The sequence below is a fragment of the Mytilus californianus genome, unplaced genomic scaffold (genome assembly GCF_021869535.1).
Source record: "Mytilus californianus isolate M0D057914Y unplaced genomic scaffold, xbMytCali1.0.p SCAF_19, whole genome shotgun sequence".
In the NCBI taxonomy this organism is placed as follows: Eukaryota; Metazoa; Mollusca; class Bivalvia; order Mytilida; family Mytilidae; genus Mytilus; species Mytilus californianus.
Genome location: NW_026262667.1, coordinates 8,960,199 through 9,032,287, shown reverse-complemented (window position 1 = coordinate 9,032,287; position 72,089 = coordinate 8,960,199). Strand labels below are relative to the sequence as shown.

General features: G+C 32.8%; 2 protein-coding genes across 2 annotated transcripts; one reads left to right on the top strand and one right to left on the bottom strand.

Moving 5' to 3' along the window:
• Positions 1-36,565: 36,565 nt before the first annotated feature.
• LOC127727230 (uncharacterized) lies at positions 36,566-59,940 on the top strand. The gene is made up of 6 exons (XM_052234705.1): positions 36,566-37,032; positions 43,458-43,634; positions 45,117-45,184; positions 48,360-48,689; positions 49,787-50,161; positions 57,822-59,940. Exons 1-6 carry the CDS (start codon positions 36,924-36,926, stop codon positions 57,990-57,992), a joined length of 1,230 nt encoding a protein of 409 aa, XP_052090665.1. The 5' UTR covers positions 36,566-36,923; the 3' UTR covers positions 57,993-59,940.
• LOC127727231 (uncharacterized) lies at positions 52,351-55,417 on the bottom strand. The gene is made up of 2 exons (XM_052234706.1): positions 54,528-55,417; positions 52,351-52,490 (listed from the first exon to the last, which is right to left on the bottom strand). The coding sequence occupies exons 1-2, from the start codon at positions 55,336-55,338 to the stop codon at positions 52,357-52,359; spliced, it is 945 nt and encodes a 314-aa protein (XP_052090666.1). The 5' UTR covers positions 55,339-55,417; the 3' UTR covers positions 52,351-52,356.
• Positions 59,941-72,089: the final 12,149 nt, after the last annotated feature.

The window sequence follows — 72,089 nt, the reverse complement described above, 5'->3', positions numbered from 1 at the left end:
TTTCCATATATATTCTGACCTTTACACGACTAGACTAATTAACTAAATATAATTTCTTTGTACATAATAACATTGATCTTTTACAGATACTATACATATACATAGGAAATAATTAAAACAGAAAAATAGAAACCCATCAACTTTTTTTCACTGCCATGGTAAGAAAACAAACACTGTTATTCAGAAGGGGGATATATCCGACAATAGCCTGAAGAAATTTTTGCACGGATTCTTAAAGGTGCAAAACGGATGACATCCTCTGAACAAGATGAAAAAGATTTAACACCCCTTAGTCACAGGACACAATAGCCCAATTATGATTTCCAAACAGCTAATCGGACGCCCCATCAACATAGAACTTACTGCCGAATGGGAGAAATTCGCGATACCATATATCTTTACCTAAATCTAGACAGTTAATCGTATTGTAGGTAACAATTTTTTTACATTTTTACTACAATAAACCTATTCCCTCATTCAGAGCACCTGTTTTCCTGTGACGTCTTATCAAAGAGAAAAGAACAGCAAAAAAAGATTCGTTTCTACCTAAAGCAAGACAATGGTATAAGGGCATCCTAAATAAGATCAGTAAAGCAAAGGACTACTTACCTTAAGTGAACATCAAGAGGGTAATCATACCATCATTATAATTAGAAAAAAATATTAAATGAGTGGATACTAAAACGATGATTACAAAAGGTAGCATTGAACCACTGAACATTGAAAAGAAGTGAAAGTTATCAATATGTTTTAAAAGATAATAAGATATGGTATGATTGCCAATGAGACAACTATCCACCAGACACCATTTTATTAATAATGAATTGCTTACTTAGTCTGTAAATGTCTTGTGTGATGTCATCGTGACATCATAATTAACCATAACTGATATGCATTAATGGTTTTTTTTAAAGATGAGAAAGATACTAAAGGAACATCCAAACTCATAAGTCAACGCAATGACAAAACAGACCAAAAGACAAACAACAGTATACAAAACAAACCATAGAAACTAAAGACTGAGCAACACGAACCCAAAGAAGAAATGTTTTTAAAAAGATGAATACGAGAATCAGGCTTACGTTATCAGATGTATATAAATATAAATAAAAGGAGAAGCGTGATATACGTAAGACAGCAATCCAACGACTACAACTGAAATGTGTAGGCCAGGGACACATATGTAAGAAAACAAATATACATTATCGTTGGTTTATGTCTGTCATACTTGTTTTTCGCAAATTGTTTTGTTATAAATTAGGTTCGATTGTTTTCTTAATTGAATTGTTTAATATTTGTTCATGTCGGGCCCCTTTATAGACGACTCTACGGTATGTTTTTTTTCTCATTGTTGAAGGCCGTACGGTTAGCTAAGATTGCTTACATCCACTTCATTTGAACGTTTGTGGATACTTGTCTCACTGGCAATCATACCACATCTTCTTATTTTTATATTATATAACATACATCTGAAATATATGTACCCATTTATTTTGAAAATATGATATACAATTTATAATCAATTATAATGTCTAGATTCAAAGGACAAAAAAGAATGATAAAAACTCACCAACAATACCAGGATTATAATTTGGTACATCAGACGCATAAGACTGGTCAGTGGTACATCAGACGCATAAGACTGGTCAGTGGCGCTCAAATCAACAGTTAGAACGCAAAATCAAATATTACGAAGTTGAGTAGCAATAATAACCGAAAATCCCGAAAGTCGTGCAAAACATCATTTATATTACTCTGTTGAGGACGACACGTGTTTCTAGATATGTAAAACTCTAAAACATTTCTCATCACTTTTTTTGCTTTGGTTCGTTTTGGTTTTATACTTTTATTACGACCAACATTTTAGTAAATCCAGAAAAGCGCTTCCGAAGAACGAAAATATTAAAGTGTTGTTTCATTCAATAACTGCTACACCTCATATATCCCAGTGAACTTGATATTAAGGATACTACCTAAAAAAGGGTCTTCTTCATAACTTGATCTTTTTCCACGAAATTTCTTCAAACTAGAATATGAATTAAAATAATGAAAACAACACTTTATTAATTTCATGTGTCCCATTCATTCTAACGGATTAACCATCAACTTTCTTATTGTCAACTTCCCATTCATCAGCAGTAACATACCGTCTTCTCCGTCGTATGGCGTGAACATATCTCAGGTAACACGTTACGCTCGTACATGTTCACACTATACGGACTTCGTTAACAGGGGTGAGCTCCTTACACAAAAACTGCTCCAACAGAGTTTTGAGGAAGAACGACTGAAATAAATACTTCGCAAGTTATACAGTCACCATCACAAATTGGTTGACCGATACGACATCACTAGCAACATGTTTAATCGGTCTTAGATCTTTAGATACAAGTACAGTCGTCTGGTCTGTAATTTAACTGATTGTATCCTATTCCCGCTTGCGACATTTTGACTAATTTACATGGCGAGTGATGCATGCATAGCTGTTGATCCTGTCAACACACTCGGTCTCCCTCCTTTTGGAGTTCATGCGATTTCCTAAATGTTTATGTGTTTTTGTTTTTGTTTTTTTTTTGTTACCTTAATTTGTATCTCCTTAATAGTTTTATGTTTAATATATTTTGAAGACTAGTTTGATCATCGGAAAACTACTGTCGCCGTTATTTAACGCCAAACGATCAGACAGAGTGTATGTTATTGAGGAGAAATAGGAAGTTGACAATTTCAAAGTTGAAATTCTAGTCTGAAGGTTTCCATCGGTGTCAATATTTAGGAAAAGATTAAGATATGATGTATACCTTCTAGTTTTGATGGCATACTCAAGTTGACTGGGACATATGAGATGAATGCAATCACTGAAATGAAGGTTATTGAGTGACTGGACATCATCAATTAATCTGTTAATCTTTGTATTTTGTCTTTGAAGATATTCTGTATTATTTCTGCTCATATACATAAACAAGTCGGTCAGTGGGGTGCACATTTAGTACCCATAGACATACCGACTGTCTGTTGAAGTATCAATTCACCAAACATAACAAATACCAAAAGAGATCCAGTATTGTATTGATATCATATTTACGGATGTCATTATAATTTGGTTGACCGTTATAGAATATTTTTGTTACAGATAACTATGAATAATTGACTTCTTGTCGAAGTCCCAATTCCTTTTTTCGTTTGTGACAACACCAAATGTGACTTATATCCGAATTTAATTGTCATGAACAACACCAAGGGTGCAGTACAGGAGCACGATACTGTTAACACTTTCGAAGCTCCTGCGTTCAACGCCACTCTGATTGTGTTAATGCTATTGAATAATTAGTGTCCATATAGTTTTGTGAGTACTTTGTTATTCTGTTTTAGTTTGCTTATTGTTTGTCTGTATTTCTACAGCTTATATTGTTTTTGATCTCTTTCATATGTTTTTCCTTTTTACACTAAATGGTATACCAACCGTCGATATTAAATGCAATGGAATCTTACTCGGTAACAAAGTGCAAAAACATTATAGGAATAAAACAAATGATGATGAAAATTCTTTTATAAGCAAAAAATTAGAAGTTGATTAAGATTTTAATAATGAACTTGGTGATGTAAACAAAACAAAACAAAACACCATATGTATTACACGAGCATGTCTGAAAACTGATTTGGGTACCACATGTGGAGCAGGAACTGCTTACCCTTCCGGAACACCTGAGTTCAATCCCGATTATGATGAGGTTCGTGTTGCTCAATCTTTATGTTTTATGTAGTTTTCGTCGTTTTTCGTATTTTGCAATGTCGTTGTCAGGTTTTTTCAACTTTTGAGTTTGGAATATTACCTTGGTATAATTCGCCTCTTTTTTTAAAATGAAATCTAAATTCAAATATAAACATTTCTATGAAATGTTTCAATATTGACAAATAAATGTAACAATGTTTCTTGTATCTTTGAATGTTATGTTCAGCAACACCCATACCATCTGGTTTCTACCACAATTAAAACACTTGGCGCTTACACGATTGATTGTCTGTATGCTAGAAATCATTTTCTAATTAACAACCTTAATGTTATTTCTTCTTAAGGTGATAACAATTTTTACCTGTCTGGTTCTAATTACATATGCACGTGCCAAATATCTTTACCATAAATATTCTTCAATGGAGGCGGAAGTTTGATTGCGTGCTTGTAAATGGTAATTCGTCTAATAATCGTCTAGAATAAATGAGAGAGAAATGCTAGATTAACTACAAGAAAAGGTATTCAGTGATTGTAAAATTGTGTTATTGCTTCAAAAGTTACGAATATTATGCTTGCCTTGTTAAAACACTTTTTTTAATTAAAGCGATGCAAATACCAAATCTTCTGGAGCTCTGTTAACGATCTTCACTAATACTAGTTCATATGCAGCAAACAAAGCAATATTTATAAAAAGAAAGGAAAATCAAGTTCGACACGTCAGTCTTTATAAATATTTTTTTAAAGTTATTTTAGATATTAGAGTGTATATACTAGTAGTTTTTATTGCTGCCTATATAGAAAATGTAAAAACTAAATTTAATTTCAGTTTATATTTACTGCGAATAAAATAATGTGTGGGGTTTTCTGTCAATAAGACACTTCAAAAAGACATGTCACGCTCGCGTTGTGTTTCAAAACAACGAACAAACTTCTACATTTAACCAAAGCGAGCTTGTGACGAAATTACTCTCTTGGAATAGGCACAAAAAATATCACCAAATTTAGGTAATTTTTGGAGTATCATCTTTGTCTTTAGAATAACAAATAATAAGGTGAATAGGTGAATTATTTGGTGAAAGGACATAACTTATATAACGAAACTTGAATTCAAACGACAATGCTAGAGTTTTAAAATCTTCCGGACAGGCCCGTGAATTATTGCTGTCTTATCTTATTTTGGCCTCAAGCATCACTGAAGATACATCTGGTGCACTAAAATTGCTACCGTTAATATTATTTTACGAATAAAGGAACAAGTAGGGGAGCACCATTGTTTCCCATAAGATTGCCGACTGTCTATTAAATTACGTCAAACAAACTTAATATATAATGTGTCAATAAGAACAAAATGGAACTTGCTAATGATAGTGTCAGAACACTTTTTATTAAAAAAAAAGAAGATGTGGTATGAGGCGACAGATACCAAGGGGAGAATCATGTCAAAAAGAACAAAAAAGATGAAAAGACAAACAACGGTCTATAACACATTACATAAAATCAGCAAAGAACGCTTGTGTAAAGTCGAAGTTAACTGACAAAACTATGTCAATATGACGCCAGTTGTTATAACAATTTAAACTTTATAATTTCTTTTCCAAAAAAAATTGTTCAAAAGTCATTGAGATAAAAAGTAATTTGCACAATGCCCTGAACTTCGTTCTTTATTTGGCCTTTTTAACTTTTTTTATTCAAGCTTCACTGATGAGTCTTTTGTAGACAAAACGCGCATCCGGGGTACAAAGTTTTAATCCTGGTATCTATGATGAGTTTATTTATTTAGTTTGCTTCTGTTTTAAACAATAGTATACGAATAGAAACGACAATCAAATGATTATATATTACTATTATTGGTACTAACGTCTTCAACCCTACAATAGACAGGAGATGTATTTATTGTATATTAGCAATAGAATGTAATGTTGCGTCCAAAATAGGATCGAATCAATATCCAAGTATGATTTGATGACATGGCTATTAAAGGATTATTTTTCTTTATTAGAATTTATAAAATTCTATTTTTATTCATCTGAAAAATTATTGCTTCTAATGATATGTTGTTATAAAACTTTCAATGAATCAAATTTACCGACCACTACTTTATTTTTCCTGAAGACAAATACATGCAAATTCATTTCCCTTGACACTTGCACTCTGTGTTGCCATTCACGTGCATTGCATGTGCGACAAAATGGTACCCAACACTGGACGACTTTTAAACTGTAAATGATTAGTGTTATCGTTTTTGTCTCATGCTGGCCATATGTCAAATGTCAAATAGGAAATTCGATTTATCAAAATGTAATCTTTCTCTATAGAATTATTTAATTTGCCGTTATGAAGAATACAAATTACCATAATATTGCCTCATCTCAGATATGCGTTTTACATACCTGTGTGTTATATTTTTACTAACTCTAAATTTTACGGTGAAAAATATACAGAAGTGTCATATAGAACAATATCGATGTATCCATAGAAATCATTCAAATTACAAAAGAAAATTAATTAATTTTAGGGAAAAGGGAGTGATTTAAAAAGCAGCTGTTTGAAAGCGAGTTAAAAAAAGCGTGAATTTGTCTTAAGATTGTTGATTTTCAAATTTCTTCTTTAAAAGACTGTTTTGTACTTAAAAAATTTGTCGAAAAAAACTTAAATTTGTCTGTGTTGATGTTATAAATAAACGAATGAAAGTTATGTCTGCATAAATTTAATTATCGTGCTTTTTGTTGTATTATTGATAACTTATTTGTTGTCTCTTTTTCAATTACGTTACTTTAAGATACAATGTTTTCATGATTTAGTATTTTGTAATTTGAATATGGTCTGTCTTCACAATGAGGTCTTATAAGTAGGAAATTTTATGTTTAATAGCTTTAAGACAGCAAACAAATTTCACCAGGTTCATGCTGTCTAGCAATTCTTTAAAAACAAGCGAACAAAGTGTGTGCATATGAGTTTTAATGAAATATTGTTACGTTCCTTTGTCTTTCCGAGCTTTTTATCATAAATGAACCTTAATCTTTGATTTGTGTGCAATAAAAATTGGAATCTGAATTGCTTTTAATTTAAAAATAAAGTTGATTGAAATACATGTTTACACCTACAACATAAAGAGGACATTCAATTATAGATGTATAGCTGAGATATCATCAATTCTGCGAACATCGATTGCTTCTAGCAATAAGGAGCGAAACACTCCAGTTATTAGCAATGGAAATCTACGGTATATAGATATAAGAAGATGTGGTATGAGTGCCAATGAGACAACTCTCCATCCAAGTCAAAATTTATAAAAGTAAACCATTATAGGTCACAGTACGGTCTTCAACACGGAGCCTTGGCTCACACCGAACAGTAAGCTATAAAGGGCCCCTAAAATTTTTCAAAAATTTACTAAAATTTTGTAGATGTATATGATTGTTTTATTGAATTAAAATTTCCAGGATGATTTATATTTTTCTTCATTATCTAATTTTCACACGATTCCATGTTCTATAAGTCGATAAAATGTATGTTTTTTATCGAAATGACAGTGTTTAAATGATTTAAAAGGTGGAGATTTACCAAATTTAAAAACCTTGGGAAATCGTATGAACGTCGGTTAAAGAACCACTTGAAACAATAACATGTGATTGAAATTTTGCAGCTTTTGTTAAGATTTATCCATACATATACTAAACATATTGTTATAGAAGTACTTCAAATAAATTATGCGAGCGCTAAAATCAGCTAGATGTCTCACAAATTTCAATATTGCAAACATTGAACATCTTTTGACCATTTCTTTTACACAGTAGTATAGAACTCGTACGACTTGAGATGTTAAATAACGATTTCTTAAGAAACAACGGCTTCTTTTATTACTGAAACTATTCTTCATGAAAGCTAACTCACCTTAAAATCAATGTTTCTAATCTCTATTGCTAAGTTTATATCATAGTTTACTTTTTGCAAATAAAAACTTCTTAAAATTTTGATCCCATGATACAAATGCTGTTCAAGTGTCTTTTTCCCACGATGTCAAGAGTGAAAGTCCTGTAAAGTGAGCCACTTATCGAAAAATTTGTTCAACGCAGACGTCTTCTAGTTCCTTTGATTCTATGAACTCTTTCTTAAGCAACAAAAAGTGCCGTGTTTTACTGAAAAGATTTGTCTGAACATGTTGCAATTTTTTTCTGCTTACATTGAATGACGAGACGAAATAATCCCGTTTATATCTGGTGGTATATACTTTTGTTGTCGTATATTTTGGATCAAATATTCCAGTCATTTATCTCTTACCTAATTCTTTAATCTTCCTTTTGTTTTGTAAAGTTACAGTAATTAACTTCATTAATATTTGTACTTAAAACGCTGCGTGTATATATAAGTCCTTTCTTCTCACAAACGACAAAGTTCCTGTGTGAAAATTGGTCTAAATAAAATACAATTTGTTTTTCTAATGTGCTTAACTTTGGGAGTAGATTTTTTTCAATTGCATTAATCCTGGCGCTTGCTTTTTCCAAATTTAGTTTATTAGTATTTTGTTTAATACGAAAGTTAGTGGACTGTAAGTCCCCCAGGGTATGACCAGTCTCCAAGGGTATGACCAGTCTCCCAGGGTATGACCAGTCTCCCAGGATATGACCAGTCCAGTAAATCTTCTGTACTGGCATTAAAATGCTGGTATTATTTTATGGAAACTTGTTGTTATAAATATTTGAAAATCATTTTAAATTAAGAATATCTGTCATGTAAAACTCTGATTCCTTGTCCAAATCTTGGCTATATCTTTTTTGGTCCTTTCAAATATATCAATCCTTCAAAGTTTTGTCATGATAATACTTTTGATTTTCAAATAGTTTGGCCTCGAGCATCACTGAAGATACGTTTATTGTCAAAATGTGCATCTAGTGCATTAATATTGATGACATGAATGTTATTGATTACATGCCTGCTGAAATTAATGGAGATATGTACTGAATATACATGCCTGCTGAAATTAAAGGAGATCTGTACTGTATATACATGCCTGCTGGAATTAAAGGAGATAACTGGTTAAAGATGAAAAGAGGAAGAATTTGCTTCCTTGTTCTCAGACATTTACCCCATGTTGCCTGTGGTTTCAGAATGCATAGAATAATTTCAAATAGAATAAAATTATTTGAATTAGTTGATTTTCAATTTCAATTGACTTAAATATTGCGTGGTGTAAAAAAAAGACTCTTTAAGGAAAACCTGCATCGATCCTATAATCTGTTCCTTATGTAAAACAATCTATTCAAGTTATATATCAATATATAAAAACATACAACTACATTATATCTTTCATTAAAAGTGTACACTTTTGTCTCATAGGAGGAGATTTAAGAATGAATATAAATAACCCGTATTCTTATAATTTCTGTGTTCTAATTACTGTGTCTCAACGTTTATCTCCGGGAAAGGCAATGTTTGATGAAAAGATAGAACAATAATACACCGATGCCATTTCCGTCAGGAGAGATATTTCCGGATCAAGACGTTAGAAAGAGAAATAAAGACTAACGGGAAAGGCAAACAAGCCAGCATCAGTCTGTATTGATGACATATCTTCAGACATCACGCTAATTAATAAATGGAAAATTCATTACGTTGTTGACTTCAATAATTGGCTATCTTTCCGATAATAAATCATATGGCAGTTATGTAGCTGTAATTGTTGACATAAAATGTACTTTCAGTTGGTCCTTTAAGATTTTTTTCATGTAGGTCATTGAATCTAAGTCGTTATGTCGTCTCGGACATTTAAGCAATAATTGAATTTCCTTGACAACGTAATTCTTTATGTTTATGGTTAAGGTAAAAGCTATGTTCTCACTTCATTGGTATAAGATATGTTAAATAACACTGACTAAATAGATCTTAGGATTGAAGTTGAGTTAAAAATTAAACAAAATATTGTGAAATTATGCGTGCAGTATTAGAAAACTAAAATAAAACAAAAAAGGTTTGAAGATCCCAAAATAACAAATTTCTTAATCATTCTCCTTTGCTCTTATTGATTCTGATGTTTTGTAGTTTAGTTCTAGTCAAAATGCTACACAATTATAGCTTCTTTTTTTTAAGTATTGATGTCGTTTTTCCTAGTGAATGACAAATTCTGTATTTTTTGAAAGTTTATTGTTAAAAAAGTTTTTTTCGTTTGAATTGTTCTACATTTTCTAATGTCGGGCCTATCATATCTTTCTTTACGATATTGGTTTTTCTCATTGTTGAAGGCTGAACGGAGATCTACAATTACAGCAGTAACATCTACGTCGTTTTTTTTCCAATGGAATATTTGTCTCCTTGGCATTCATACCACATCTTCTTATCTTTATATATTTTAGGTTTTGATAATTAATTTTTATTTTGTACACCCTTTATTTATTTTGATTTCCAGAGCCTTGCATTGTCTTATAAATTGTGTATTCCTTTAACTCTTAAAAAGCATTCATCCAGCATCACACTAAAATTAGGAAGGACATCTACAAGTCAATGAGAAATATATCATACTGGAGTGAAATGTCTCGACTAATCCTGCAATTTAATTGTTATCATGACAAGATATATGAGCTCATATACCTAGTGAAAAGAAGAAGACCAGAATTGTAATTAATGTAAAAATCAGAGCACTCCAGTATAATATAATTGTTATTCCCGGCTTCACAAACACTCCAGTATAATATAATTGTTATTCCCGGCTTCACAAACACTCCAGGATAATATAATTGTTATTCCCGGCTTCACAAACACTCCAGTATAATATAATTGTTATTCCCGGCTACACTCCAGTATAAAATAATTGTTATTCCCGGCTTCACAAACACTCCAGTATAATATAATTGTTATTCCCGGCTTCACAAACACTCCAGGATAATATAATTGTTATTCCCGGCTTCACAAACACTCCAGTATAATATAATTATTATTCCCGGCTTCACAAACACTCCAGTATAATATAATTGTTATTCCCGGCTTCACAAACACTCCAGTATAATATAATTGTTATTCCCGGCTTCACAAACACTCCAGGATAATATAATTGTTATTCCCGGCTTCACAAACACTCCAGCATAATATAATTGTTATTCCCGGCTACACTCCAGTATAATATAATTGTTATTCCCGGCTTCACAAACACTCCAGTATAATATAATTGTTATTCCCGGCTTCACAAACACTCCAGTATAATATAATTGTTATTCCCGGCTTCACAAACACTCCAATATAATATAATTGTTATTCCCGGCTACACTCCAGTAAAAAATAATTGTTATTCCCGGCTTTACAAACACTCCAGTATAATATAATTGTTATTCCCGGCTTCACAAACACTCCAGTATAATATAATTGTTATTCCCGGCTTCACAAACACTCCAATATAATATAATTGTTATTCCCGGCTACACTCCAGTATAAAATAATTGTTATTCCCGGCTTTACAAACACTCCAGTATAATAAAATTGTTATTCCCGGCTTCACAAACACTCCAGTATAATATAATTTTTATTCCCGGCTTCACAAACACTCCAGTATAATATAATCGTTATTCCCGGCTTCACAAACACTCCAGGATAATATAATTGTTATTCCCGGCTTCACAAAAACTCCAGGATAATATAATTATTATTCCCGGCTTCACAAACACTCCAGTATAATTTAATTGTTATTCCCGGCTTCACAAACACTCCAGGATAATATAATTGTTATTCCCGGCTTCACAAAAACTCCAGGATAATATAATTGTTATTCCCGGCTTCACATGAGATATGAGCTTATAATATAAATATATCGTACAGTCAAATGTATGCATTGTTTATTGAAATAATCTAAATGTCTAAATAAAACTAATGAAGCATGCATTGCCGTTGGTCGTCGTTTGCTTTACCTCTAGAGACAAAATTACATATTAAATAAGGAGATGTGGTATGGTTGCCAATGCGACAACTATCAACCAAAAATCTAAATTGCATAGATGTTAGCAACTATAGGTCGTCGTATGGCATTCCATAACGAGTAAAACCCTTACCACATTGATAGCTATAAAAGACCCCGAAATGACAAATGAAAAACAATTCACACGAGAAAACTAAAGTCCTGATATATGTACAAAACAAAAAACAAAACCAGATATGATATACAGTAACAAACGACAACCACTGAATTACAGGCTCCTTCCTGTCTTAGGACATGCACATACAGAATGTGGCGTGGTTAAACATGTTGGCGGTTGCACCTAGCACAACAACAAAGAACAAACTGAATAAAATAATAAACGTAAAAGAAATATGATAAAAAGCAACAAACGAAAATCCATTGCTTGCATGCTCCTGAATATTTAGTGAGGTTCTGCAAAGTGGGTCGAGAGGGGTGAAGGACGTGAAACCTCCCCAAAATGATCTAAAATGTTGTCTAATTGGCCCGAGAACACAGTTATTTCGTTTTACATTTCTTTTAGAGAATAAAGTCAAATTAAAAAAATCGCACCTGCTCTATCTCAAAAAGATTTTTACAGTGTAGTGTACTACTATTGGGATAAATAATATCAAAATTATAGAAAAGTCTACCAGCTCTAACTCAAAATATGGACAATTCTATGTTAAGGGGGTCTAAAATTCAGTTTTACAGCTTCAGACATACTAGTTTTTGACCTTTTTTAACTGGACCAAATCACTACTTAACATAAAGATTCAGCACCCAAATTTTTTTAACATGTAATTTCATCCCCTTACTTAATATTTCATGCATAAATTATAAAGAAATAAATTTGGAAAGTGTATGAAAAAAATTTGCAAGTTATACACTGTCCACACTAGGGACTATATTTGTAGACAACGAAAATCTAAGGACGATAACTGTGTCCTCGGACCAATTGGCAATCATACCACATCTTCTTATTTTATATGGGTTAGGAGACAGATTTAACATTTCCTTGAATAAGAAATCATTGCCTAAGAATTGTACTCATTACAGATTTAATATTTCCTTGAGTAAGAAATCATTGCCTAAGAATTGTACTCAATACACATTTATTTTAGGTGTTTTATTTTTATTTTCTGTAATTTATTGAAAATGAGACCTATTCCTAAACAGATTTAGAATCTATACAGAAATTAAGTAACCATTTTTTCAATAGTTATAACAATCTATAAAATCTAAAAAGACCTTTCTGTGACCATTTTACTACATTAAAAAATCTGAGTTTCCCTTGTGAGTCATGTTCAAATGTTTTTATTCCACGATAAGCATTTCATATCAAAAAGATCTACTACCACTTGAGAAGCGACATTTTTACAAGTATTTACATAATTAATAATAGTTATTGCTCGATTAATGGGAACACAACAGAAGAGTCGAAGGGGCGCAGTAATTATCTGATGGTTGGTCAATCGGCTTAAGAGATGTTACATTTCGTTGAAACATACATTGATTCCGTTCGTCAAACGAAGATTTGATAGCGTTGTTAACATTTCCCAAGAGGACTTTAACAATTGTCTGTGAACGTAGCGATCTGCGATGGTTGTTCAGAGATGTATAGAGTTGCAGTCATTTTAATTGGAAAGCATATTGGAAACGTTGGTGCTAAAACAAGATATAACAATATGACTGTAATTTACTGCATGTTCAATATAAAAATACAATGGGAATGTTTTGGAACGTTTGCAGAAGTATTTGATGCGGGTAACAATTATAATTCGAAACTAAAATATTAAATGGGGCATTCTAAAATATTTTCGTATCAAAATTTTCATAGCAGTGATGTTCATTCAAATTATTTTGTAAACGATTATTATTGTTTAACAGAATAAAAAAAAAGTCTGATTCTTGTAATATAGAAATAAAAGGATGTGTGGTATGATTGCAAATGAAACAACTCTCCAAAAGAAATCAAAATTTGTTAGCAACAATAGGTCACTGTACGGCTTTTAACAATAAGCATACTTCATAGTAAGATATAAAAGGCCACGAAATGACAAATATAAAACAAGTTAAATGAGAAAACAAACGGCCTGATTTATGTACAAAACAATAAACGAAAAACAAGTATGATATACAGCAACAAACTACAACCACTGAATTACAGGCTCCTGACTTAGGACATGAGGTGGATAAATGGATGGTTGTTTGACCGTATAAACATTATAACTTTGTAAAGCGCCTTGATATCGCCTGCGTTGTGCAATAATTAATTATCTTATCAAATGTTCAGTTCTTCTAACATATTTTGTGCATTTTGCTGCTCTTAGTGTGGTAATTGACAACTACGCTGGTATATTATATACTACGTACTAGCGGATATTTTATAATTGATAAATTTGTATCTATTTCATAAATATTTAGTATTTTGACATAACTGTATGAAGTCAATATTGGAAACATTTCAAATTTGGTTGTCTAATTTCTATGTGATAGCTAAATTTTACATAAAATAATTTTGTTAATATGAAATTAATCTGTGTCGTAATATGATATCTTTAATATTCACAGTATCAAACTTGGCAAATGGAAGGAAATAAATGTGAAGCGAATGATCTCTTGAGAGAGACTAAATATTGTTTCATACAGTCCGATAAATTCTTTCCATCCTTTCTGCACCAATGTGAAAATATTCCATTTAATGACTGATAATACACATTTAACAGCAAAAAAACACACTATTTTTCTCTTATCATTGTAAGCTAAGGATTAGTCACATCAAGTCTAATGAATAAGGTTATGAAATATTCAACTATTAATGATCTTGTCACCAAAAGCACAACATTAATTTGATCGTGTAAAAACTTCCTTTAATTATTTATAATTCTTGATGAAAAGAGCAACAAGGGATTCCATACAAATATTAACCTTTTTGACGTAGTCTGCTAAAAGGTTTATTGTTGATTTCCCAAATGATTTTTGTACAATAAAGGGCAATATTACTGTGGAAAAGGGTAAATAATGATGTGTAAATATAATATTTTATTAATAAAAGATAATCAGTTTAATACGTGAATATAGAGTCGTTATTACAGTTGTGTTTATTTTTAATTCATTGTCATTAAATAGATTGTTGAGACTCACAAATACTATTAATTCATTAATAATGATATATGGGGGATTCTTTTTAAAGTAAAAGAGAGTGGTAACATGAAGCTGCTATTGTGTAAAGATGATTTATTGATTGGTGATTGCTTAACGTCCAGTAGCAAATATTTCATGCATGTTCAGGACGATATAGTTTAAAGATATCTCAACATTAAATGTTGTGTTTCATTATTGGTGGTAACTCATTCTTAAGTCCTTTCATTTACCCGAGTGAAATTCAGGTTCAGGAAAAATAGTGTAAAGAATGTTTTATATAAAAATTACTTCTAACAATTTCATGGTTCGTTTTAAATTCGAGAGAATTGATTGTGTAAGGTTGATGTTTATTAGCAAATTTTAGAAATACAGACAAAAACAAAACATAAAGACTAAGTTAGATAATATTATGTTAAACATTAGAAAGTCATAACAATAAAATATTTATACAACATCACCGCTTCATTAGATTATGAATTAAATCATAATTAAAAATTCACCAAATGTAATAATTATTGTGTTTCCAGGTAATTAAATTATGACAGTTAGCTTTTGTAAAATATAATTAAAATTCACACCGTGAAATAGAAAAACTACTCGTAATACATTTCTTAACAACCACATTTTCTTAGTCCACTGATTAACTGATAGCTTTCTTTAAGACAAGTGCAAAGTATAAATATTTAAATAGCGTTTACGTTGATGACGAACACACACACATTTAAATGTTTGCATCAAGAACAATGCTGTCACTTTTTATCTTATGTTTCGGATGTCAGGATTTTTTCTCTATTTCATTTGTTTCTCATGTTTATTAATGACTGAATTATGTAATGTTATTAAAAGGAGATGGAGACAAATAAAACGAAAATGAAATGCTACCATTAATGAAGGAAGCTTGACAGTGAACTACTTCTCGTATTTCAACACAATACAAACTGGATTTCTGTGTATTTTACCAACATTGGTCACCTGTTTTTCGTATGAAAGGATTCGTTCTACGTATTTTATTTATATAATTAATTAAACATTATAATTTAGATGCCTGTAGCTACTTTTCGTGAACCCTTCATTGAGACAACAAATATTCTTGCTTGTAATACTCATTTCTATATATAAGTATTTACTTTTTACACATTGTGACTTGGATGGAGAGTTGTCTTATTGGCACTCATACCACATCCTCTTATTCCTATACATATATTACCCTATTTTTTATGACTAGTATTGATGGGTTATAATAGGGAAGTAGGAAACTATAATGTACATCAGTTTAGTAAAATTTTACCATCTATAGGTTGCACTCAGTCTGTTAATATAAACAATGCAATTCTAAGAGTTGAAACTTATATTAAAATTCTGTACTACCCTTCCCTTTACGTTAAGTCTTCTTGAGAATTCAATTTGACCGCTATCCAACTGGATTTTAACTTATAAAATTCCCAAGATGAAACATGGAGATTATATATGGTAACCAGTTGGTAAACAAAACTTAAACTTGCAGTTAGGTGAGAATTTTTGTTTTGCTCCGTGTTGAAGGCCTCGCTGTGACTTAAAGATGAAGAACAACAATAAAAGCGCTGTTCCTTTGTTTTTTGTGTGTTTTTTTCACATTCTGATTTTGTGTCATCATGGATGGATACCCCATATTCTTTCTTTTTCTATTATCGATAAATGTTAGGTATATCTCACCAAAAGAGGCGTGGTTTGTGAATCAGCTATATATTTACAAAGTGCAATCTTTACTTACTCACATGCAATTACTAATCCACTTTTGGCCACTTCAGAACTCTTATATCTTATTGGCTTTTTTTTCCTCTTAAAATTGTACCTGTATAGTTCATGCAAATAATGACAATAACTGCTGTGCGTTGAGGTTTTCTTGATGATTTATTATTTTTTAAGCTTTGTATATGACATTTTTCTGTGTTTATTTAAAATATATAAGATATGGTCCTTTGCATATACATAAACTATGTTGCAGCTACTAAACAAGCTAAGGTCCTTTGCTTATATATAAACTGTGTTTCAGCAGCTTAAACTCTTACCCTTGTGCTTCTAGTAGTGCTTTATTTTCCGTGTTCTTTGACTGAATTGATATCTTCTACTTTCAAGTATCTGCTGAGCTATCTTATGATTGATTTTGTTATTTTACTATCTAGCAGTCGGTTATAGTCCTATAAAAAGCTGATGTTCAATGTTATTAGTATATAAATATGAAAACCCGACTTTCAATAAAGATTACTTACTAACTTACTGTAATAATTCCAATGTTGTCTGTGATATCTCATTCATTGCTGACAGTCATGACAACCAAATTGTTTATACATGTATAAATCGGTTTCATGACGTCAATAAAATGAATTCCGAAAAAAGGCAAAATAGTTAGGTGTACTTATACAGAAATTATCTGGACATAATTTGTAGTGCATTTCATTGGAATTATAGCTATAAAATTACACTTAAAAAAAAATCCTTCAAAAATAAATTGTATTACTATAATAATTGAAGATACAATTTCATGATCTCTTTCTCTCATTTTTCTACCCAAGTTTCTTTTTTCAACCCATTATGAAATGATTATTTCTATTTTATCAGATATACGACAGAAGACCATATATTTACTTTACAAAGGTAAATTATTATACCACGTGGTCATCGTTAAATATTGTAAATACCGGAACGCGTGCGTTACTGGAAACATAATCCGTGTAACATTATGCGACGAGAATGGCATTAACACAGATTGGCTTGGTAGCACTTTGTGTCAGAGAGCTCCCTATTATGACACTCAATCAAATAAATGCGATATAATTCTCTAAGGGCCAGTCATTTGAGCAGTTCCATTTCAGTTTTCACCAGACAATAATGACTTTCTCATTCCTTAGTGATGCTAAAATATCCATGGAAATCGTTTTCATTTGGATTCACTTTAACTATTTATTAAAGCCAAATGTCAAAAGATATGCGATTTCGATTTTACCAATTGATGCAATTTTCGGTATTATTCATTAGGGATCGTGTATCTTTATACAATGTTTAAACTGTTCTTTGATAACAATTACATAGTGTCTGTTTCCTGATCTATTCATCCAGTAGACGGGCGTTCATGTACATCACAATTAATATAAACCTGCTAATGCAATGGGAATATCAATCAGGTCAATGCTTTGTAATTTTCATTTATTTAAGAATTAATACATATTCAATTAAACATCATTTTTTTCCGGGAATACTTAATAAATAGTCAGAACAGACTTAAAGATTGCATGCAAGTTTAAACGTTGGTCTCAGAATATTCTGTTAAATGAGTTTCAATCTAGTAAACAATGATTGAATTGTTCTAGTCCTTTTGCGCCAATTGCTATTTTGAAAATAAAATCATTTGCGTCAAAGTTTTTTTTTTAAGGTATCAATTGCACCAAAGATAAGGAATTCATTTGAGCCAATTACTTGTATGCATATTTATCAAATAATTATTTTTACCTGTAAGTTATATCAGTCCATAGTAAAGATGATGACAACGTCTTAGTTTATGATTTTTGAAAGTGGCATCTTAATTCATGATTTTAGGGTACTCTGATCTACAGTACAAATGCAAAAACATAAACGGTATCAAATGTGTGCTCGAGGCCAAAATATTTGAAAAGAAAATGACATTCCGCTTTCCCTTTTTTAAAATATGTTCCAAAAACTTTTAATAATAACTTTTAAAAAACCTTAAAATAGAAAATATAATGATTTTGGGAAAACAAAGTGTCTACTCATATTAAAACATTATAAGGCATATATATACCCTAATGAATTCGATGTAGATGCTGATCTATTAGTCTTTATCCATTCCCACTTGTTATATTCGGGAAATGATTCATTTTAACATCGATTTGATCCGTGGGCATGCATTACACAAAATTACATGTTTGTCGGATGATCTCCATGTGCATGTGTTAAGTCACCACTGAAAATAAAACGCTTGAAATCGTCCAATTTCATGTTTGATGTTCGGTGGACGTATATTCCAACCGAGTAAGTTCCCCATGGGAACCAATCGTGCTCTACTTTTCACCTTTTCTTGTATTTGTATTGGGAAGATAACATACAGAAGCTTCCCAAGAATAATGACAAGTCTTGCTATTACCTGATGTCTTTACTGAATAATTCAAAGTTTGGCAACTGTGTTTGTCAAATGTTTCCAATGAACCTCAGAAATGTACTTATTTATATTCACATTCATTCATATTCCATTTTGTGTCGTTTACCAAAACATATAAGTGTAATACATCTGAGGCGTTGAATTGGACTCATGGTAAACTAATTGAATAAATGAGATGTTAAAAGATTTAAAACATTATCGAATGTGAGACTAGCAAGGCTAGTGGCAGTTGCGTCGTTATTTGACTTATATTCAAATTACAATGATGTTGAATAAAGTTCAAGTATATGTAACTTGTTTACGGTTGCCGATTGTGACCTATTCCCTATTGTTACATTTTTGACTGAGTAAGATTCGGAGGGCGATGCATAAGGCATCGCTCCGTTCAGTATAAATAAAATTGATAAACCGAATTTTGAATGAACATCCTTTTTAATTAAATGGTCGATTGATAAATCTGGTTGCAAATTTATTTGATGCAACTCATATAAAGCTTTTTTCTCTAATGAGAAAGGGTAGATATGCTAGATATACTTACTGGAGGCGTGATGAAATGATTTAAGCTGTACATTTTCTCCTGGACAACATTTATGTATGTTTCGGCAATAAAGTTTATCGACAGGTTGTAGAAAAAAAATGAAAACAACACGTTATAAATTTCATGCGTCCATAGCGAAGTAGGTATTCTTTTGGGCATCAATTGTGCCTCTTTAATAGCATATACTGCCGAAATTTACTCAAAAGAAATTATTTTAAATAAATCCAATATACTAGAAACTCTACACAAATTTTACGACAAGAGGAAATTTAGATACGATCCGGGTAAACTTATCAATCCTTTAAATAAACTTGTTTTAAAAGGTTACCAATTCAACACTATTATTGGATCTTTGAATATTGTTTGTTTTGGTATAAATATAGATTTTGTTATCAGTAAATTAAAACCATACTAAATATTACTGTTATACACATATGCACATTCACGCTACTGCAATCTGTCGATACCTATATTTTGGCATTGCACAGGTCATGTTTTTCTTTGCACAAATCCTTTGGGTGTTGGATGTGTACTAATTGATATTTTAGTCTTAGATACATGATTATTTTTATTAGCTGTTACTGGCTTTGAACTAGCTTTTAGTAACAGCGAGTACTCTCAGATCTTTACTTAGTCCTTTTTGTTGTGGGAGGTATAGATACGCTGCCACGTCCGGTCTGTGTTTTCGTTAGATGTTTTCTGCTTTGTGTCGATTTGATGAGTTAAGTCCTTTTCAACTGATTTTTATAGTTTGTTCTTATTTTGTGCTGTTACACCTCTGTCACAGGTTAGGGGGAGAATTTTGGAGTTAGGCGCCAGCAAACTAGTTTAACCCCGCCACATTCTATATGTGCCTGTCCCAAGTCAAGAGCCTTTAATTTAGTGGTTGTCGTTTATTGCTGTTTTTACATATTTATTTATCGTTCATTTTTTGTATAGTTTGTTCTTATGTTATGCTGTTGCACCATTGTCGCAGGTAAGAGGGAGTTTTTGCGCCTTCTAACTAGTTTAACCCCACCACATTCTATATGTGCCTGTCCCAAGTCAGGAGCCTGTAGTTCAGTGGTTGTCGTTGGTTCATGTCTGTCATATTTGTTTTTCGTAAATTGTTTTGTTATAAGTTAGTTTTCTCAATTGACTTGTTTCATATTTTTCATGTCGGGGCCTTTTATAGCCGACTATACGGTATGGGTTTTTCTCATTATTGAAGGCCGTTCGGTTGCCCATAATCATAGTTTTCTCATTGGCAATCATACCACATCTCCTTATTTTTATATCGGTAAACTACTGTTGCCTCTAATTCAAGACCCTTTTCAGCTAATTTCTCGGTAATGCAAGTAATTAGTAATAAATGCTACTATAATTTCCCTGATAATGCTAATGTATTATTTCTTTTTAAATATTTATTACCATATGTTCCGGAGGGTTTTTCTTGATTGAATCACTAGGTTTGGTAGACATCAGATGACATTTACACGACTATACTTTCTAAACAAAACAATTCCATATTAGCAAAGGTTTGTATTAAGTTTCAGTAAACATATGATGCTGATTTCAGTGGGCATGCTTAAACATTCCAGAGCATTAAAACCAAAAGAAAACAGTTAAAACAGTCGAAGGCCAATATGTATGAGGGAGTTATAACCTTAGTTTGCAGACAAAGAGACAGTAAATAAATGTGAAAAAACTAATAACTGATTTACAATTCGCATTTCAAATTTCGAATTCGATTTTCAAATCAGTATATTTGCCGTAAAAATGCAATTTAGATAATGAGAGGTACAACATGTCAATCCTAGATACTCTATCGAAATGGATTGATGGAGAAGAAGAATGTATAGGTTCTTAATATTTAATAAGAAGAACATTTGTATACTTAAACTTTAGTTTGTAAGAAATAGAACGATTTGTTGTTAAGTTAACTTAAATACAATAAGTTAACTTCAATACAATAAGTTAACTTCAATACAATAAGTTAACTTAAATACAATAAGTTAACTTAAATACAATAAGTTAAGAAAAAACAAACTGATACGAGTAAACGTTTTATTGTTTCTTTAAGGCTTTATTATCGTTCGTTTTCAAAGCATCGTAGCAGACAAATAAATTGTATCCAGATTAAGCGGAATTTTATTGACAACGATGCGCGTTTATAGACTTCTTTGTAACGGAAGTTGTCAATGTAAAGTCCATTTATCTTCTTGACTGGATATACCACGCCATTTTAACAACGTCCGCGCACTTCCCGGAACAAATTCGATGAAACGAACAATCTATTACAAGCTCTGTCGGTTAAGTACATAAGAAGATCAAGTTAGCTAAATTTACAAATGTTATTTCAATAAATTTTCCATTAAATAATTAGCAAGATGACAGAGCGATAGGGTATTAAAAGACAAGTCTTTAGTTATCTCGCTATCGTGGTTTATTTCAATTAGATATTGTCAACAGCTACAGCCGGAAGTCAGTCTGGTTCCGGAAATGGCAGCGGGTTTTCACAGACAATGATGTGTATAACAGGAAAATACTTTGGAAAGAATATTGGTCTTGCTGCAATTTTGAAAAGATTTAAGATCACATTACAAGACTTTATTTTAATACCAGTTAGCTTTGAGCACAATATTTCATTTTATTTCTTAATACACTAATGTCAAGTAAAATATAATTTAATAATTTGCATTTGAGAATAAGTCTTAGTATTATTTTTTTTTCAAGCTGAAAGCCACATGATTAACAGTTAAAACTCCATTTCAGATGTCACATTAAAACGTTGCTTATTCTACTGGGAAAACAAATTTACTTCAGTAGCCATCCATGAAAAGACTTATTAATAATGCAACAATGTTAAAGACTTTCAAACTCATTTGGCATCAATTACACTGTTAATTTTATATTAGTAATATAATTATACGATTATCAGTTTTAAGAATATTAATGTGCTTATCATTAGAAATAACCGTTAAACCACAATCCGTTTCACTTATAAATTCAAAGTATGTATCATCATCTTTCCGATGTTTCAGGGATCTTATTCAATATTTTTATACATTTCGGGATATTAATTATTTATATAAACATGGTTTACCAGTAGTGTTCGATTTTATCTCATTAAAGGACCTAGTCTTTCGATAATTTACCTTTATGATTTTCCGTAAAAACTCCTAACTTTTGCAAATAAAAAGAAACAGTTTGGTGTGTAAATTTTCTTTTCCCAAATGTTAGAAAATGTGGATGAAATTCTTCATTTTATCTTGAGACAACTATTACACAGTGTGTTATAGTAGTCTCAGATTTATCATGCATACTGTCATAATTTTCAAGTAAAACAAATACAAGAGAAATTGGTGTAAAAGAGGCGAAAGATACCAGAGGGACATTCACACTCGCAAGTCGAAAACAAGCTGACAACGCCATGGCAAAACAAAAGAAAAACGACCAAATACAACTAACAGTAAAAACACAACATAGAAAACTAAAGACTGAGTAACATGAACCCCACCGAAAACCGAGAGTGATCTCAGATGCTCCGGAAGGGTAATCAGATGCTTCTTCACATGTGGCATTGATGAAATATGTAAATGTCAAACTTTTATTATGGTATTGTATAAAGATGGTATATTCAGGTATACTCCACTGAGACATATATAGGTCTCTTAAATAAGCTTAATTATAATGACTATATACATAGTAATAAATGCCAATGAGAAATGATCCTTATTTTCACAGTGTGTTAATCGTTTCAACTGTCAATTGATTTATACATGCATCTTTATTCATAATTTAACAAATCCTGAGACTCCATTCTGCAGGTTTTTAACTACTAAAGTATCTTGATGTTTTTACATTTAACCCTTTCGAAAGTGTACCAAATAGATAAAAAGATACCAAAAGAGCCGTATAAAATCATAAGTTGATGGACGGACAACACTATATGGCCGAAGTCACAAAAGCCCCAAAAGACGACCACCAAAAATAGTCCACAAATCATAACAAAAAAAAACAAAAAAGTTAAAATCAGAGTATGAATTTATGTGTTTCGGAAAGGTTAGTAGTTCCTGTTTCAAAAGAAGCACCCGTCTAGCTATTTATGACATGACTTGAAATCCAATTCTAGAAAAACGTTCTGTTTATCAGCAGAACTTATCATATCCTAGTTTTTATGCAACAGTAAACGTATGCCAGTGCTCGGTGTCATGTGCTGTTTCTGCGGATGTATCCGTTCCAAGCACCGATCTGATAAGTTATGATCAGATGAACCAATACCGATCTTATGAGGTTATTTCACTTCATCTTTGTTTTTTTTCTCTCCAGTTTATCGCATTGCTTTGGTATTACATCATAGTCAATCATATTTAATTTATGGTTGATAGCTCACAACCATGTGGCTGTACCTGTAGAAAACTTATTTCAAACGGAATAGCACATTCTAAATTTTACGGTGATTTTGTAAACCGAGCACGGAAATTTAGATACGATCCGGGTTAACTTATCAATCCTTTGAATAAAATTGTTCTGAAAGGTTACCTATTCAACACTGTAATCTTTGAATATTGTTTTATTGGTATAAATATTGATTTTGTTATCAGTTAATTAAAACCATACTAAATATTACACATATGTACTTTCACGGTCCTACAATCTGTCCGATACCTATAGTATGGCATTGCACAAGGTCATGTTTTTCTCTGACTGTTAATGACGTCCTTTTACACTAAAACCATTGGATGTTGGGTGTGTACTGATTGATATTTTAGTCTTAGATACATGATTTTTTTATTAATTATTATTGGCTTTGAACTAGCTGTCATTAACTGCGAGTACTCTCAGATCTGTACGGAGTGTCATTTTGTTGTGGGGATATATAAGTACCCGTCCACGTCCACTCTTTGTTTTTGTTAGATGTATTTCTATTTGTATCCATCTGATGAGTTCAGCCTTTTTCGACTGATTTTTATAGTTTGTTCTTATGTTGTACTGTTACACCACTGTCCCAGGTTAGGGGGAGGGTTGAGCGCTCACAAACATGTTTAACCCCACCACATTCTATATGTGCCTGTCCCAGGTCAGGAGCCTGTAGTTCAGTGGTTGTCGTTGGTTCATGTCGGTTATATTTGTTTTTCGTAAATTGTTTTGTCATACATTAGGCCGTTAGTTTTCTCAATTGAATTGTTTCATATTTTTCGTGTCGGGGCCTTTTATAGCCGACCATACGGTATGGGTTTTTCTCATTGTTGAAGGCCGTACGGTTGCCTATAATTGCTTACATCCACTTCATTTGAAATTAACAAGATGCTTGATTTCTTGATTGACAACATATTTGTTACGTTTGGAGGACGTGTTTTTCAACAGACTGTCGGAATTCCAATGGGAACCAATTGTGCCCCTCTTCTTGCCGACTTGTTTCTTTATTATTATGAGGCTGACTTCATACAGGAACTTCTTGGAAGAAAGATAAGAAGTTAACAATATCCTTTAACTCTACGTTCCGCTATATAGATGATGTTCTCTCACTAAATAATACAAAATTTGGTGACTATGTTGAACGAATCTATCCCATCGAACTAGAGATAACGGATACTACAGATACAGTTAAGTCTGCCTCATATCTTGACTTACATCTAGAAATTGACAATGAGGGTCGGCTGAAAACAAAACTTTACGACAAAAGAGATGATTTCAGCTTCCCAATTGTGAACTTTCTATTTCTATGTAGCAACATTCCAGCAGCGCCTGCATACGGAGTATATATCTCCCAATTGATACGATATTCCAGGGCTTGTGTTTCCTATCATGATTTCCTTGATAGAGGATTGCTGCTCACAAGGAAGCTATTAAACCAAGAGTTCCAAATGGTGAAGTTGAAATCATCCCTTCGTAAATTTTACGGACGCCATCACGAGTTGGTTGACCGTTATGGAATAACCGTTTCACAGATGATATCGGATATGTTCCTTATGTCGTAACTACAATACCCTTCCCTTTTCACGAATGTTACTTACCGAATTAGACTATTTACCGGATTTGTAATAACATAAGCAACACGACGGGTGCCACATGTGGAGCAGGATCTGCTTACCCTTCCGGAGCACCTGAGATCAAACCCAGTTTTTGGTGGGGTTCGTGTTGATTAGTCTTTAGTTTTCTATGTTGTGTCATCTGTACTATTATTTGTCTGTTTGTCTTTTATTTTTGGCCATGGCGTTGTCAGTTTGTTTTCGATCTATGAGTTTGACTGTCCCTCTGGTAGCTTTCGTCCCTCTTTTGTGTTGACAAATTCAGTTTGAAAATGTTGGATAATTTCTATAGACATATTGCTGTTGTTCGTTTTAAAAAGGATGCTTTGTACAGTTATTAACACTTTTTGTATTAACTCTTGCTAAATCGTGGTTAACAGCGACATCATTTAAAACAAGTTGTCAAGTTATTTCTATCAAGTTAAGTGGATTTTTATATTATTACAAATGTACTACAATGTTTTTAGAAATTCCATTAATAGCAATATCATTTTTATCTAAAAACTTCGAAATATTGCTTTAAATATCAGCATTGAGTAGTTTTTAAAATATATTTACCATAGTACTTCTGTTTTATTTACACTGTCTAAAAGGCTAAGTGTTCTGACGAACATATTCAGATACGAGTATTGCCAATATATGATTCAATAAAGTAAATGACAATCACCTTATTACAGTCGGTAACGTATCCCACAGTACAATATGTTACATAGAACAATAACCCTATTACAGTCGGTAACGTATCCTACAGTAGAATATGTTACATAGAACAATAACCTTATTACAGTCGGTAACGTATCCTACAGTATAATATGTTACACAGAACAATAACCTTATTACAGTCGGTAACTTATCCTACATTAGAATATGTTACTTATCTAACAATAACCTTATTACAGTCGGTAACGTATCCTACAGTAGAATATGTTACATAGAACAATAACCCTATTACAGTCGGTAACGTATCTTACAGTAGAATATGTTACACAGAACAATAACCTTATTACAGTCGGTAACGTATCCTACGGTAGAATATGTTACACAGAACAATAACCCTATTACAGTCGGTAACGTATCCTACGGTAGAATATGTTACATAGAACAATCACCCTATTACAGTCGGTAACGTATCCTACAGTAGAATATGTTAACCAGAACAATAGCCTTATTACAGTCGGTAACGTATCCTACGGTAGAATATGTTACATAGAACAATAACCCTATTACAGTCGGTAACGTATCCTACAGTAGAATATGTTACATAGAACAATCACCCTATTACAGTCGGTAACGTATCCTACAGTAGAATATGTTACACGGAACAATAACCTTATTACAGTCGGTAACGTATCCTACAGTATAATATGTTACACAGAACAATCACCCTATTACAGTCGGTAACGTATCCTACAGTAGAATATGTTACATAGAACAATCCCCTATTACAGTCGGTAACGTATCCTACAGTAGAATATGTTACATAGAACAATAACCTTATTACAGTCGGTAACGTATCCTACAGTAGAATATGTTACATAGAACAATCACCCTATTACAGTCGGTAACGTATCCTACAGTAGAATATGTTACATAGAACAATAACCCTATTACAGTCGGTAACGTATCCTACAGTAGAATATGTTACACAGAACAATAACCTTATTACAGTCGGTAACGTATCCTACAGTAGAATATGTTACATAGAACAATCACCCTATTACAGTCGGTAATGTATCCTACAGAAAATATGTTACATAGAACAATAACCCTATTACAGTCGGTAACGTATCCTACAGTAGAATATGTTACACAGAACAATAACCCTATTACAGTCGGTAACGTATCCTACAGTAGAATATGTTACACAGAACAATAACCTTATTACAGTCGGTAACGTATCCTACAGTAGAATATGTTACATAGAACAATAACCCTATTACAGTCGGTAACGTATCCTACAGTAGAATATGTTACATAGAACAATCACCCTATTACAGTCGGTAACGTATCCTACAGTAGAATATGTTACACAGAACAATCACCCTATTACAGTCGGTAACGTATCCTCAGTATAATATGTTACATAGAACAATCACCCTATTACAGTCGGTAACGTATCCTACAGTAGAATATATTACACAGAACAATAACCTTATTACAGTCGGTAACGTATCCTACAGTAGAATATGTTACATAGAACAATCACCCTATGACAGTCGGTAACGTATCCTACAGTTTAATATTTTACATAGAACAATAACCCTATTACAGTCGGTAACGTATCCTACAGTAGAATATGTAACATAGAACAATAACCCTATTACAGTCGGTAACGTATCCTACAGTAGAATATGTTACACAGAACAATAACCTTATTACAGTCGGTAACGTATCCTACAGTAGAATATGTTGCATAGAACAATAACCTTATTACAGTCGGTAACGTATCCTACAGTAGAATATGTTGCATAGAACAATAACCTTATTACAGTCGGTAACGTATCCTACAGTAGAATATGTTGCATAGAACAATAACCTTATTACAGTCGGTAACGTATCCTACGGTAGAATATGTTACATAGAACAATAACCTTATTACAGTCGGTAACGTATCCTACAGTAGAATATGTTACATAGAACAATCACCCTATTACAGTCGGTAACGTATCCTACAGTAGAATATGTTACATAGAACAATCACCCTATTACAGTCGGTAACGTATCCTACAGTAGAATATGTTACATAGAACAATCACCTTATTACAGTCGGTAACGTATCCTACAGTATAATATTTTACACAGAACAATCACCCTATTACAGTCGGTAACGTATCCTACAGTAGAATATGTTACATAGAACTATAAACCCTATTACAGTCGGTAACGTATCCTACAGTAGAATATGTTACACAGAACAATCACCCTATTACAGTCGGTAACGTATCCTACAGTATAATATGTTACATAGAACAATCATCCTATTACAGTCGGTAACGTATCCTACAGTAGAATATGTTACACAGAACAATAACCTTATTACAGTCGGTAACGTATCCTACAGTAGAATATGTTACATAGAACAATCACCCTATTACAGTCGGTAACGTATCCTACAGTATAATATGTTACATAGAACAATAACCCTATTACAGTCGGTAACGTATCCTACAGTAGAATATGTTACATAGAACAATAACCCTATTACAGTCGGTAACGTATCCTACAGTAGAATATGTTACACAGAACAATAACCTTATTACAGTCGGTAACGTATCCTACAGTAGAATATGTTGCATAGAACAATAACCTTATTACAGTCGGTAACGTATCCTACAGTAGAATATGTTGCATAGAACAATAACCTTATTACAGTCGGTAACGTATCCTACAGTAGAATATGTTGCATAGAACAATAACCTTATTACAGTCGGTAACGTATCCTACGGTAGAATATGTTACATAGAATAATAACCTTATTACAGTCGGTAACGTATCCTACAGTAGAATATGTTACATAGAACAATCACCCTATTACAGTCGGTAACGTATCCTACAGTAGAATATGTTACATAGAACAATCACCCTATTACAGTCGGTAACGTATCCTACAGTAGAATATGTTACATAGAACAATAACCTTATTACAGTCGGTAACGTATCCTACAGTATAATATGTTACACAGAACAATCACCCTATTACAGTCGGTAACGTATCCTACAGTAGAATATGTTACATAGAACAATAACCCTATTACAGTCGGTAACGTATCCTACAGTAGAATATGTTACATATCTAACAATAACCCTATTACAGTCGGTAACGTATCCTACAGTAGAATATGTTACATAGAACAATCACCCTATTACAGTCGGTAACGTATCCTACAGTAGAATATGTACATAGAACAATCACCCTATTACAGTCGGTAACGTATCCTACAGTAGAATATGTTACATAGAACAATAACCATATTACAGTCGGTAACGTATCCTACAGTACAATATGTTACATAGAACAATAACCTTATTATAGTCGGTAACGTATCCTACAGTAGAATATGTTACACAGAACAATCACCTTATTACAGTCGGTAACGTATCCTACAGTAGAATATGTTACACAGAACAATCACCTTATTACAGTCGGTAACGTATCCCACAGTAGAATATGTTACATAGAACAATCACCTTATTACAGTCGGTAACGTATCCCACAGTAGAATATGTTACATAGAACACTGTCATTTTGACGGGGTGAAGTGTGTGCTCAAAAATAGCCGTGTAATCACAAAAAGGGTAGCTTTTAAAGAAAAATAATGAATTTGGTAACATTTTATTATTATGGTATAATAATTCTAGTAATTTTGTCCGAAAAAATAACGTTTATCGCTCTCCTTAGTTTTTATAATAAGATATGTGTACTTCAAAATAGAAAACGCTGATCAATCTGATGCATACACGTTTTTAGATTTTTAGATCTATACTGTTTTTGGAACGTCAGAAATGGAAAAATAAACACAGATCAGAGTCCGGTCACTGCACTCCGTTTCATATCGTGTATGAACTGGCGAAACAAATGAACAAGAGGCTGTATAGCTTATCGGATGTATATACGTATCGTGGTGACTTATGTTCACTTGGTATGTTAAAAAGAACATGCTGCTTTGACAGCTTCAAGTGTTTTGAAATACCTCATTTGATATTTGATTTTGAAGTTTCCATTACCCATCATACTCTCGTTCATTTGTGTATTAATCAAATCAAACTATTTACAGTCCATTTGAGCCACCATATTGTAATTTAAAAAAAGATTGGTCAACTGAAATCAAAGATTGCCACTGCCGGCCATGGCCGTGTTATTTTTTATCTTATCGTATTGAGTATCAGTTGGAGAGGACATTCCCGATTGTCATGATACACCATGTGACCATGCCTGTCTAGTTTGTCTGAAATTTCAAAAAAGAATTGAAAATGTGATATTCCATATTTTCCAATAGGAACCATGTGCAATTAATGCCACTATGTATGTCACTCTTTCAAAATTAAATGAAGGTCCTTTATAAATGGATCATCAGTCCCCTAAAGTAGAATGTAGAAATCTTATTCCGTTCTCTTTTTCTAGAAAGTTACACCACATGAGACTTATCATTTATGTTCGTATTTACATGAGAAACACGACGATTACAACACGTTGAGTGGGATCTGCTTACGCTTTCGGAACACCTGGAATCGGCCTCTTTTTTGGTGAGGTTCGTGTCGCTCATTCTTTAGTTTCCCAATGTTGTGTTTTGTCTTTTCGTCAATTTTCGTTTTTGCCATGACATTGTCTTTTCGTCAATTTTCGTTTTTTCCATGACATTGTCTTTTCGTCAATTTTCGTTTTTGCCATGACATTGTCTTTTCGTCAATTTTCGTTTTTGCCATGACATTGTCAGTTTGTTTTCGACTTGTACGTTTGAATATACTTTTGGAATATTTCGCTTCTCCTTTATAAAAGACATTCCATAAAAATTCTTGCCAAATTTAGTTTTAAATTGGTGCGACAGTTTGAGACGAGATGATGAAAATGTCTAAAAATAGACGACGGACGCACAGTTATGACTTTAGTTCATATTCACATGTTCTTTAGTCTAATTAACATTTTTGATTTCGAAGTACTTGGATGTACTCTTCGACCATTTTGACTGAATGGTCGACACCTTTTATTCACTTTCTCTCATTATTTAATGCACAAGTTAGGTTTTTTTTCTCATCCTAGGGCATGTTTCAGTAAAATGAAAATAAAACATACAAATAATCATCGAAATAGGGAAATTTGCCTTTTGGTAATGACATATACTGTTGTTAACTGATGTCTGTTGTATTCAAGATAAATTTTAATTGGCTCGATCTTTCATTAGTCTGTCCGCTTTAGCCCGTTAACTTTTGTAATCATTTGCATGGCCAGACACGCTATACAAAGACATCGTTATTTTGAAAACAGCAATTCCATTTCCGGTTTCGAAGCCACTTCCGGTTTAATTGTTATTAATCTAAACGAAGGCAAACAAGCTGAAAAGATGTCTGCCATCATTCGTCTCTCTTTGTTGTCTCTTAATTAATAAATGGATTGTTCATTACAGTTACAGAATGTTCCATATGTAGAGGATTAACGAAACCATTTGTTTGCGATCGTAAATTTATTGTACAAATAACTAAGAGTGTTTGATTTCAAAAGATCGCGGTTTATTAAGAAATATCATCCGATCCATGGAAATTATCTGGTTTTATCAACTGGCATATAAAGAGTTACATCTTCAATCAAATAAATGCCTTCTATTCTCATTGCTCTCTCTCTCTCTCTCTCTCTCTCTCTCTCTCTCTCTCTCTCTCTCTCTCTCATAAATGTTTTTCAAATCACTGTTTGATATCCTTTTTCATGAGTGCGTTTTTTAACATCTTTTTGCATTTTAAAATTAAATCAATTAGAAAAGAAAATGTTTGGTTGCGTTCCTTTTTATTAATAAAAATGTGCAGTCATAATTAGCCAGAGAAACTACAAGGTTTTTTTCCGGTATATCTAAAATACTAGTAACCATATATATGTGATAAACTTATCATCTGTGAAGACAGCATCTTGGAGCTAATTACTTATATTCAAGTTGGTATCATAGATATAGATTTTTATCAGTTATTTCCCCTGTCAAAATTAAAGAAATGTAATGTTTATAATGGTGGTATAATTATATTTAATTTAGGTCACTTTTAAATTGAATATTTGCTGTTTTAAAAAAATGTAAACAACACTTTATAAATTTCCTGCGTTTCTGGATTTACCTTCCTCCATCTTTATATTTAAGTTATTGTAAAAAGAAGAAAATGGTAATGAAATCACTTATACAATAAACAAAAGGTGCGTAAGTATACATAACAAAATTTAAAAATTCATTATTATACGCAAATCTTTGATATAAAGTAACAAAAATAACACCGAGGAGTGTAGCCAATAATCAATTGAATCTCCAATCAATTCAAAACGTCAAAATTTCTAGGGCAACTGTGACTAAAAGTAATTGTTTTCAGTTATACTTAGTTATCTGTAATATCATATTTTTTGTAACTACAGGGAAGTTTATCCCGTTTATTTCATCGATTAATGTACACGTGATGATAGAGACGATGATGCCGATCGCTCAGTCACTTAATCTTTTTTTTTTATTTAAAGCTTACTCACAAAGATTTTTTACTATCTTTAAATCTGGTTTTATATTTATTTCTTGTATTTAACTGCTATTATGCACAGAATTCATTTGTAATAATTAATCATACTCTTTGATATTAGAGAACACCTTATGTTTCCGTTCAATAAGAAACTGAATGTGTAATTGAGTGCGCGGATTAATGTTCCCCACTCTAGTTCTTCTTTAAAGAAACATGTCGACTTAAAGAACATCAATTTCAAAATATTAATTGAAATTTCACCAACATAAGATCGTGAATTTTTCCTCTGAGACTAAAACAATTGTAAGAATTTTGTCTTTTTCAACCACTAATGTGATACATCAGTTTTGGTTTGATAGTTTGATACAGTGGGTTGTAATTGATACGTTTTGAACGCCCGTAATGGCTATGCCTACATTTGTCCCTTAAGTGCTGAAAGTAATAGCTTTTTGAAATTACAAAACTTTTTTGATTGGAAGTGATTATCTCCGACATGTGGTACACTTGTACTCTAGAGAATAAAATAAAATAAACACTTTGTTTCACTTGTGATTTTAATTTTCTTCTTTCTTAGAACGACAGTTTCATTTCTTTTTAAAGTTCAATATTCGAGTAGTTGTAATTATGTGCGAACAAAAACTTTATACGACCATGCCAACGTTAGTTTTCTATAGTTGTCTGTTTTGATTGTATTCATCTTCTTCAGGTACGGAAAAAATGCTGGAATTGTCATTCATTGGTTTAACTAGGAATCTTACAGGGACGAATATGAATTAAAAAATCTAAAGTTTGTTTCTAAAATGTGATCATCATTTATGATTCACAAAACTTGAATCCCAGCTGAAAACCCGGGGATCGCATAGTGTTCTTAAATTCCGAAATCGTTGTAGTCCTTGTCGTTGACGACATCATCAACTGATTAAGGGAGCTACCATTTGATTTTTAAAGGGGGGGGGGGGGGGGGGGGGGCTAGGATGAAATTTGAAAAAAATAGGCAGGACAGGAGTTTTGAATAAAAAAAGGCAGGATGAGACACTTTGCCAAAAAAAAAGGCAGGATGACAATTTATGTAAAAAAAAAAGTCAGGATAAACTAAAAAAAAAAGGCAGGACCGAATAGAGTGAAAAATAAAAAGGCAGGACAGAGATTACAACTAAAAAAAATGCAGGACAACATTTTTCATCCTAGCCCCCCCCCCCCCCCCCCCTTCCCCCCCCCCCCCCCCCCCATAAAAATCAAATGGCAGCTCCTAACCTTATTGTCTATGAAGACAAATTAGCGATTTACAACTTTAAAAGTAAGTAAAAAACCAGTACAGAATTTCAGGAAAATCTAAACAGAAGCTTTTTTTAAGGAAAAAAGAAAGATATTAAAAAAAAGTTTACTGTAAATTGGATTGTTGCGGATACTAAATGGTTACCCCAAAATAAAACAATTACAAAGTTCATGCTTTGGTAAGGGAATTTCAAACAAAAATTATTCTGCTAAAAAAATACAAAATAGAAGGTGCATAAACGCATTACATGGTTAAGATTATGAGAAAGTTTAAAAAAATTGTACTTAGGGATTTATGAGGTGTTGCGGAAACAAAATGGGTACCCCCTTAAAAAGCAAAGACAAAAAATTGCTTACATCCACGTCATTTGGTTTCTGGTGAAAAGTTGTCTCATTGGCAATCATACCACATCTGCTTAAACTATACCAAGTCCATGTTTTATCTACTTGAAAATTTATTTTTACGACTACGAGATAGAAGTTTCCCGTCCGAAGTAGTTTCCATGTTTTCTATATGGACTGTGCTCCGACGTCCCACGATGTGCTCCGACGTCCCACGATCCTAGCAAGTACTAAAAATAGCCGTCTGACATCAGAACCTTCTCAGACCGTCCGTCCAGAAGTCAGTGAGTGCCCATACGACCATGCATGTAATGATATATTGTATTTTGTTGTTATACACCCGCTTTCTAAAAAGTCTTCCAGGAGGACAGTATGCTGTGGCTTCGACAAATGAAACATATTCATTGTGATCTGTGACACAATTAGTTTTCCTATAAAGGCATGCTTGAATCCGTAAAACATTCGGAGAAATTTCAGTTTTACCAATTAGATTAATAACTGTCTCAATAGCAGTAACTCTCTTTTAAGAAATCATAATAAACAACACACTTTAACTGGGAGATATAAACAACAGATGCACATGATATGACAAGGTTGTTCCATAAAAATACAATATTCACAATAAAAAGTTAGTCATTATTTTGTTTTCCCTGTTTATAAGGTTATTTTTATTTCATATTCATTAAAATAGAGATAAGTGCGATCACCAATATCCGAATTATTAACTAGAAGGAAATTCTCTAAATATCAGAGCATGTTATGGAAACGTATATTAGTCACCAGTTGATCAGTTCTCAACACAACTTGACGACAAAAACAAGAGGGAAAGTTGCATTGTTATTGAACTTGTACACTTAAACAAGTTTACTTGTTTAATTAATAATTCAACTTGTAGACTTACTACAAGTTGACTTGTTGAGTTCTTCTGAACAAGACCACAGACCAAAAAGTGTACAAAATATTATTGTGTCCTAGTAAACTTTGCCGTTTGTACACTTGCTAAATTGAACGTTTCTTTCTTGCTTTAGAAAAGTATACTTTCCGAGTTAATCGTGGTCACTTGTCGTGTTTTTTCTCGCCTTTCTTACATAGTATAAGTTCATTTGTATTGTTTTTATGAATAAGTCAACTTCACACAATTGAACTTGTTAAGCAAATATCGTTGGTTTACAAGTGCAAAGTAAACATAATTTTCATATTGAGCGCGAAATTATAGCGAGAAGATCTCTGAGCAAGAATGGATACAAAAATGGAGACCGACTGTAACAGTGATGAGGTAATTAACTATAGTTTTTTAACGGGCCTGTGACTAAACGTTAATATTGTAAAAATGTCAAAGGTGTGTAATATCAGAGACTGACGTAGATACGTCTCTTTTAATATTTATCTATTAGCGATCATCAGGCGTCATCAGGCTACTTATCGAGGTAGCTATCTTTATCCTTTTCCATGAATCACGCCTGGGCTTGAAATCATAAAACTTTGCTTAGTGCTCGGAGCACAAAAATCGTGCTTGAAACATGAAATCCAGCATTATGATTCGTTAAATTTGGAGTACGAGTTCTAAAAACTAACTCGAAAGTTTTATGACCGAGAGGCCTGGTAAACCATCAAATTTCAAGTGAGAGGTTTAGCTAACTATAAAACCAGGTTTATTACACATTTTTCTACATGAGGAAATGTCTGTACCAAGTCAGGAATATTAGTATTTACATTTGTTTTCCTTTTTTTATGTGTTTGAGCAGAGATGTATATATGTCTCTGGTTTGAGCTTTTTGTTTTGCTCAATCTATTTTTTTTTTTAGATTTGGGTTCTATCGACGATATGACTTAATAATTGGCTTAATTTGGTACGAAGCCACGTGGATACACACACATGCGTAACAACCGTTTCATTCCCTTTTACATAATATCCCTATCTTTCGTTGAACTCATGCAATCGAATCAATAGTCAATGAAAAATTATACAATTTATTGTATTGCAATTCAGTAATCAGTAATAATACAGAGTCTTTCGATAAATCTGAAGTAGAGGTAAATGTATTTACAATTTAAGATTTGCTAAATATTCCTTTAATGCATTTTGAGGTCTAGAACAGTGTCTTATCTGCTGAATCTGAGTCACGGAACATGATTTGGATGATTTTGTGAAAAAAATATCTGGCCAGCATTAAACAAATATAAACCAGTGGCGGATCCAGAACTTCTTGTAAAGGGGGGGGGGGGGCGCTGACTGACCTAAAAAGGGGGGGCACTCCAGTCACGCTTCAGTGATTCCCTATATAAGCAACCAAATTTGGAAAAGGAAAGTCCAGGAAAAGAGTGAATCCCCAGGATATTTATTAATATAAAATAAAGGGATATGGAGTAAATGTGTACATGTAGGACAAAATTGCAAACATAGATAGAAAAATACAAATAATTAATTAACGGGGCTTTTATTTCTGTTCTTCATTTTTTTTTTTCGAATAATGCGTGCACAGTTAAATGATCCAACAAATAAAAAACAAAACCCTTAAAATGATCTGCTATTGCAATAGTTATTGGCATTGTAACTTTTTCAAATTATATTTTCTCTGATTACAAGTGTTACTTTTTAGGAGAGAAGAATGGCAGCCCAGCTTGTGGTAAGACCACTTAAAGCCTGTAACAACACCAGAGAGCAGCGAAAAGGTATTGTCTGTTCCACTACAGGTTATGAGGAGTTTCTAAATACATGTAAGTTAGAATTTTATTTTCTATGCTGTATTAATATTTATTTTATACATGTAATTTAATACATACTTATTTAAAATATTCTGATTTGTTACCAAAGCTTTTATTAAATTTGCAACATAAGATACATGTGTCTTATTTCCAGTTTTCTACACCAACAGCAATTTTAGATTTTTTTTACTTTTAGAGGTTATTATCTTTCTTTACACCAAAATTGAATCTAATGAAACACACACATTCAAGGTACCCCCTCCCCTATTTTCAGTAAGTGGAAGACCTTATTGTTATTTTTATGTTGTACACTGCAAACATTATTATTCAATTATGATTGGAACAAAAGCCATTGGAGGAGAAAATCTACAACTGAGGCTTACTGAGTATTATCAAACTTGTTCTGTATCCAGCAGTAAATATTGTAGAAAGGGGTTGTAATCCACACATACAGTTCCCCAAGTCTAACAAACATTTGTACATAAAATTGAAGATAGAAATGGGGAATGTGTCAAACAGACAACAACCCGACCATAGAAAAAACAACAGCAGAAGGTCACCAACAGGTCTTCAATGTAGCGAGAAATTCCCGCACCCGGAGGCGTCCTTCAGCTGGCCCCTAAACAAATATATACTAGTTCAGTGATAATGAACGCCATACTAAACTCCAAATTGTACACAAGAAACTAAAATTAAAATAATACAAGACTAAGAAAGGCCAGAGGCTCCTGACTTGGGACAGGCGCAAAAATGTGGCGGGGTTAAACATGTTTATGAGATCTCAACACTCCCCCTATACCTCTAGCCAATGTAGAAAAGTAAACGCATAACAATACGCACATTACAATTCAGTTCAAGAGAAGTTCGAGTCTGATGTCAGAAGATGTAACCAAAGAAAAAAAAACAAAATGACAACAATACATAAATAACAACAGACTACTTGCAGTTAACTGACATGCCAGCTCCAGACTTCAATTAAACTGATTGAAAGATTATGATTTCATCACATGAATATCAGACACAATCCTTCCCGTTAGGGGTTAAGTATCATACCATCATAACATATATGAGAAAAACATAACCCGTGTCAATTTGCCTGAACAACCTTTTTTTTTTATAAATGTGTTTTAATAGTTCCGATGCAAAGACCCTATAAGTGAATCAATATTAACACCAAAATATGCAATCTTTAATGACCTGACAACAGTATAGTAACTATATCCCTTCTTAATAAGTCTATTTAATGTTTATGTTTTACAATATTGACAATTGTTACTTTAACTATTATCATGCCCCAAAAAGAATACACACAAAACAACAATTGCCCTGGCACTTATGTCAAAATTTTTAATAGTTTTCTTTCAAGATATTTATAAACAACTTTGTGTATTTAGTTGCTTGCATGTAATTGAAAGACAAGGTAATTTGGTTATTATGATTGGCAAAGTTCAAAGGGTTTCATATCAGACTCCACCTTTGAGCTTGATTGTTTCTTGATTATTGCAGACTTTGTCAATCATACTGAAAATGTATTAGTACTGTCATTTTATTGTCCCCTGTGAGGTGCCTTGTTGGGGACATAGAAATACTGGGTGTCTGTCTGTCTGTTCGGTCTTGTTAGCACTCTCACATGTACAATTTTACCAGAATTTTATGAAACTTATTTTATAGGTTTTTATATTACAATGTATTAGTAATGTCTCGGACAAGTTTGAAAATGTGTGGCGATCAACTTTCTCTAAAAGAGTAATGTCCCTTTGAAATATTAATTATATGGAAAATAGCCTTGTAAGAGTTCTCAGGGGTTTGCTAGGATTAACTTATTTTATAGGTGAAAAGCAATAATGTCTCAAACAAGTTCTAAAATGAATGCAGATCAATTTTTTAAAAAAAGTCATGCTCCTTAGAAATATTTATTCTATGGAAAATGGCCTTGTTAGCCCTCTCGCATGTACAATTCTTGGAAGAATTTTATGAAACTATGTCATATGTTTATATAAGTTATGTATCAACAAGTTCGAAAATGGGTGTGAGAATCAAGTTTTTCTTAAAGAGTTATTCCCTTTGATAATATCAATTATATGGAAAATGGCATTGTTAGAGCTCTCACGGGTATTAGTCTTGCCAAAATTTTTATGAAACTTATATTATAGGTTTATAAATGTATAAACAATGTCTTGGACAAGTTAGTATATGGGTGCAGATCAACTTTTTTGAAAGAGTTATGCCTCTTGGAAATGTTAATTGTATTGAAAATAGTTGTTAGAGCTCACACAGGTACAATTCTTAACAGTATTATATGAAACTTTTTCTATAGGTAAACATCAGCAATGTCTTTGACTAGATAGTAAATATTGGTGCTGATCAACTTTTTAAAAAAGAGTTATGCCCCTTGTAAATGTTAATTGTATGGAAAATAGTTTCAATCTCTTGCAATCTCCTGTGTTCATCTTGCCACATGTGAACTATATTCTTTTATTTTTAAAAGTCAAAACTAGCTAGTAAATTCACCAAACTATTGTCATTTGCCAATTGGATTTAAATAAGCTACCCTAAAGAAACAACCAAATGTTCAGTTAACATTTCATTTGTTTATATTTGTATTACTGACATGAGAAGTATTGGGAACTATTTTTAAATGTGTTCTAATATCACTGTGTCTAAACTACCCCGACGAAAAATGTTTGGACTCAATAGTATCTAATGTCCGGTACGGTGACGGACAATCAACAGACAGAGAAAGGTAGAAATTGTGTTTATTTATATGATGTTTTAATTATATTGAAGAATATACATACACATATAACTATTTTCGATAGTGTGATGTAATATTTTCTACCACCGTTCTAGATTGATGGATAAATAAGTAAAAAGGCACATCAAAATGGTGAATTGAGTGAACCCTGCCTCGAATTTGTTTAATTTCTCTTTAAATTGTGCACACTGTACAGAAAGAAAGGTACGGAAAGAAAGATATTAACACGGAGATTTCAAGACTTGTCACTATGATCACCTGAATATTTGCATGTCTGTGCATGGAATGAAAGAAGTGGGTCATGTCAAAATTGAAGCACCCGGTTTTGTCAATGTGTACGACCCGGTTTTGTCCTTAAATTTAACAAAGCAGACCCGGTTTTGTCATAGAAAATAATGCATAATCGCATGACGAAAATTAAAATATGGCGTTCAACAGCAGTTTGAGTGATCGTTGAAAAACATTTTCTTTCAGAGGATAACTTATAACCTTTTTGAATCCGTAAAGACTTGATTCCTGCTATTTTAGAAGAAAGCAAATTTCAATAATGTTTTGTATAAAAAAAAAGGGATAAATTGAAAAGAAACGAAGGTTTTGTAACGCAATTGGATTTTTTTATATCAACTATGTAAATTTAAGTGTTCAAACTTAAATAGCGTACGGCCTTGAAAATTTGAGGACGCACATTTGATATGTGATTATCTTAAAGTTCCGCTCTACTTAAAGGGGGAGACAGTATGATCGTTTGAAAATAAATATTTTAAAACTAAACGTTCATTATAAAGCAAGAGAATAAGACAAATGTATATGCATGCAGAATCGCCCAAGAAAGGGAATTTCCATGCGGCGCAAAGGATCACAATAATAGTGCGTTAAAAATCTGTTTACCCCTCCTTGTTAAAATAATACTAAGTATAAATTAGTATAATAGTCTTAGGCCATCCGGAAATTGCAATGATGATTATTTGATTAGTAATTTTATAAATAAACGATGTTTTATCTCTTATTTGTTTCTTTTCTTTTTTAACATTAACAAATTCATTAATGCACTAGTATCAAGTTAATTGTTAACAAGTACAACTATTATATATAGGTTTACCTCTTCATTGTATAATGATTATCGTACATTGACAAATGTTCTACAATTTAAGCACGTTGGTCAAGTTTAAAATTGTCAATATGCAAGGGCGGATCGAGGCCATGATTTTTGAAAGGGGCGTATTCATAAACGGATTTTATACCGCCAAGCGTAGCAATAGGAACTTATTTTTTACGATTGTTTGTTAAATAAAAAATCATATATAAATCGTAAAAAACATAATAAAATAATTATTTCTAGCCACCAAAAAGGGGGGAGGGGGTCGGCGTACTCCCTCTACCCCCTGGATCCGCCACTGATATAATGTAACTATATCGTATACCATCATAAAATTAAATAAAAGACGAAAAAACAGAGACAGTCGCCAATCGCATATTTACTATAGGGGCTCTGTAATCAAATGAGTTAAGCCTTTTTCAACTCACTGAATTTTATAGTTTGTTCATATGTTGTGCTGTTATCCCAGCTTTTTGTTGTTTTTTTTTTTGTTGTTTTTTTATTTGTGGGGGGGGGGGGGAGGGGGATTGGGAGGGAGCGCTTACACGTTCAACCCCGCCATTCTGTATGTGCCAGTACCGAATCCAGGAGCCTGTAAAACGATGGTTGTCTTTTGTTGCTGTATATTATACATGTATTTGTTTTTCGTTTTTTATTTTGCACATAAATCAGGTCGTTAGTTTTCACTTTAGTTTTATTTACAGTTTTCATTTCGGGGCCTTTTTTTAGCTTGCTATGCCGTATGGGCGTTTCTCATTGTTGGATGCCATACGGTGTTCTATATTTGTTAACTTTTACGTCATTTGTTCTTTGATGGAAAGCTGTCACATTGTCATTTTTCACGGTCTAAACTGCCACTTAGGTTGTTCTACGAAGACGAAGACGAAGATATTGGACGTTGTAATGTTGCAAACCAAATTTTATTTATAAAAAGAAATAATTCTTTCATGCCATGCTCAACGCTCATTTTAACATAGGTAGGCATTATATTTGTTAAATTTTTTAAACCAAGCGTTAGAATTAATGTATCCATCTGATGAATTAAGCCTTTTTCAACTGATTTTTATAGTTCGTTCTTATACTGTACTGTTACACCAATTTCCCAGGGTAGGGGGAGAGTTGGGATCCCGCTAACATGTTTAACCCCGCCACATTCAGTATATATGTACCTGTCCCAAGTCAGGAGCCTGTAATTCAGTGGTTGTCGTTTGTTGCTGTGTTACATATTTGTTTTTCGTTCATTTTTTTCTACATAAATTAGGCCGTTAGTTTCCTCGTTTGAATTGTTTTACATTTGTCATTTCGGGGCCTTTTATAGCTGACTTATGCAGTATGGGCTTTGCTCATTGTTGAAGGCCTTACGGTGACCTATAGTTGTTAATTTCTGTGTCATTTGGTCTCTTTTGAAGAGTTGTCTCATTGGCAATCACACCACATCTTCTTTTTTATATCATAAGGAATTAATGTAAGAACATGCTATAAAGTATTTATTTTCATTTAAACTTAGTTCGAAGATAAGTTCAATAAGGTATACGTATAGCATTCAAAAATGTCTACTCCCTATTTCGAAAAGTTCCCGTTTGAAATATATTTTAACACGACATGTTTGTATTGCAATAACATCTTTATAACATCTTTTTGACTCACATATTTAATTTCTTCCGATGGGCAATGTTCAGATCCGTGTTAACGTAGCTTTTCATAAATATGTGGTTTCAAAACAAAACAAAACTGGGTCCTATACTGAGACAAAACCGGGTCCTTATGTAATAAACAACATTGACGAAACAGGGTCCTTCCATTTTGACATGACCCATTTCTTTCGTTCCATGCACAGAAATGCAAATATTGAGGAGCTCGTAGTGACTAGCCATGCAATATCTGTGTTAATATCTTTCTTTCAGTACTTTTCTTTTCGTACAATGTGCACAATTTAAAAAGAAATTAAACAAATTCGTAGCAAGGTTCACTCAATTCACCATTTTCATGTGCCTTTTTACTTATTTCTCCATTAATCTAGAACGGTTGTAGAAAATATAACATCACACAATCGAAAATAGTTATATGTGTATGTTTATTCTTAAATGTCATTAAAAAAACAAATTAATAAACACAAATTCTACCTTTTCTCTGTCTGTTGATTGTCCGTCACCGTACCGGACATTAGATACTATCGAGTCCAAACATTTTTTGCCGGGGTAGTTTAGACACAGTGAATATAGTAGCTTTAAAACTGTTCATTTTGTTGTTGAGATTGGTGCAATACATTTTTTTGGTTAAAATGTATAAATGTAACATGGTATATTTTATATTGAATGAAACTATAATTCAGCTGATTATAGTAAACTTGTGTTTTTAAATACTTATCATTTCTTCTCAAATTCAAATGATCACAAAAAAGAAAATATATTTTTCGATGCAAAACTTGATAAAAATTTTATTAGGCAATGCCATATTTATCTTCATGGTCTCAACACTACAATACTTGTTTAAGATTCAATATTTTGACGACTTGTTTATTTGTATAAACAAGCAGATGTGCTTTGTACCTCATATGTACCTTAATTGAATTATTTATACATGTAGGCTGTGCAAAGTTTGAAGTTGAAGCCGTTGTTTGTGTGGTTCTTGAGGAAGATGGGACTGAGGTTGATGCAGCATATTTTTCACTCCTACCAGAGAATACTAATTTAATGATACTCTGTCCCGGACAAACCTGGCAAAAAGATACACCACAGAGTAGCACCACACCTAGTGATGAAAGTAAGTAAGAATTCTTTCAAAGAAAAGCATAAAAAGTTATATAAGTATTGAAATATCTCATTTCCAAAGAGATTATTCAGCACCACCCCTCAGTCATGGTCTGTTTAATTAAAAACAATGAACAGTTTTAATATTAAACTTTGTGATTAGGTCAGTTTTTTCATATTCAACTGTTTGTAAGATTGCAATCAAATTGCAAATCGTTCTAAGGCACTGGGCTTCCATAAGAAGAAGTTGGTGTTGTAGTAAATATTAGTTTTGATTGCACAAAAATTTCTATCCTCATAATCAACTTCTACTTCTACCACTGAGTGACCACTGTCATCTATATAAATAAGAAGATGTAGTATGAGTGCCAATAAGATAACTCTCCATCCATGTCAAAATGTATTTAAAGTTAACTATATGTTCACTCTTCTCTGTCACTTGTTGGGTGTGTGCATGCAAAGGAACATGAGCTATAATCAAATATTTTGGTAAAAGGGAATCCCTTGCACATGTTGAGCTCTTACTTAAATTTCATTATATACTTTTGAGAAAAAAACAGTTAAGGGAACCCATTGTCATGACACAAAATCAGTTACATGAACAAGAAAAATAAAAAAACAAAGGAACAGCACTTTCATTGCTGATCTTCATCCTCAAGTCAACCTGCTGCTGTTACATCCCCAAACTTTAGAGTCGGAGGTAGAAATAATGGGTATTGAGTTAGAGGGAGAGAATTAATTGGTAAAGGTGCCCAGAAGGGGGGATATAATGATCCAGGACAGTTTTGGAATGCTGGATATATGAATCGGCCTCAGGGTACATATTTTATATTTAGATCTATTATTTGAAGGGACCTTGGTCGCTGATTGGTCTAAGTAGTTTAACTACCATAATCAATGAGGGGGCTAATGGGGGGTTGTCATCACGGTTCACGAAATGTTTAATTTGCTGATCACAGTTCACAGGAAATATCTCAACACTGTTCACAAAAAATAACAGTTTAACACATTCATCACTGTTCATGAAAAACGACGATTTAAAACCTTCATCACGGAGAACGTTTATCAAATTGAATTAAAAATGTGTCAAGAAAAATGCACTAATCACGAGTCATGGATACTAAATCCATGTAAAATCGAATCACGGAAAGCAAATTTCCACAATCACGAAGGACAAAAATAACCCATCAGCACCTAGGCTCATCAATACAAGTCAACACTGAGCTTCTGCTTGCGAACCCTGCTTGGGTGGGTGCATGCGACTCCAATCTTTATCATGTTTATTTACTAGGATTTTCAGTTTTCCTATTGAAGGTCTGTGTTTTTTTCCAGCAGTCCGGCTTCCTCCATTAAAAAACTGGCTGGCTTGAATAACCCAAAAGTGGTGCTAAGTTAAGTGGTGTTAAAACACCTTGAATCAAAATCAAATCTATGATTTGAATGGGAATTCTTAATAGGACAGAATTTAACCCCTTGTACTTTTTGATATTTTAAGGGATAAACCCAAGGTTGATGTCATATATAGAAAAGTGTAGGACCACCAGCAGAGTTTCAACAGCTGAGGTAAGGTTTTTAAATTCTCAACCTCTTTTGTTCAAAGTTCCAAATTGTGCAATTGAAGTTTTTTTTATATTTATTCCAGAATCATAATGCCTAATCAGATAGTACAAATATGAACATTTGCTCTGCTTTTGTTAAGCAGACAAAATGATCTGTTAAATTGTGAACAACAATTGATATAAAAAAATAAAAAAATAAATGTATATTTTCCCAAAGGAATCAACTTTTTAGCTCACCTTTCCTGAAAGGAAAGGTGAACTTTTGCCATCACTCGGCCTCCGTTGTCTTTAGTCGTAAACTATTTCAAAGATCTTCTCCTTTGAAACTACTAAACAAATTCCAACCAAACTTAAGCTGAATGATCCTAAGGGTATCTAGATTAAAGTTAATGTTTTATATTCCATTTCGTCAAAAAACATGGCCGCCATTGCTAAAAATAGAACATATGGGGTAAAATGCAGATTTTAGCTTATACCATAAAGCCCTTAGAGCAAATCTGACATGGGGTACAATTTTCAGTAGGTCAAGATTTATCAACCCTGAAATTTTCAGATGAATTGAACAACTTATTATTGGGTTGCTGCCACTTACTTGGTAATTTTATGGAAATTTTGCAGTTTCTGGTCATTATCTTGATTATTATTATAGATATTAAGATAAAAGTTTGTAAACAGCAAAAATGTTCAGCAAAGTAAGATCTACAAATAAGTTAAGATGACCAAAATTGTCAATTGACCCCTTAAGGAGTTATTGTCCTTTAATGACAATTTTACACAATGTTTTCATAATATTTAAAAAAAAATAAAAAAATCTCCTCTGATCTACCGAACCAAATTAAACCAAACTTAATCTGAATGTCCATTAGGGTGTCTTAAATAAAGTTTGTGTTTTATTTTCTATTTTTTCAAACAACGGCCATCTTGGCTAAAAATAGAACACATAGTAAAATGCAGTTTTTAGCTTATATTTCAAAAACTCCAGCATTTAAGTCAAATAAGACAAGAAGTTTAAGTATTAATTAGGTCAAGGTCTACATGCCCTGAAATTTTCAGCCATTTGGGTAACCAGTTTTTCAGTTATTGCCCCTGAATTTATGATTTAAAGAAATTTTCGGTTTTTGGTGATTATCTTGAAAATTATTGTACATACAGATAAACTGTAAACAGCAAAATTGTTCAGCCAAGTAAGATCTACAAACAAGTCAAATGACCAAAATTGTCAATTGACCACTTAGGAGTTGTTGCCTTTTAAGGACTTTTTTCACAATTTATTTATCATGTTGGCTTACTTTAAAAAAATCTCCATGGAAACTGCTGAATTAATTTACAGCCAAACTTAGTCTGAATGAGACTCAGAATATCTAGTAATATAAGTTTTATATTTTATTTCTTTGTATGTCAAGAAACATAGCCCTTATGGCTAAAATAGAACATAGGGGGAAATGCATGTTTTTTTTTGCTTTTGAAGAAGATATGACAGATTCGAAGAACATTTATACAAATTGAAAAGCCAAAATAATTATTGATGAAAGATTTAGGCAAAAAAAATTAGGGTGAGGGATTCATGACACTTGAGAGCCTCTTGTTTTAATGTAGCAGTGTCTAAAATTGAAGATGAGTGCATTAGATATTGATATTATTTATTTATCTGATTTTTACAGGTGGATACTCAAACAATAACAACATTAGTCTTTCTGCATAATACCTACTTTCTTTCAATTGAAAATCATTTGCAATCATGCTATATGATGCTTCTCAACTCAGCTGACCTAAAAGGTCAAAAGAGCATTCGATGTCTGGGTCAGTTAACTTTTTATACATTTATAGTTTGATTTTAACATAATTGGTGCCTGCGTCTGACAAATATTTCTGTCATTAGGAGTTCTCCAATATGAATGTGCTAAATGATTTCATACTTGGCCACCAGCTTAACAATGAGTTTTAATGTTTTCAGATTTTTCAGATACCAACTTTGAATCCTGTTTGACAATTAAATTTGAAAACATTTCAATTTGTAAAATGAACTTCAACATTTTTCATCAAACAACAAAGTTGTCGGTGCCATATAGTTTGACCCTTGTCCGAAATTCCAAAATTCCGTTATTCTGATATTCCATTATTCTCAAATTCCATAATTCCGTCATTCGGCAATAAACCATTATACAGTTTTTTACTATACGCCTTCAGATATTGGGCTGATTTTTGGTATGTGAGTTAACCATGATGAGTTACAGATCAAGTTTCAGTATCTTTCCGCTTCACTAATTTTTGCCGAAATTACAGACTTTGGACTTTGAGAAATTGTTGAAAATCACAGTTGTACAGACTTTTTTTGGAAACACCTTCAGATATTGGGCTGATATTTGGTATGTGAGTTAACCAAGATGAGTTATATATCAAGTTTAAGTTTCGTTCCGCTCCACTAATTTTTGCCGAAATTTATACGTACTTTTGACTTTGAGAAATTGTTGAAAATGTCTTTTTTTCTAAACGTCTTCAGATATTGGGCTTATTTTTGGTATGTTAGTTAACCATAATGAGTTACAGGTCAAGTTTAAGTTTCGTTCTGCTCTGCTAATTTTTGATGAAATTACCGGCTTTGACCTTTGATAACTTGTTGAAAATCACATTTATACAGATTTTTTTTCTATACGCCTCCAGATTTTGAGCTGATTTTTTATATGTGAGACTACCATCATGTTTGTGTCCACATGTGTTTATATTGAAATTGCAGATTTTTCAACTTTTTGGGACAGGGCCATTTGTGTCGCTTTGACACATCTAGTTCAGATAAAACTTTCCTGTTTGCCGATGCTTTAAAAAAAATTCAATATGTACATGAACTTCAAAATTTTTTGTCAAAAACTTCTTCGATATGAATGCGTGGAATGACTTCATACTTGGCCACCAGCTTAACAGTCATGAGTTGTAAAATGTGAGAATTTTTCAAATGTTTTCATTACCAACTTCATGTTTCCTGATACTTTGAAATTTTTTCAATATGTTCAGCCATTCTTCTGAGTTAAAGGGGAGGCATGCTTAGCACAATATTGTGTGCAACTTCTTGTTCATATTATAATATAAAAAATGTTTATATGCTCATATTATAATATAAAAAGTTAATCAAGTTTCAACTATTCAAAAAAGATTTAAAAATTAGTTTTATTCCATTTTTACAGAAGAAAACAACATCAGGGAGTAGAACTAAGACTGTAATTATTGGATGGCAGCACTTTTCTTATTCAATAAATAAGTACATTCTCATGAAAAACAGTACCAAACAGTTCAACATTGGACCAAGACCAGTTCAGATGAATAAATGTTTGACCCAAAGCCAAGTCCTCCAGGAGATGGTGCATATTTTTTTTCCAAATGGGAAAAACTTTAAAGGAAAACTCCACAGGATGGAGTATTTCCTGGGTAACTATAAGGGCGAAGAGGCAGCCTTCACACAGTTGGTAGAATATGGTAAAGATAAACCTCACTTATATTTACACACAAAAGAAAAGGTATGGGTAAACCAAATTATGGATCACTATATGTTGCATTGTAATATATTTTCATGTGTGATGAAAAGGTTTTGTCGCATATTAAGCAGAATCTCATACATCAACATTTTAAGAAAATAAAGGGATATTTAGTAAATGTACATACAAAATGCATAGAAAAAATACAAATTATCAATATACAGGGCTTTTATTCCTGTTCAACTTGTCTGTCAATGTAGGGTCTTCAACAATGAACAAATCATTCATACCCTACTATGAGATCAATACGGCCCCTAGCGACGACTTTTAGACCAATGAAAAAAATGTATTTTTAGCTCATGTTTCCTTAAATGAAATGTAAGCTTTAGCCATTTCTACTTGGCATCCATTTTCATCCCTCGTAAACTATTTTAAAAATCTCCTCTGAAAGTATTGAAATAATTCTAACCAAACTTTAGCTGAATAATTCTTAGGGTATCTAGAATTAAGTTTATGTTTTATTTTCTGTTTCTTCTAAAAACATGGCTGCCATGGCAAAAAATAGAACATATGGGTAAAGTGCAGTTTTTGGCTTATGTCTCAAAAACTAAAGCATGAAGAGAAATCTGACAAGGAGTTAAAGTGACACATTCACCAAAGTTGTTGAGGGATCTCTTAAGGAGTTATTGCCCTTTAAATACAATTTTACACAATTTGTTCATCATGTTTCCAAAAAAAAAGTGAGTGACATAGAATTAAAACTAATTAAAAGTACAAATATTCATTATGATGCGATCTTTTTAATTTGTATGCCAAATTAGGGTTTTGACCCCAATTCCATGGTTTACTGAACATGGATAATGAAAGTGCAATTGTGGTATCTGTGTAGTGTGGATAAATGTTCTTGGTTGACTAAATTACCATACATGGAAGAAATTGTCCAACTTGGAAACAGTCTGTGTTCAAAATAGGTTACAAATATTACTGGAGGCTTCTGGAAACCTAAAAGCCTAAAAATGTGGCACACAGTACATATTTTGCCTTAATTGTAATTAGTGAAACTGGACTTCAGAATTTAAAGGTGCATGTAGTATTATTTTTCAAATATATGTAGTATTGATATTAATTTTTTATTGCAGATACCTAAATTTGAGGTCCAATCTTGTTCTGACAGTCAAGACAGTGATATAGAACTACCAGCACTGTCAACTTCAAGGAACTCGCCTCAAAATGCCACTCCATCTTCGTCGCAAACTTACCAATTGCAATATACCACTATGGCCACACCTGCAAGTAACCAATATACCACTATGACCCCACCAGCAAGTAACCAATATACCACTATGACCCCACCAGCAAGTAACCAATATAACACTAGGACCCCACCAGTAAGTAACCAATATAACACGTTGACCACGCCAGCCAGTACACACGTCTCTCCTGCAAACTGGATACAGCTAGACACACCAACTGTCAGCGTATCGAAAGACTTCATGCACAGGTCAATTACCGCAGTTAGTATATTTCTAAATTCATAAAAATATGTATACCCTTTATAAAAGGGGACCAAACTGTTTTCTTTCAGCATGTCTGTCTCATAAATATATTTTTTTATATGAGTGAGCTATACCATGTGTTGTGTTTTCAGATTCATCACTCAACAACTTCCAAACACTAAACTCTTTTATACATAGTTGAGAATTTCCGTTCTATTTTTCTCCAGAACTACATACAAGATCTTTCTGGAATTTAGTATCAATGATAGAAATGTGTTCTATACCATGTAAAATTTTAAGATTCATGACTCAACATGTGAAATGAACACTTGCATATTATTTAACATAATAGGTTAGTTGATTAATTTTGGTGCATTTTTTATGGAACTTAGTAACTTATCGGTGCTTTCTGAAATGTGGTATAAAGGTTAATATGAGTGAGCCATATGTTTTCAGTTTCATCACTGAATAACTTCCTGTTAGCTGTATACTTTTTATGAGGGGTATCATTATTATTTAACATAGAATAAACTAGAGGTACTGTGATCAGAGCTCACAAAATTATACTGCTGTTCCTTGCAAAGTTGATGTTATGGTATTGGAAACTCTAAAAATCAATTTGACCAGAAACCAAATAGGATTATGTTCTTATTCAATACTTCAAACGAACATAAAGCATTTACAAAGTAAAAACTCAACACAGTTTTTGGTTATCAGCTCGCCCCGACAGCACAGAAAGCTTATTTTTATTATAAACAATAAACAAATGTCCAATTTGCTGTCATCGACCGCTGCCATCACATATAAACACAATCTACAATAGAAAAATGTTCTATAAGTTGAAGAAAAAATCATTTCGATTTACATACATGTATTTTATCAACTATTTTCTACATAACATACTGATTCACATTCCTATGAAGTCTTAATAAAAGGGGTGGGTGGGTGGGAAAACGAACCTTTCTGTCGGATAGGCGAACCTCGAATGACAATTCTAGATATCTTATTATAATTTTAGCGCTAAAATTCTAGCATGAAGTTATCATGATTGATATAACTTAAACCGGTAATAACTTACTGATGGTCCAATCAAATTAAACATAAACATGTTTAGATTTAAACACACGTGTTAAAAGTAAACAAATACACGTGTTCCCGAGTAACCTTTATAAATACATTTATGTTCTTATTCAATACTTCAAACGAACATAAAGCATTTACAAAGTAAAAACTCAACACAGTTTTTGGTTATCAGCTCGCCCCGACAGCACAGAAAGCTTCGATTGATAAAGAAAGGGACATAAAGAAAAAGGGGGGACAAACAATATAAATTACAATCCTAAATTCTTAGATACTGACAATCTGTTGAGTATACTCTCTTTAACATAACCATCTTTGGCTTTATCACTTTTCCATCTCCCGTGTTTCTTAAACAACCGGTCATCTATTCCAGCTTCTGCCGCGGCAGTAGCTCCTCCTGACCTCAAACTATGTAAGCCAAACTGTTTTTTATCAAGACCTAAACTGTCAAGTGCAGATAACAATAACACTCTGGCTCTGGTGTAAGAAATATGACTACTCTTTCTAAGTTTGTATATATTCAAAGATTTACAATAACAAATAGATCTAAAAATAAAATCATTCGATTCTTCAGGAAAGTTAGCTAACTTTAGATAACGCTGAAGTACATCTACCGGGCATGTAATATTCCCTGTTTTTGAAATGACAACATCTTTCCCTTCCCTATATACATCAGTTTTACTCTTGACTAAATGAAGTGTAAGGTAAGTAGGGGAAAACTGTATATCAGACCTTCTCAAGTTAGCTAACTCGGAGAATCTTAAAAAGCCAGCATAGGCTAATAAACACATACATGCTATTCTTACATCTTTTAAATTACAAGTATTATTAGCATATTTACATACAATATTTTTCAAAATATGCGGTGTGATAGGTTCTTTTTTGACAACTGAATGACCTATTTTTCTATGAGCCCCTTCAAGAACAGATGCAACTAGATTATTTTCACTGGGATCAGCAACGCCAGCTAATTTATGTGCCCATTTTATGGCGTAAAAAGCATCATTTAATTTTGAAACCGATTTTGCAGTTTCAGACAAATGAATTAAATATAAAGAAATATGTAAATGAGATGCTGGCAATGGTGAAAAAGAATATTGACTAGTCCACTTACACCATGAATTGAAGGCATATCAATATTTCTTCTGAGTACTCGCAGCCTTGGACGAAAGAAGGAATTCTGGTAACTGTTTGAACAAACTGCTGAGATCATTATTAGAGGCAACTTGTGAATTAAAGTCTGACCAATGTCCTACTGAAAAAATATCTGAAAAACGTAAAATTGCAATAACATTTTATATACATATACAGAGGACGATTATTAGCATATTTCAGATTTCTATACACAGTAAAATATAATATATATTCAAATATTTCAACGCCAGCTACAATATCTTTATAGATACTAGGGCCATAAACTGTAAAACAAATTACCATGCCTGCTAAAATATCATTATAGATACTAGGGCCATGTCAAATAAAAAACCAAGCCTGCTACAATATCATTACCGATACTAGGGCCATGTCAACATAAACACCCATGCCTGCTACAATATACATATACTAGGGCCATGTCACAAACAGACCATGACTGCTACAATATATCTATATATATATTAGGGCCATGTCACAAACAGACCATGCCTGCTAAAATATATCTATATATATTAGGGCCATGTCTAAGATGCATCTAGCAAAACAGCCAAAACTGGCGAACCAAACGGTTCAATTCCGAATATCGTATTCTTATTCGAACCTTGCTTATAAATACCATCAGTATTTTTAAACACAATAACATCTTTTACGTAATCTTGATAAATCAGATGTTTATCGAATATCAAAGGCCAGAATGCAGCAGAAATCCACTTAGGCACAACTAACGTGCCTCGAGCTTTACAAGCTATAATGTGTTTAATCGATCGTATCACAAGATTAATTGGTGGAACTAGCCAATTATTTTCATTGGTCCAAACTTGAGAAAATGCATCAACTGCTTCAGAATCAGGTTGCCAAAATAAGGAGTTAAATCTCATAACTTTTCTATTTTCGACACTTGCAAACCTGTCAATCGAATAAGGACCCCACATATCATTTAAAAAATTGAAAAATATATGTGTGACTCCCCAGTCCTCGAAATCAACCATTTTGCTGATATAATCAGCCTTTTCATTTTCTTTTCTGGGAATCCATTGAATGTCAATTGATATTCCTTTTTGAATGCAAAATGAAAAAATAGATTTTGCTATAACATGAAGATTTTCTTTCATACTTCCCGAATTAACAATTTTGACACAATTTTGATTGTCAGTAAACCACTTTATAGTTTTTCCTGTGAAACTATTCTTAAAAGAAAAAAGGGCCAACTCTATAGCTTTCAGCTCTCTCCATGTGGAGCTTTGTACCGTTTCACTACATGTCCACATCTTATGGAAAATCTTATTTTCTAATTCAACGGTGTATGCACCAGCGGCAATATTACTAGCATCTGAGTATATGACAACAGAAGATTTACTGTAATGACATAAATTACGATAGTTAATCATGGTGACATTTTCTAACCAGAACTTTAACTCTGATAAAACCTCGACGGGTTTGTACCCTGTAATGGGAATATCCCACCCAATTCTACTTTCAATTTCCATGTAACAGAACTTTGACATAATTCTAGCCACATTTCCGATTACGGGAGTCATAGAAATAATTCTACCTACAACCTGAGCTAAAGATCTAGCTGTAACATAGGGAAATTTAGCCAAAATTACATTCAATGAGAAAATCAAATCGTCAACTCGACGTTGAGTAATAGATAATTTGTATTCTTTCGAGTTCCAAACTATTCCCAACCATTCTAACTCGGTAACAGGTTTAAAAACAGACTTCTCCTCGTTAATAAGGAAACCAGCATCAATCAAAGACCTTTTTACGAAGGACGATTGCTCATTACATGTATTTTCATCTGGACTCATGCCAAATCCATCATCTAAATACAAAACAACTTTTATACCGTTTCCACGCCAAAATTTTACTAGTGGCCTCAAACATTTAGTAAAAATGTACGGACCGGTAGTAATTCCGAAAGCTAAAACAGTATAGCAATAAAATTGACCTTCCCACTGAAAACCTAAGAAAGTCTGTTGCTGTGAGCATATGTCTAAGTGAAAATAACCAGATTTTAAATCAAACTTAAACAGATACATATCTTTGTCAAAATATTGTATAGCTAACTTCCAATCCTCAAATTTTATTTTTTCGCGCTTTATGTGTTTATTCAATTGACTCATATCTAAAATAAGTCGTTTCTTACCGGACTTTTGAGTAGCAACACTCAATGGATTTACCACATATGGTTGAAAAGGCACTTTAATTACGCAACCTATTTGAACTAAATCTTCAATTGACTTTGTGACAAATTCAGTATTCTGCCGTGCTGATCTATTATTTCTGTGGTACATTTTAAAAGGTGTATCTATAAATGGAATAACATAACCATTTTTTATTGTATCAAGCACAAAAGGACAAGCACCTATATTTTCCCAATACTTTACATGACAAGCTAATCTACCTTTCACCCCTTTAAATTTATCATATGACTGACAATTTTCAAAATATTGAACTTGATCTAAAAAAGATTCTATATAATCGTTATCAACAAAACATGTAGAAAATTGGTCATTAATAGTGTCTAAATACTTATCATTCACAATGACTGGAGAGTGACGTTCAGGCCCTACTTTACTACTTCTGGTAGGTTGTGGAGTTGCTGTTGGATGACCTGAGACTGGCGAGAAGAGGACAGTTTTTTCTCCAGTGGCCTTGTTGCTTGCAGTAGTGGCACGTGTCGATTGAGCAAGGCTCACGCCTTGCGAAGCTCCCACGAAAGGGCTGTTGCTGATTACGTTGATAATGCTGAGCGTAAGCAGGGTTACCATAAGATTCCGCAGGTTGTTGACGAGGCGGATTTTTTGGGTAAGGTTGCTGGCGAGATTTTGACTTCTCCTTGGAGGTACGGATAGCTCTGGTCTCAGCTTGTCGTATCTTTCTCTCATCTTCAGAATCTGAAGCCACGGCATTGGATTCGTATTCCCTAACGGTTCCCCAACCAGCAGGGGAAGCATCAGCTATGCGTATTTTCTTATTACGGCTTTTGATCTTATCAGTTATGTCAAGAACTAATCTATAGGCTTGAGTATTGGAGTTAGGGATGAATTTTGAAAGTTTATTAACAGTGTCTAATAATTCCTCGTTAAAGGTGTACTGAATTCTGTTTCCTTCCCCCTTAAATTTTAGAGTGACGTCCTCCTTAATTTTTCTCTTAAGGCAATCTTGTTCTTGTATGAGTTCAGATTTCAACTCACCTAACTTGCTGTCTAAAATTGTCTTAAAAAGCTCTACAGTATCTACCAAATCAGACGACTTATCAGCTGCTTTATGAATATTAGGTGGCGGTAAACTATTATCTCCTTCGAGTAGTATGTCTTCATTCAATTCCAGACGTGGAGAAGATTCGGACATTTTACCAAGTGGCGATTTAAGAAAAAACGAACCTTTCTGTCGGATAGGCGAACCTCGAATGACAATTCTAGATATCTTATTATAATTTTAGCGCTAAAATTCTAGCATGAAGTTATCATGATTGATATAACTTAAACCGGTAATAACTTACTGATGGTCCAATCAAATTAAACATAAACATGTTTAGATTTAAACACACGTGTTAAAAGTAAACAAATACACGTGTTCCCGAGTAACCTTTATAAATACATGGTGCACAATGGTATTATATGATTAAGAATCTCCAAAAGTTTCATTAAATAATGATTAGCAGTTTAGGAGAAGTTGTTGATACAAAATGAGTACCCCAGTTATATGGCAATGGTAAAGTCCATGTTTTTGAAATAAAAACTAAAAAAAAATAACCTTGAACAAAAACAAAATAGGAGTGCATTATAGCATTATATCATAAAAAATCTTGAGAAAGTTTCATTAAATTATAATAAGTGATTTAGGAGGAGTTGGTGATACAACATGGATACCCCCAAGGTTTTGTCAATTGAAAAGTCCCTGTTTTTTAAATGGAAATCCCAAAAATGATTTTGAACAAAAACAAAATAGGTGCACAATGGCATTATATCATAAATAAATCGGGGAAAGTTTCATTAAATTATAATCAGTGGTTTAGAAGGATACAACATGGATACCCCTATTTCATGGCAATAGTCCCATGTTTTTCAAATGGAAACCCCAAAAATGATTTTCAACAAAAACAAAATAGGAGGTGCACAATGGCATTTCGTTCTGATAAGTGGTTAAGGAGGAGTAGGGGATACAAAATGAAACATAGTGTGCAAGACGGACACAGGGAAGGATGGACTTTCCCATCACTATATACCTCCACTTTAAAAAGCGGGGGTATAAAAATGAAAATGGGGAATGTGTTAACAATTTGCAAGGCTTCAGCTTAACAATTACATGATCAGTTCTTTGTATTTGTATTCATATCTAGTATATTAATGTTTTGATATTGGGGTTCATGACAAATATATGCCGAGCGAGTGTAGCAGAAACACATTTTCTTGCTTCTTCAGATATATGCATACATTTATCAAGCCTGTTTTTCCATAGTGAAATGGCCATTTTATTTCAGATTATTTTATAATCCTAATGCAGTTAATCATCCACAGCAATATATGGTTATGTTCATTGATTTTTTCTCTGTATTGTGAGCAATTTGTCCCATGTACATTTACAAATGTACTTCATATCCTTTTATTTTTTATGAATTATTGTCAATCAAAAATCAAGTGAAATTATCAAATAAACACAAAAAGCTTGTAGAAAGTAGAAAAGATATTTCAATACCTATAATGCATTTTAGGCCAGGTCAGTCATAAACCTGGTCTATAGTATGGTGATGTTGGGGAGGCAGTATGGCCGGCAAATTGGCAGGAAGGGAAAATGGGTATATAATTTATGTAATCAAGTCGTCCTACAGTTTTGAATCTAGATCATTAAAATTTTACAGGAAGTTTATATATATATATATATATATGTATTGACCTTTATTACAGTTCACCTGCAAATTGGGAATCATTTAAAGATTTTTTTCACCCATTTTCAGGACAGAAAATTTTAAAAAAGAAGGTTGCATTAGTCTTGTGTAATCAGCACTATAGTTTTCAACCTAGGTCTGTGAAACATTACAGGAAGGCAAGCCAACACACATGTTTAAGTTCTGAACAGGCTATTATGGAATTGTTTGAAGAGATATATCTGGTTTTTCAAATTTGGAAGCATAGTTATTTTCCAGTAAAAAATATAAACAGTGTATTTTCTTGTAATTATCTCCTGATCACACAGTTTTCAACTATGATCCTAATTCAAAAATCACTAAACCAACCTGGGCATTTTAAACTGACCAATTTTTATTTTTTTCTTCTATCAAAAGCTTACTAACAACTAAAAATTCTATTGATTATCTTTGTTAAAATAAAAAAATCTGACAATCAGACACAATTTTTTCCTTAGTTTTAGGTAAATCAGCTACCAATTTTATGCCAAACTGTTAATTAATGTAACATTATAATTTCTTGTCTTTTAGCATGATGATAATTCACAAAGGTGCACAGTGTGTGTGGATCGACCACATGCAGTTATAATACCATGTGGTCATACATTTTGTATGGCATGTGCTACAAAGATTGAGGCATTAGACCAGCCTTGTCCGGTATGCAGAACAGCCATTCAAGATGTAAATCAGTGTTTTCCTTAAAAGAGGATTATAGACATAATGAACATGTATGATGATATGAGATTTGTTTTTGTATTTTTTCATGGTAGTATAAATGATGGCTGTGAAGTAGTTCTGTCATTTTTGGATAACTTTTGTTCAGGCAGTTAGCACCATTCCATAGTTGAAGGTCATGATAGAAATTTTACCTGATTTGACGACAACTCTATCTACATATACTTAAATGTTTACAATGGTTTTATGTCAGACATGCATTTGAGCTGTTGCACTCTTTAGTCTGTTTTGTGCAACTGTCATTTATTTATGCATGAATATAAATAAGATAAGTGTATCATTTTATAAAATCCATAATTGACATGCTTCCATTTATTGATCAGATCACACAACTTGTTCTGTTGTTATGAGTCTAAAGACGACAATCTTTCTTCTGTTTATTGTCATACTAAAATGTTTGTTTAAAGGTTGACAGTAGCTCTACCTTCATTATGACAAAGTCTTCAAATTTCATATTTTATTGTGTTTATCTTATGAACATTAGGAAAATGTTGTAATTAGATCATGTAAATGATTAGAAATGCTTCAACATCATCATTTCGTGGAGTCTTTATTTATTTAAGTTTCTGGCCTAATATATTTATTTTTGCAGTAGATGTAAATTTGAGTTACAGCAAAAAAATAGTAATGTAGGTGCTGATGGCTTGAAATATTGGTATGATAAAAACCCACTTTCCTATAGAAACTGACTCCTGCAAATGTATTAAAAAAAACTTAGGTGTTAACTATTAAACCAAAAAAAAATATTGAAATATCAGGCAAACAAGAAATCTTTTAATTACAAACAAAAAGGAAATGTTTTTGTCCTCACAAAATGTCTGAGATATGTAACTTGGTCAGCAATGTCAAAAGTTCTCTTTTTCAATATTAGCATTATGTTGTTGATTCGAAAAGTGAGCTTTAATTTATTTAAAAGGCAGGGTTAGTTCATTAAAACCTCAGAACTGTTTTACAGATAGCATTTGTTTCCCAGAGAGGGATTTTTTATGTATTGTGGTTTAATCTTAATTGTATCTTTTAGATATATGGTTCTGTATTTTTTGTAAGTGAATCTGACAATTACTGATCAGGTTTTATATGATAACAATTAATAAATTTCATTTTTTTTATATATATACTATAGCATTTTTTTTGGTTTGTTATGCCATGGATTTGGAAAACATAAGGAACTATTTTGACATATGTTAACTAAATAACACAAAACAGTTTTAAGTTCTTATTTTCCCTATTTTTGCAAGGACATATGGAACAGAAAGTATCAAGCTCAATTTATTTATCTCAAACTAGTAATGGCCATTAATGTGCAATTTAAGCTATATTTCTGTTTCATTTTATTGTATGATTTTAAAAAATCTCCTCTGAAACCACAAGATTGATTTGTATTAATGTTCTTTAGAACGTTTTAAAATATTTTTATGCGGTATTCTGCACAGAACTGAAAATGGGATTTTTATTTGGTGAAAAAACAAGGATGTCATTGTAAAAAAGATCATATGTGTAATGGTAAATTGTAGTTTTTAGCAATCAAATTAAAATTTATGAGATATATGGGAGAGAAAATGATCAATGACTCAACAAAAAGCTGCCCTTTAATTTTTAAAAATAATTTGAGACCTTTCTGGGAGTTTTGGCTGTTTATTTATTACTGATATCTATTTATATTATATCAACAGTATAACAGCATACGTAATTAATTAATTGAAATATGTTCAGTTAACATTTGAATTTGTATGATTATTCCTGAAGTATTTCCTTTATAACATTTTATGATTATAAGTTATATTTTAATTGCAATCATAACTTGCATTGTTATTTATTTAAGTTCTCATTTTATACAAATTGTATTTTTATTTTATTGGTCTCTGGTCTGATGATCAAACTTTACTTTTTAATAAAATGTTATGATGTTTTGTTCTTTATTTTAATTTATTATTGCTTTTAATTTAATATATTTATTAATTGATCATAATCAACCTTTGATCAAATATCACCATTCACAAATGATTGATAACAATAGTTTGACTTTCAAATTTTAAGATTCAATATAAACCTTCCTATTTTGTGCTTTGAGTCTACAGTTTTATCTCTAGTGTCGCTGCTTATCAATGGTTAGCTCCTTACAAAATCTAGGGTATACAATGTCACTTGATCACTCCAGAGTATTTTTAAATACCTTCAAACTAAGTTTGGGTGATATATATGTTTCATTATGTCAGTCTTTGGTCTGTCCAACATATAATCCACGACTGCTCATAAGATGCTTGTTTGTAGTAATACAAGTGTACTAAAGCAATGTGGGGTCACTGTATGGAGATGTGCATATTGTTAGAAATTTTCTGTTTCTTTTCGTTGATAAAGATTTCATGGTAATGTATTTAATATAAATAAGATGTGATGTGAGTGCCAATGAGACAAACCTCCATCCAAGTCACAATGTATTAAAGTAAACCGTTATTGGTCAAAGTATGGCCTTCAACACATTGTCTTGGCTTGCAACGAAGAGCATGCTATAAAGGGCCCCAAAATGACCAGTGTAAAATAATTCAAACAGGAAAACTAAAAGTCTAATCTTTATATATAAATCGAGATACAAAAACACCTATAAGCCACACCAACAAACGACAATCACCGAACAAAGGGCTGACGTAGGACGGGTGCATATAACAATGCAGCGAGTTTTAGTGTACATTCGAGACATGAAGATCATTAATGGATAATCTTTTTATTATGTCCAGTGACAATAATTTGAGAGGCATGTTAATTTACCACTGTCTGGAAATAGATACATGATTTGTCTGGTTAGCTGCTCCTTCAGTTTTTGGAAGTATATTGCTTTTAATACTTTGTAAGATGTTTAAACACTAACCTGAGGATGTGCATGTCTACCAGATTTTAATTTTTCAAAAATATTCTGAAAATAAGAGGTATGCATCTTGATTACCAAAATATATGGCGCTGAAAAAAACATTTCCGGTCTCAAAGAAACCATTTTATACCCTGATTCCCAAAATATATGGTTACTAGGAACTTTTTCAATGATAATGTGCCAAAAAAAAAACTTCAGGTTTGATCAAGGTCACTTTCAGTTGACCTTATAAGGTAAAATATTTCCTTGCACTTCAAAAGATACTAAAAAATTCAAAAGATCTTTTAGATTTAACATAAATTCTAATACACTTTCATCTTGCTGCTGAATAGTATTAACACATTCAACTCTTTACACTAAGTATTCCCCATTCCAAACTAAAAGACAATTGCAAGAGTTGGTCCTGCTTTGTTTCGTAAAAACAGAGTGGCCAATGTAGATACAAGTATATTGTCTTAGAAAGGGATAAAGTACTTTGTGAAGGGTCACCCTGATTCTAACAAAAAAATCTCCGAAACTGACATTATCAAGATGCTTGATTTCTTGATTGACAACATTTTTGTTACGCTTGGAGGACGTGTTTTTCAACGAATAATCGGCATTCCCATGGGTAAAAACTGTGCCCCTCTTCTTGCCGACTTGTTCCTTTATTCATATGAGGCTGGCTTCATAAGAAAAAAAAAAGAAGTTAGCCGTGTTCTCAATAATTAGCACGTTCCGGGTCGAATCCTAACTGTGTATTGCTACCAAAGAGACAAGTAAAATGCGGCGGGTTAAAAACGGTGTTTCGTGAAATCTCAACCTCCCCCTTTTCACCTACAGCTAATGTAGATTTAGGCTAAAACACTTGACCAGGACATGACTTTTTTACTCATTTGACATAGGCTTGTGTTCTTTGGCATCATTGCATGTGAATATATCGTCGTGAGATGATGTGCCCGGTGCCACGATGATCTTAATGTGACATTGACCCCAAGGTGTTACTTTTCTACTTTATACATATGCGTTAATTTGGCATGTGGATGTATCATCATGTTATAAAAGTTGAAGCACAAGGAATTATGTAAAATTTCTTTATTAAAAAAATCTAGGAAGGTTTAAATAACAATCAATAAGAAGATGTGATGAGTGTCGGCCAATGAGACAAATCTCCATCCAAGTCACAATGTAAACAAAGTTAACAATCATAGGTCTAAGTACGACCTTTAACACGGAGCATTAACTCATACCGAACAGTAAGCTATAAACGGCCCCAAAATAATCAGTGTAACACAATTCAAACAGGAAAACAGACGGTCTAATCTATTTACAAAACGAGAAACGAGAAACATCTATGAAACATTCCAACAAACGACAACCACTGCTGGTTCCTAACTTAGGACAGGTGCATATAATATATGCAGTGGCCGGTTTGAAGATTTTAACAGGCACCAACCTTCACCCTTAACCTGATACAGCAGTATAACATTACAACAAGAAATGGCTAAACTCTATCAAAAATACGAATTACACAAAATACAACAACGAGAACAAACACATCTCGCGACAAAGCACGAATACAACAACAAACAGCCTGCTAGTTGATAAATTGTAAATCCCCCCATTTTTGGAAGATGTACAGGGTGAAGACGTATTTTTTTTATCAGTTCACTTGATGTCTTTGAGCTGGCATGTAAGTTTGGAAAAATCGAACCTCAAAATATGAATAAAACAAGTTTTAAAATGATAAACACTTTTTGAGATCTTGCTGTTTGTTCTTCGGATTTGGATACCCGATGTGATTTATTGCCATCATACAAGGCAAACATCCAAATTGTTTATCCTTGAAGAGTTGTTTTCGTTCGGGCTAAAGCTCTCGAGGAAAACAACCCATCTCGGGTAAACAATTACAATGTTCTTTTTATATGAAGACAATAATTGTTTAATGTTACACTACTGTCTCAGGTTATGACGTCTGTTAAGGATGTTCGCTTGTTATGTTTTGGAATTTTTGTCAGATTTTCGAAATCCTATGGTTTTATCCATTTGAATGCCTTAAAAAATTTTGCCCATTGACCCCCATTTTTCTTTTTATAAATCTTTTACATGTACAATTATAAGCCATTTGTAAAAGTCTTATAAAATAGTATTTATTTATTAATAGTTTTTGAGAACTTTAACTTGTCAATGATAAGACTATGAAAAATCAATTAAGAGATAACATTTTCCCGCCTAGATTTCAATGGCTAATATCTGGAAAACAAGCACATTGACCTCTATATTTTTTTTTGCTTTTTTGCTTCCTTAATTAATCCCCTATCAATAGATACTAGTCTTATGGAAAGTTATTTATCTTGAAATTGAGTAGCAAACTTTCGTAAACGTTAAAACCCGCTGCATTTTTACACACCTATCCAATGTCATGTTGTTCAGTGGTTGTCGTTTGTTGGTGTGGTTTAAAGGTCTTTCTCGGCAGTTGTGTGCATAGATTAGACCGTTGGTTTTCCTGTTTGAATTATTTTATCATAGTCATTTTTAGGGTCTTTATAGTTGCCTGTTTGGTTAGAGACAAGGCTTGAGCAGTGTTGGAGGCCGTACTTTGACATATAATTGTTAACCTTTTATACATTGTGACAGTTAAATGAGAAATGTCTCATTGGCACTCATACAACATCTTCTAATTTAAATTGATTCTGCTGTTTGATTTTATTTTGGACCTTTTTCAAATTGTCTTAATCCAAAGTGTCCAGATCTCAACTTTTTTTTATACCCCAAACAAATGAGTGGTAGATAGGAAACAACTTGTCGTTCAGCCTGTTAATCCGTAAATTTTATCGCAAATTGTTATATATTAGATTATGGATGCTTGTCAATGTAAAATTATTAAAAAGAGAAGTATGCCCATCAAGACCTACCAGTGGTGTAATTTTCAGAAACCTTTGTTAAATAATCGTTACATGTATTACCGGAGTTATGGTACTTTAACCTGTTTAATGAACCCTTTTTTTCAGACTGTTTTTAAACTGTTAACTTTAAAACTAAAATCAGTGCCTTATGCGACAGATTGATAAAAAGCATTTGCCAGTTGCTCCCACTTTCAATGTTGAGAAAGGCAAAATGAAAGATGACCCTTTGCATCCAACTCTTCGAAAGGATAACTTTTGTTTTCAATATTAATTCATATTCACATATTTAACGAATGCTTCATTTAACACATGATATATTCAGTAAATGATTGTTTCCTGACGATACTTTTATTTTGGCATTGATTATGTCTCCTTTGACTCTCCATGGCGTCATAACACTAAATTCATGGGATGTGTTTTGATTGATATTTTAGTCTCTGACACATTTTGTTTTTGTTGCTTTTAGCTAGGTATAAGTAACTGCGAGTATTCTCAGATTGTTACTTTGTGTCTTTAGTTGGCCCGTTGACACTAGTTGTAAAGCATTTCTTTAATTCACTAATAACTTATTGTGTGATACATATCATACCATCGCATCCAACTGTAGTTTTATTGAGTAGTATATTTCTATTAATCCATATTCTATTAAAGTTCATGTTATTCTATCTTGCCGATGAAATTTAACTTTAATCTATATAACACTTCTTCGAACAACAAAATTATAATAATTAGACTTACCTGTTATTACGTGTCTATCAATATTTTTGCAACACCATTTACGTAATATTTTACTTAAGAACATATTTTTTTGTCGTAAAATTGAGCTGTCCATGGCCATGTTATACAAGCACTTGTGTTTTTATTTTATAATTAGATTTTGTCATGGGTCTAAATTTAAGTCTACTTGTTTTTGTTCACATTTTGTCGATTTTATGAGTTAGGCCTTTTTCAATTATCTTTTTATAGTGTGTCTTTTATTTGACTTGGCACAACCTTTTGAAACTTTTTTGTTCTCATTTGTTTGCTTTATTTGGCCTTTCAATGTACTTCAATTCGAGCGTCATTGTTGAGTCTTTTATAGACGAAATGCGCGTCTGGTGTAATATAAATTGTAAGCCTGACAACTTTGATATGTATTTATGAGTAATGGTACACTATTGTGAGTCTGTCTCAGGATAAGGTAAAGGTCTTTTAAAAAGTTTATACCCACTGCATTGTATGCAGCTGTACTAAGTCAGGGGCCTGTTGTTCAGTAGCTGTCGTTTGTTGGTGTGGTTCATATGTGGTTTTCCTTTCTCGTTTGTATATTAATTAGACCGTTGGTTGTCACGTTGGAATTAGTTACACTGTTATCTTGATGGCCCTTTTGAGCTTGCTGGTCGGTGTGAGCCAAGGCTGTGGGTCGAATGCCGTACTGAAACATTTAATTGCCAACTTAAACTACATTGTGTCTAAAATGGAGAGTTGACTTATCAACACTCATACCCTATCTGAAGTATGCTATAGTGTTTATTTTAGGGTAGCCAAAAATGAAATTGCGTTTCCATCACCCTAATTTCCAACACAAACTATTTTTCAATACGCGGCTGCTATATATATGAGATATAGGTACTTAAGTTATACAAATATGACAAGCATTTCAGATTAAAAAAATCGTCTTTATTTGTTTAATTTAAAAAAAAAACATCTTTTAATATATTTAATAGAGTGCATGTTACAGTGAAAATGTATAATAAGGGATTATGTAGAATCCTTGAAATTTCAGTTATTATATAGATCCCTGAAATTTTCAATGATTCTGTAAAATCCCTAAAATTTTCAGTGATTATGAATAATCCCTGATTATGCAAATACTGTAACAAATATACTTTGCAAAAAGATTATCATAACTCAATTAACAGTCGCAAAAAAGGTGAATCCATGTATAAAAGATAGTCTAAGCAGGTTCCCGCCTCCGTTTTGTCCTTCTCCATTAGAAAATTGTTTTCCAGATTTCTGCCCTTAGATAACCTCCGTTTCACACAATCAACAAAACTTACTTTAAGGCTAATTTGAAGAAAGTAACGTTGCATGGCTTAACCCTAAATCCTACAACCATTACATATATAAATGAGAGTACAAAAGTTTTGAAAAGCTTCGTCAAGGGTTTGTGGAATAAGGGCCTGCATTGGTTCTTCGCCACTAAGGTATCCGATGAGATGCATGAAGTCTTCGGAACACCCTCTTACTGGTAAGTCTGAAGTATGCTCATTTTCAAGTTCACTCAATGTCTGGTCATTGCACAGTATAGGAAAAGAAAAATCAGACGAATTAAATATTTCAGGTTGAAAATAGAGAACGTTTGGAATACCCGATGGGACTATAACCTCTTGTCGTTGTCTGCGTATTCTATGGTCGTTCCAGTTTTCCATAAACTGGTTTAGTTGAGTCTGAATTAAAGGAAGAAAGCAAAATCTTAAACATTCAATATGGAGATGATCTGCGGTACTAAAAAGTCCAATATCACGCATGTTCGCAAATGTATTTCTCCAAAATAACATTAAGTATTCCGAAAGACTTCTCCACAACCTTTCAATTCTTTGATTTCCTGTTGATCTTCCAGTTAAAAAACTGTTTAATCCAGATATTTCATCCCCATGATCGAACCGCAATGCAATGTGTAAGTCTTTAACCAAAACGTTCTCGGTGCCAGCGTCAGCACGAATGGCTCGAGGAACTCGTCGTAATTCCTTCACAAAATCAATATAAAACTTAGCAATGTATCTAGGGTTGTTGTTGGAGCAACCTGCTTTAAGCCACAATATTCTTCTAGAATAACCATCAATAGCTCCGTGAATGGCAATACCATATGGTTTGATCTTGTCATAACCGTCTATGTGTATCAGATAGTTCGGTCCACTATTGTTATAACTCCTTCTCTGAAGTATGTGCCTTCTTCGTAAGCTTACGCCATTAGTGTCTATGAAACTCAAGCAATTTCTTACATTTTCCTGTGAAACAGTGATATTGTAATTTGAGTTGAGGAGTCTCCACATTGACTTGTATCCTACATTAGTATAGCCATTAGCACGTAGTTCATATATTTTCTGACATACAAGTAATATTGGGGCTTGGTTTTGGCGTCGCCTTAACCCAAGTCTCCTTTTAATTCTTTCTATCGTCGAGAAGCTCACTATAATACCATGATATAACATAAGAAATCCACAGATTTCTTTTGTTGTATAAAGTCGACTAAAATAATATCTAACAAGATCTTCTTTTGTGCCATCTTCACCAGGGAATGGGAATGCAATGCCATCTGGTAAGAAAATAAGTACCTGAAAAATAACCAAACATATCAATGCTATAATCGATCTCAATTTACAAGCAACTTTCTTATAACCTGCACCATTGTGTATCGTAACACCCGGATATAGGTACCCTTGCCAGTGGCTTGGTTCTATGTTCATTGTCTGAGAAAAACTAAATTACTGTAAAACAATCTGCGTATAGCTACCTGGATACCAATATGATGATACATGTACAGTTATGCATTTTTTTCTTGACAATGAACAGAGAACCAGGCCAATGGCACCTTTATCCGGTGGCGATGATACACATTGTGTAAGTGACCATTCAGTGGCGGATCCAGAAGGGGGGTCCGGGGGTTCGCACCTCCTTTATTTTGGCCGATCAATGCATTTGTATCGGGACATATGTTTTGCACCCCCCTTTGCCCTGGGTTAGCACCCCCTTTTGAAAATTCCTTCATCCGCCCCTGTCATTGTTTAAATTGGACAGAAACAAATTCATTGTTTTCCTTTATCCCTTGTTAACTTTCGGACTAGTATCAACAACAAAAAAACCGGATGATCATAAACATAAAAAAAAAAATGAAGCTCTTTCCCCTTTTTGATTGAGAATTGGTGATAAGAAAACTAAAATACCAAAATAGGTATTGAATGGGTCAATAAATGATCAATCTTGCCCTGATACCCCGCTGGTGGTCATCTTGAATGATGGATTGGCAAAAAGTAACAACGCTTGGTCAGCACCTCATAAGGAACATTCATGTCATGTTTTTTTTTTACTTTCGGTCTAACTTGAAAGATCATTTCAAAAGTTCTCTTGATTCCGAAAAGGGACTTCTATTTGAAATAAGATCAATATTCTACCACTTCCGGTTAACAAAAGAATTCTTCTGGTCTCATTTAAGGCCATTTATTTACATTTGTAGATATAGGAATATGCGGTGTGAGTACCCAGATTCCACAACTATATGAAAATTATGAATGTTATCAATGAAAATCTGTAAAAACACTATTTTCGGTTTGGCCAAGGTCACTTCCGGTTTACTCTTTTCAAGGTCAAATACTTCCAATCGTTTCATAAAAATTAAAACAGTTGATATGTTTATTTAACAGAAGGGGCAATTACTCATATAAGAAGACGTCGTAGTCAATTTGTATATTACCGACTTTTGACTCCGGAGTATATTTAAAAATTTTGGACAGGTTACCTTTTCTGCTGAAATTGTGCATTCGGGTTCTCGAGTCTCGGTCAAGTAAGAGCAAGTGACAGAAGAAAAATACAATGAAACAAGAATGTGTCCAAAGTACAGGGATGCCACCCTCGCACGATCATTTTCTATGTTCAGTGGACCGTGAAATTGGTGTCAAAACTCTAATTTGGCATTAAAATTAGAAAGATATTATGATAGGTCACATGTGTACTAAGGATCAAGTTGATTGGACCTCAACATCATCAAATACGACCTGGACCAAAACTTTAATCTCACATGGGACAGACGGAGTGACGGACGTTCAGACGAACGAACGAACGGGCGAACGAATGAACGGGCGAACGAACGAACGGACAGACCAAAAAACATAATGCCCCCTCTACTATCGTATGTAGGGCATACAAAAAAGAAAGTATTCACAGGGTCAATGGTGAAACCACATCATGTTAAAAAAATCAAAGCGACATCTTGCGAAAGAAAAAAGAACCTTAACAAAAATATTTGGCAAAAAAAATTATTAATAATTAGAAGGAAATCAAAAGGTTTTTCCACAAAAAGTTTATACTCACCATTAAAATACTGTAGATGAAGCTCATCTTAAAACCCAAGAAGACACCAGGAACCGCGTGGTCAAATATTATTTTATCACTTTTGCACTAAAACAAGTCGACATTTTGAAAGTAAACATGGACTGTTTTCCAGTACAAATTTACATTTAAAACGTTCTATTGTGCAGTTTTTGAACACAAGTAAACTTTCACGAATTCGGAAAGGCGAGAAACAACACGACAAGTGACCACGATTAACTCGGAAAGTATACTTTTCTAAAGCAAGAAAGAAACGTTCAATTTAGCAAGTGTACAAACTGCAAAGTTAACTTGGACACAATAATATTTTGTACACTTTTTGGTTTGTGGTCTTGTTCAGAAGAACTCAACAAGTCAACTTGTAGTAAGTCTACAAGTTGAATTATTAATTAAACAAGTAAACTTGTTTAAGTGTACAAGTTCAATAACAATGCAACTTTCCCTCTTGTTTTTGTCGTCAAGTTGTGTTGAGAACTGATCAACTGGTGACTAATATACGTTTCCATAGCATGTAGTTTAAAAGTGTAATGATGTTGACGATAGAAAAAATTAAATGGATTTTTAAAGTTGATGTAAATGAAGGATATAAAGTGCACATGTACTCCTAATGCAAATCAATCAGATTTGATCATAGCCCTATATGTTTCACCAGTAAAGATATGAATTTCTATGAGCATGCTGAGATATAAGTCATATCTGTCTGTGTATCGTGTAGGATTCTAGTCTGCAAGACAAAAAAGAACATGTGTGTAAATATTAAATACCATTTGACGCAAAAAGACAACACTGCGCTTTCCATTGATCTTACAGCAGTAATTCTTCTTATATACATCCAATGGTTGCCGACCTCGATAATGGAGGCCGTTTAAAACTTTAAACATATCAAATGACGTATACAGAGGTACACTTTTGTCTTGTAATTGACAATAGGAATAATCATCGTGTATTGCTTTTTATGAAATTAAACATTTACATACTGTTTTTTTTTTACATTTAATTTTTAAATAAACATCACTAAGTGTTATGCTTACAGCTGTCACCATTTGTGAATTCTACTCATATGGTACAGCCGTCATTAATAAATGTGTAGGACGCCATGGTGTCATATCGCAACCCAACACAACGAAACAAAAGTTCTATATTGATACTATTCTCCGTTGAATATTTAATTTGTATTAGTCTTTGTGGTCGTTTATCACCAATGTTAAACACTTTATCAAGTAAATTTGTCAGTATCCTCCTTAACGGCATTTCTAGGAATAATTGTAGTAAGTAAAGGAAGGATACTAAACCAGACTGCTAGGTTAAGTAAATACTTAGAGGATAAAAGTCAAATTGTGATTTGACGACAAAAAGCAATCATTAAAAAAACCTTTAATTTAAATTGAAACTCTTTATTCAATTCTTATGAATCAAAAGAGTGACGGATAAATAACTGGATTCCTGTAATCTGTATTGTCTTTTTGTTTGTTTGTTTGTTTGGTTTCTTTTTTTTTTTTGTTTTTTTTTTTGTCATTTATCAAAGTAATAACGATAAGGCATCTGCTAAACGAAATTTACTGTATAAAATTTTGTGAATCGTCATATACATGTTACTGATATAATGTTTGAAGTTTGTTGACATTCCTAACCATTTCACTGACATACAATGTAAAGTACAATGTAAAGCTGTACAGACTTGCAATACGACGCTGTTAACCTCGCTGAACAATTCCTTCTCTCTTTTATGACCAACAGAAAATAAAATCACCAACAAAACATTAATTACTTTTTGTGTTCTCAGTAGAATAAAAGGTCCCAATGCCAGCTTGATTGATTGTATCAAATCAAGTGTGGTGTAATTGTTTGTTGATTACAATTTCTAAGAAATAAAAACAGTATTCTATTGCGTGTTGAAGGTGTTAATTAATTGTATATTTGAATTAAACTTCAAATTACGTTCACAGCAACGGAAAATGGTACGGACATAATGTACACCAACGATCTTGGCAGAAAATTACTTGAATTCTGCACCCAATGTCGCTATTTGTGTATAATTAAGTCTTGTTGTCACACGATACATCGATAGCCTGCTTCAAATGGCATTACGTTGACAGTTTGTATTTAACTGAAGCATACAACAGTTTTCGTGATGTTAAGAATGTTTTTTCCTATATTTTTTTTTATAAACTTTAAACAAAACTAACTTTGTGTTAACTACATACTTCTAGCTTCTAAGAGAACCAGAAGACCAACTGAAGTTTCTAAGAGAACCAGAAGACCAACTGAAGTTTCTAAGAGAAACAGAAGACCAACTGAAGTTTCTAAGAGAACCAGAAGACCAACTGAAGTTTCTAATAGAACCAGAAGACCAACTGAAGTTTCTAAGAGAAAAAGAAGACCAACTGAAGTTTCTAAGAGAACCAGAAGACCAACTAAAGTTTCTTAGAGAACCAGAAGACCAACTGAAGTTTCTAAGAGAACCAGATGACCAACTGAAGTTTCTAAGTGAACCAGAAGACCAACTGAAGTTTTATATTCCCATTAACATTTATGAAAACTTATGGTACTACAACCTGTCTATATTGCACGAGGTCATGCTTTTCTTAGACTGTATATGATGTCCCCACTAAATCCATTGGATGTGTACTGGTTTTTACTCTAGCATGAGAGAACATGATTTATTTATTAGGTGTTATTGGCTCTGACCTTTTATGCTTTGCCTATCTGATGAGTCAAACCATTTCCAACTGTTATTTTTCGGGTTTTTCTTTACAGTTTGTTCTTAATTTGTGCTGTTACCCAACTGTCCCTGGTTAGTATGGGAGGATAGAGCACTCACAAATATGTTTAACCTCGCCTTCATCTATAAGTGCCTGTCCCAAGTTAGGAGCCTGTAATTTAGTGGTTGTTGTTGGTAACTTTCTGTCAGATTTGTTTTCGTTTACTGTTTTGTACAGGAATAAGATTACTGTTTTTTGTTTTTTTAGTTGTTTTACATTATTTTGTCATGTCGCGGAGCCTTTTATAGTCGACTATACGGTTTGATTTTTTTCTCATTGATGAAGGCCGAACTGTAATCTATAGTTTAAATCTGTCATTTGGACTCTGTTGGAATTGTTACATGCAATTTTGAATTCATTGTCAAGAACAAGTAACTAAGGGTTCTCAAACACTGACTAAATAAAAAAAAAACACACATTATATGTATTGTAACTTAATCAGATAAATACAAATACACAGAAT

What these genes read in the sequence shown, in the direction of transcription:
- LOC127727230 (XM_052234705.1), top strand. Translation starts at nt 36,924, where the DNA reads ATGGCAGCCCAGCTTGTGGTAAGACCACTTAAAGCCTGTAACAACACC. An exon ending in GCAGAGTTTCAACAGCTGAG is followed by an intron (nt 45,185 to 48,359) that starts GTAAGGTTTTTA and finishes CCATTTTTACAG; the next exon opens with AAGAAAACAACATCAGGGAG. An exon ending in ATTTACACACAAAAGAAAAG is followed by an intron (nt 48,690 to 49,786) that starts GTATGGGTAAAC and finishes TTTTTATTGCAG; the next exon opens with ATACCTAAATTTGAGGTCCA.
- LOC127727231 (XM_052234706.1), bottom strand. Translation starts at nt 55,338, where the DNA reads ATGCTTCCCCTGCTGGTTGGGGAACCGTTAGGGAATACGAATCCAATG. An exon ending in TGTTGCTACTCAAAAGTCCG is followed by an intron (nt 52,491 to 54,527) that starts GTAAGAAACGAC and finishes TACGTTTTTCAG; the next exon opens with ATATTTTTTCAGTAGGACAT.